General features: G+C 34.4%; 2 protein-coding genes across 2 annotated transcripts; one reads left to right on the forward strand and one right to left on the reverse strand.

Annotated features, from left to right (window-relative positions):
• Window positions 1-13,747: 13,747 nt before the first annotated feature.
• Window positions 13,748-24,628, forward strand: LOC126714119 (cyclin-C1-2-like). Its single transcript, XM_050414121.1, has 9 exons — window positions 13,748-14,009; window positions 14,145-14,251; window positions 15,120-15,159; window positions 16,525-16,569; window positions 18,987-19,105; window positions 19,213-19,336; window positions 20,147-20,197; window positions 21,155-21,302; window positions 24,151-24,628. The coding sequence occupies exons 1-9, from the start codon at window positions 13,978-13,980 to the stop codon at window positions 24,253-24,255; spliced, it is 771 nt and encodes a 256-aa protein (XP_050270078.1). The 5' UTR covers window positions 13,748-13,977; the 3' UTR covers window positions 24,256-24,628.
• A 2,504-nt stretch (window positions 24,629-27,132) lies between these two features.
• Window positions 27,133-39,881, reverse strand: LOC126700964 (transcription factor MYB113-like). The gene is made up of 2 exons (XM_050399124.1): window positions 39,769-39,881; window positions 27,133-27,628 (listed from the first exon to the last, which is right to left on the reverse strand). The coding sequence occupies exons 1-2, from the start codon at window positions 39,879-39,881 to the stop codon at window positions 27,133-27,135; spliced, it is 609 nt and encodes a 202-aa protein (XP_050255081.1).
• Window positions 39,882-57,419: the final 17,538 nt, after the last annotated feature.

Raw genomic sequence — 57,419 nt, forward strand, 5'->3', positions numbered from 1 at the left:
CTAGATTATCTTTTTCTTTTTTAGTTTGGATGGAGGATATGTCTCCAGAAATTATACCTTTTGGTATGGTTAATTTCCCTTCTTAATTGATTAATAATAGTGGTACTGTTTCTATAAAAAAGAATGTATATATGTGTAAAGTTTTCGTCTAAAATGAAAACGGGGAGATGATGACTGTTTTATTTGAGAAGGTTGCACTACCCTTGGTGGAAATTCTAGAAATGATGGATACTAGAAGGGCTAACTAATTCTCTATGGAACTCTGGTATCATCAAGTGGTATTTGAAGGAAACTTTGAGTTAACCATTCGATCCCTAATAGTGGAAAGCTCTCCTCTCTCTCTCTCTCCCCCTTGTCATCTTGTAAAAGACTTTAAGTCTATTGCAGGTTTGTTAAGAACCCAATCTATCTCTCATATTAGGAGGCAAGACAATTCTATCGCTCATACCTAAGCAAAGAGAGCTAGATTATCTTTTTCTTTTTTAGTTTGGATGGATGATGTGCCTCAAGATATTTTACCTTTTGTTGTAGTTGATTGATTAATAATAGTGGTATTGCTTTTATATATATATATATATATATATATATATATATATAAATGTATATGTGTGTGAAACTCACGTCTGACCTCCCTCCACTCCACAAAAATTTATACTTATAGTTATAGAGTGACCATCACATCAAGGGTGTACGTGAATATTATAATAACTTATCAATATCTTTGAAAATGGAAACTCGAAACTAAGATAATAAACATTTATGAGCAAAATGGGAAAAAAATATATGCAATAAATGGGGCAATAACCTCTATTAGCATTTTTTATCTTGCTATTAAACTCTTAAATAAGGAAAGAGAAGAATATTTTTAAAAATTATTCTATTCATTTCTTTCTATTCCGTTCTATTCTCTCCTCCCAAACAAGGGCTTAGATGTACAAGTAATGCTACAGCCACAAAGTATTTTACAACATTTTTACAAATTGTTGATGTGATCAATTTCTTATTGGTTTTCATCTAAACCCACCATTAACATTACTTTTTCACTTGCCAATAGTTATTCATCACATCAGCAGTTTATAAAAAAATTTGTATTTCTAGCATTACTTATAGACATACCGTAGCCATAAATAAAGTGTGTGTACTACAAAATTATTTGTTGTTTGATACTTTGGAAGTACTATAAAATTATTATTGATTTTATTAATGTGTGCTTTAAGGGCACACAATAGTATATCATTTTTGGAAAAAAATTTATTGAAAATTGAAAAAGTTTTGACAACTTTTTTAATTCCTGATAAAATTTTTTCAAAAACAGATTTGTAATCTCCTACTATTATTATTATTATTATTGATAGATCTCTCACATGGCTATATAATGTGTCATATCGTACATGTTTAAATGTCAGACTTAAAAACAGGAGAAAGTACAATTATTGGAGTATGGAATTGTGAGAATCACAAACCAAGGGGACTGAGAAGAACAAAGTTTCTCTCCAAACTAGTTTGGAGAGAAACTCTTCAAATTTCTCATATATTTCTTTTTTGGGTATGAATTTTGAAAATCTAACCGTTGAATTTCATGTTTCTTATATCCTTAACATGCATATTAAATTTCGTTCAAATCGGATGTTATTTACTATTTGATTAATTAACTTATTTTTTATATACAACTTTAGATTACAAAATTTTGATATCATAACATTCATTTGATGACATAGCAATTGATCTTTGATTTTCTTGAAATTTTGTAAGCATTAAGGATGTAATAAGAACATGCAATCTAACGGTTAGATTTTCAAAATTCACACTCAATATAAATATATATGATGAGATTGTAGGGTTTCTCTCTAAACTAGTTTGGAGAGAAACTTTGTTCGACTGAGAAATGTTCGAATATTTCCCTTGGATAGCTCATAAGGGAAACTCAACTAACAAAATTTATCAGCTAACGATTTATCCCCGAAGGAGTGGTCACTTGATTATTTTTGGATAAAAAAAATTAAGAAAATTAAAAACATATTTATTAAAATGAAATTCAAAATTATATATATATATATATATATATATTTTTAATGAAAATAATTTAAAAATTACATGAATTTTCCTTCTAGTTACAAAATTAGAAAAAAAATTTACTTTTTTTTTTTTTTTTTTTCATTTCTAATAACATCCTAAGAAAAAAAATTACATAGATTTAACTCTAACTTAAAACAATTGATCTAAGTTCAAAAGTTAAGTTACAAGATGAGAAAATGTTAGACATCCATCTCATCCAACCCAATTATTGGTTCTTAGGAATTAATGGTCATATTTAACATTATTTTTTAATCAAAGAATCCTATTCATAAGCATTCATGTCACACGTAATCATATGACATAAAAATATAAAAATAGCACGCAAAAACCATAAAGACTAGATATCCACAAAAGACACTTTAGTTCACATGACAAGAAGTTAACCATAAATATGCAAATCTATATTAGGTTGACAAACAAAAATTATGATTGATTTACTTTCTTTGAAATTTTTTGGATCACGATCAAATTTATTTCATGAATGATCAAACCTCAAATCACATAATCATGCTTCCAATGAATCTCCAGTACTATTTGAAGCCATTACATGTAAGATTTTGAACTCAATAAACATATGATCATGACATATAACACGTATCTCATGCTTTCAAAAAAGAAAGACATATTCTACTCATGATCACCATTAAAGAAAATAAATTATAGCCCAGGTTAGTTATGATACCTATATGCACTACCTTCCTGATAAAGAGTATGGTAGCATATCTACTTCAGAATTGTGATTCTGGAATTTGATACTGGAGGATGCTCAAATCTCTACTAGACTTTAGTGATCCCATGCTTTTTCCCTGGGTGGAAAGGAAGAGTTATGTCATGAAGTGCCTCAAAGGCTGTTGAAGAGAATAAGTAGTTGTTCGTTTTTATTTACGCAATAGTATATGAACTAGGGTTTTATGACTGAGTTCAAAATGGATTTGTTAGCTCTCATATATATATATATATATATATATATATATATATATATATATATATATTAATAGGTAAATCTTAGAGAAAGTTCAGTTAGAATTTGTAATTAAAATCTAATTTTGCATTATGTGTCTAAATTTATGTGAAAATCATGCTATAATTATCCACTTAAGTTTGTGCCATGTGTCTACTTAAATTTTTTAATCTTTATACTAAGTGAGTTAATGAATGCAAAATATTAAATCTAATATTAATGCCCCCAACCCAACAAAAAAAAAAAAAAACTAATATTAATGAACTATAAAATATATGTGTCTTTAGTATTACTCATTGTGGTGTGATCATTCACCACAAGTATACATTAACAAAAAAAAAAAAAAACCTAAAAATTTATTATATTGCTCTCATTTTAGAATTCTTGTAATCAGAACGATTTCCTCCATCCAGAACACATCTAGCTTCCCCTTGTGGCAAAAATCAAACATGCAAAATATTTCTTTACGAATTCACGTAGGGTAGCTCCATAACAATCAAAAGCGAGAGCAATACAATTGTTCAAAAATATAAGTAATCAAATCATTGTTAGTTTTGTTTAAATGGACTTCACCAAAACTATAAGGAAAGAACACCAAGTAGCTCGTCCTCGTATGGGATCAAATTATTTGTTGTTTTGCTCAATATGAACTTTATCAAGCGATGGAAGACAAGAAATCCAAACAGCACCTTCACCAGCTCTTTTTGTGATAGCTACAGCTTCATCTTTAGCAAATTAGCAGCAAAATGTTCGTGATTGGTCAATATGGACTCCAACTAGTGATAAAAGGTATGACCACCAATAACACCTTGAAATATTACAGTGACCCCATTGATTCTCCTCTTCCTTAAAAACATAAGTACTTGGCTTTAAAGTTATAACTTATAAGTAACTGAGTTTGTGTGCATTTGAATTAGCTTATTTTATTTATTTTAACTGTTGTGTAAAAATACAATTGTACTTTAAAAAAATTATTTCAAAAAAACTATACCTTCCTTTTAGAATGAATATAAGTTAAACACCAAACAATTTTTAGTCAATTTTGCAACACATAGCATTCACTTGGTTTTGTGTTGTTTACATGGTTTTGTTTTTAAGATTATTGGATTTTTTAAATATCACATATCTCTTGTCTGGCCAAAAATTAGAGGGAATTTGAGGATTTAAATGGGAGAAGATTCTTTCCCATTATTAAAGGGTTAGTTGTTTTGTTTGTGTGTGTGTGTGTGTGAGAGAGAGAGAGAGAGAGAGAGAGAGAGAGAGAGAGAGAGAGAGAGAGAGAGAGAGCATATGCATAAGGGTTCGAGGGTGGGGGTGGGGGGGGGGGGGGGAGGGAATCTCACTCTTACACTTTGTTAATTTGAACAAAGAGTTGTTAGATTAAATTATTAAATACATCATTTCCTAACAATTTAAAATTTTGGGACTATTAGTAATTTATTGTAGTATAAAAGTACATAAGAAGTCCCAAACTTAAATATGATATCTACCTTATTCTCACATTGAAAAAAATCCAACATATTAAGTTTTAGTACAATTAGTAATTTATCAAGAGAGAATGAAAGGAAATAAAAGGAGGAGAGAGTAAGGGAATTTTGTTGTTTCGTCGGAGGGAATCAAGGTGGAAGAAAGGAAAAGGGGGTTAATGAATTTCCTCCTTGACCCACTATTTTGTCTCTTCCCATCCTCCCTTACATACCAAATACATGGAAGGAAAAATGTGCTAAGCTTCCCTTCCCTTCCCTTCCCTTCCCTTTCCTTTCTCTTCTTTCCCTCTTCAATTGACCAAACATATAATGATTACGATTGAAAGAAAAGAAGATAATGTTTTCTCTAAGATTATTTATAGCAGCCTAACCACTAGGGACGGAGCCAGGACTTGGAGTTAGGGGGTGCGGTTTTATTGTTAGCTATATGTCGTGGTTTTGGCTTTCAGCTCTATTGCTTAGCAGGCAAAAGTTTTCTTTTATTATTATTTTTTTATTGTGTGTGTAGAGCATGTCTTTTGTTAGTAAGGACAAAATAATTTTGTTTTAAAGTTTTTTAAAGGGCTAAATTGTTTGTTTTTGGTAAAATTGATTAATTAGTCTCAATTTTTATTTTTTATTATTTTTAGCTTTGTTATTGCCTATTGATAATTTTTGTTGTTGGGCTAATATTTTGGGCTTATATATATATATATATATATATATATATTTAGATTTTAGATCTATAAAATTTTTAATGGACTTTAAAAGGAGGAAAATACTAAATCTACAAATTTTTATTGTGATTAATGGTTATTAGTAAGTAAAAAAGTGATGTAAGTGGTGGACCCAGATGCAAACCAGTAAGAATTTGTTACCTCAATATTCTGTAAAAATATTGTAAAAAAGTTTTCCTCCTTGACCCACTATTTTGTCTCTTCCCATCCTCCCTTACATACCAAATACATGGAAGGAAAAATGTGCTAACTTTTCCTTCCCTTCCCTTCCCTTTCCTTTCTCTTCTTTCCCTCTTCAATTGACCAAACATATAATGATTACGATTGAAAGAAAAGAAGATAATGTTTTCTCTAAGATTATTTATAGCAGCCTAACCACTAGGGACGGAGCCAGGACTTGGAGTTAGGGGGTGCGGTTTTATTGTTAGCTATATGTCGTGGTTTTGGCTTTCAGCTCTATTGCTTAGCAGGCAAAAGTTTTCTTTTATTATTATTTTTTTATTGTGTGTGTAGAGCATGTCTTTTGTTAGTAAGGACAAAATAATTTTGTTTTAAAGTTTTTTAAAGGGCTAAATTGTTTGTTTTTGGTAAAATTGATTAATTAGTCTCAATTTTTATTTTTTATTATTTTTAGCTTTGTTATTGCCTATTGATAATTTTTGTTGTTGGGCTAATATTTTGGGCTTATATATATATATATATATATATATATATATATATTTAGATTTTAGATCTATAAAATTTTTAATGGACTTTAAAAGGAGGAAAATACTAAATCTACAAATTTTTATTGTGATTAATGGTTATTAGTAAGTAAAAAAGTGATGTAAGTGGTGGACCCAGATGCAAACCAGTAAGAATTTGTTACCTCAATATTCTGTAAAAATATTGTAAAAAAGTTTGTACCTGTAGCATTTCTCTTCTAATGATTAATAAAGGAGACAAAATGTAATTTTATTGAACGAAGTTGCTAAAATTAGAACCTAAATATATGGTTATATAATTATATTATTTAAAAAAGAAATTAGGGGGGGCATCCATGAATGGTTCCATCCATGCTAACCACACTTTTAGTCAAATTTGGTCATTATTGTTACTTTAGCTAATGTATTATTCACACACAACTACATCATCCTTAAGACTCTATCTCTAACCCATTTAAATATTATTTTTTCTTTCTCTTTCTTCCTCTTTCCTAAATCAAATAAAAAATAATAATCAAAATTGCAACCCACAACTCCACCACAACAACCCACAACCTCCGCAACTCAAATTTGTCTAGACCATCGCAATTCACTACAACCCATAAGCTCCACAAACTGATCTATCATCTCCAACTCTAATTAGCGAGCTCTAAGTCATCCTGGCCACCAACGAATCTAGACCACCCACCATTGTTGAAACCTAGGTTGTTGTTGAAACCCACCACCACCATCAATGAACAATTCATCTCAAAAGCAAGCCGAAATAGTGACCTAAAACAAATACTTAATAATTATGGGAAAACTCCAAAAGCATACGTTATGTGAAGAGAGAGAGAGAGGGGGGGAGAGTGAAACAAATGTTTTATAATTTTATAATAACTTAGTAATGAACCGTACATCAATAATTGTATTGAAGGTATCATACATTATTAAAATTTTAGAAAAAAGTATTGAGGTTGATATAGGATAGTTTTACTTGAGTTTAGTTAAAAATATGTTGAAACGTTATTTTAATTAGACGGGTGAAGTGCTCTAATGTGCACGACTTCCAAGAACTACACGGAGGATATCAAACTACTTGGTGACCTCCTATTTTAGCCCTCCCTTTTATGAGATTCAAATCTTTAATAAGTGATTGTGGAATCAAAATTATCTAAGAATTTGGTAAAACTTAATTAGCAAATGAAAACGAAAAAGAATTTTAAACTGAGGGTACGGAAACAAAAATGTATTAACTAATTTAATTCCCATAAGCATACTGCATACCTACTAATTAGGTCATTAGAAGCCAGTTAAGCACATGTTCAAAGTGAATAATTTTTTTATGTTTTATAAACCTAGAGTAGAGGAAAAGCAGAGCGCAACGATAAAAAGTAATGCATATCAAACGATGCAATCCCAATTAAAATTTGCACGTAAAGAACTAGCCTAGAGACAAACCTAGTCGGTTTCTCAAAAACAAAGAAAAAAAAAGGAAAAAGAGACAAACCTAGTCATGTCAAAAGTATAGCTAGGGTAGGTTATGTTTTTTTGAATAAAAAGTATAAAAAGAAAAAAAAAAAAGCTGCATATATATACAAACCCAACCAATGCAAACTCGACGTTTCATCAAATTCAATGGAGCTGAAGTTTGTCGGATCGAATTTTTTTGCACGTAAAGAAAGTGAATTGTACGTAAAAGGTATAGTATAAAAAATAAAAACAAATGGAACACTACTACTTTTCTCAAAGAAAAGAATAATAAGAAAGAAACAGGCAACAAAGTCATCGATCTCTATCCCCACAATATTCTTTGAAGAGATGAACCCAACCGAACCCGCAAACCCATTCCTATGAAGCAGAGAGATAAATCTATCACACTACACTATACTATATAACATGCACATGAACCAGTGACACACTTTGTTCTAGTCTGTGCAGTGACCGACAGTTCCACGTTCGCGCCGCTCGGTGTGCTTCCCCAGACACCTGTGGTGGGGCTTGATCCCAACCTCCATATATCACTGCCCCCTTTGACTGGTCCCCCCACCACACGCTTGGCCTAGTCTAGCCTACCTAGCTAGCTCTTTCATTATATATATATCATCGCTAATAATGTTCTCTTGAGAATATTTTTTTTTTAATTTATTTTATATTGAAGATGAAAGAGAAGTGAGTTTCACCACTCATGTATTTTTTACATTTTAGATACGCACTCAATTAAAGTTGATATAATCTCTGATTATGATCTTAAAGAAATGATTTTATTTTTCAATTTAACTTTTGATGGCGTAAGAAGTGACGAAGCCACATTATGGTAAGAGGGCCTGAATTTCTAAAAACTAAGAGGCCATTTGGTAATGTTGTTTTAGTAATATTATTTGTATTTTTTAAAAATATGTGTGAGTGGAAAAGTTTATGAAAATATGTGTAATGTTGTTTAAAAACTGAAAATATGTGTTTAAACATATGTACCAAACGGACTCTAAATTCTTGAATAGATGTACTTATCTATATCAATGTTTTCAGACCCGGACCGTTCATTGAATCGTTAAAGGGAGAGGTTCAAGGTTTTTAAGGTCGAACCGGGGTTGAACCGTGATGACGTCATAATTAATTAAATAATTAATTAAAGCCTAAATATAGATATTAAATTTATAAAACTAGCAAAATTGATAATATATCTATATATGTGAGGGAAATTTAATGATTTTCAAGCATATATTTAATAATTAAATAAGAAAGTTAATAAAATAAAATAATAACCATGAAAACATTAAAATTTATGATTAATTTTTGAAGTAAAGTTGAATATCTTTGAAGGATTTTAATTATAATTTTTTTTTTATTCCTTGTAAGAGATGGATAATTTAATTAAGTAGAATAAAATTGTAAAAAAAAAAAAAATTGCTAAGGGGTTGGACCGCACGGTTCTCACCGGTTTGTACGGTCCAACCCCGGTTTTAACGGTTCACGGAATTAACAAAAAATCCGGTTCTTTATGCTTAAAAAACCGGTTTTCATCCCGGTTCCCGGTTTTCACGGTCCGACCTCCCGGTCCGGTCCGGTTCTGAGAACTATGATCTATATAGATAGTCCCAAAATTTAAAAATAAATTAAATATATATGAGTAAGGCTTTCATATCCTAATTAAAGTTGTTATATATTTAAAGTTTTTATAAGGAAATTTAACATTCCTTGTATTCATTTATGGTCCTCTTAACGGATGATCTTAGAACATTTCTTAATAGAATATTTTAGAAAGGTCAAATATTATGAGAGTGGAGAAAGAGAGTATAGAGAAGAGAGAAAGAACACAAGATTTACGTGGTTAGGCCTACGTCCATAGAGAGAAAGCTTTGATGGTTACATCTTCACTATAATATCAATTCACATTGTTACAATGAACCCTAAGTAGAGTTTATATAGTAAGAGAGAGTCAGAGTTAGGCATATATGAGCTTACAATAAAATTTGGCCTCTTGGGCCTACACATAAACCTAATACCTCTAACAAGACAATTTTTGATACCACTTTTACGTGCAATATAAAAAACAGTAAAAAAAATTAGTTACTTTTTTTCTCATAAAAAAATTCTAAAAATATTTCTTAAACCAATATCTTTAGGACATTCATTAATTTTTCCATTAATTTAAATAGATACAATTCAATTAATGAAAAGTTTTATATATTTACCGGAATTCTTGTAGTGTAATTGACACTTCTTAATATTTCTAACGGAAATGTATAAGGGTTTAAAGCCCTTCGCCCCCTACTATTGAACTATAAGAAATAAATAAAAGAAAACTATAAGTTGTATATATTTATATTTATAAAATGATAACAAACATATATAGTTAGCATAATAATTATTTTAAAAAAAAAAACATGATCCGTCCTTATAAAAATATGGGTTTATTTATTTATTATAAGAAAAATCAGTAATTAAGAGAGAAGGATTTCTAGACGTTTATTCTTGAAAAACTAAGAAATTTTGATTGAGATAAAAGGCAATCTTGGCCATAAAAATGATAGTTAAATAGAGATAATTTGAGGATATCAAATATCTCTGGAATACTAGTTTTTTTTTTGGTTAAAGGAATACTAGTTTATACTATTACATAGAGTAAGAATGTTAGTATACTATTATAATATTAGTTTACATCTTGAGTTGTGTTTATAATGCTTGTTTATACTATTATAGTGAGTAAGAATAAAGTGTATATAAAGAGAAAAATATTTAATCACAAGATATTTTATTCGATCTCCTTAAAGACAAATTCTTGGCTCTCCATTGATTGAAGGTGAAATGCTTATGCTTGCTACAATGCTACTAGATATAATAACTCCGCAATGATGACTCTAGTCTTTAAACAAATACTTATATCTGTACATTCTTCCACTATATATTGGTGGATCTTTTATTTATTCTTAAGCTTAGTTGCTTTGTCTTTGTTAATAATAAGCATTTAGTATAAGTGCAGATTAGTTAGGCCCACTTTGGGGGGGGGGGGGGGGGGGGGGGGGGGAAGTATCTGCCCACTTTATCAGCGTATCCAAGCTTTTCAGTTGTCAAATAATTGCCAAGAATTAACTTCCTTGCTTGCCTAAACGTTTCATATATATATATATATATATATATATATATATAAAAGAGTTGGTTTCAAGTTATGAGTAGTGTAACTCTAAGTGCATGGTAAATAATATTTGATTGGCATAAAAATTGACATACATGTTAAGCAAATATAGAATATATAATTCAACAGTGAAATTTTTAAAATATGAATTCAATAACAAATTATTGGGTGGTGTTACATTGCTTAAAATTATACTAGGAGTAACTTAAATTTAACACACACATATATATTAATATATATATATATATATATATATAACAACCTTTAGATGCCTATAATTTAAAAAAAAAATTATATAAATGTAATATCACTTCATATATAATATTTCAACTAATGTATTTAGCATATTTGGATTTGTGTATTATATTTGGTTAAAGTTGTAGTTCGTATAATATTTGCTATATAGCAAAAATAAATAAATATTTTCTATATGACTCCACTCAATGATCAATTTCAACTATTACTTTCTAAGCCTAGTATCAAATTATATTTTTCTCCATATGCTTATCATGTAGATGCTAAATTTTATGTCAATATAATGTCATTTAATTAATGTCAAATACAATTTTTTTTGTTTAGTAGAGTTTTAAAATGTATAATAACAATCATAGCACACTCATTTTTTAGATGAGATGATTCCTAGTCTAATTATCTTAATATTTAACCAGCATAGTGGGCATATGTGGGGGAAAATATAATATAATCTAAAAATGCATTTAACAGTATATATATATATATATATATATATATATATTTTGATCCCACAAGAAGTTATAGCAAAACGTCAAAAGTCTTGTAATTGAATTGACACATTTCTCATGCACAAATTGCTTGGAGTTCTAGGAGAGAAATGTTTTGAGCTGTGGGGTTAGAAATATATTGTAATCATCTCTAAAAAAAAAAAAAATGTAACATTGTAAATAATTATACTTAGTGTAACTTGAAGTTAACTCATTTGTGCTGTGTCGAAATGAAGTTTAATAATTTCCTAGCTAAAATATGTTCAAATTCTACTATACTCATGGGTTTTTTTGATTGGATGGTAAATAATATTTGATTGGCATCAATTTAATATGCACGATAAGCATATAATCTCAAAAATGGACTTGATAAGCATATACCCATATATAATATAAAAACGAAACGTTTGACTTTTTGTTGACCACTTTTTATTGTGCTATGTTGCTACATAAATTTATACCACGTATATACATTTAAAAACACTGAATAGTTGTGCCTTTTCATTTTGCCTCTAAATTTCAATATCTACTTCTCGTTTCACATAAGAAGTATATATTAAAACAAAAAACTGTCATTGAGAAGAAAAACATCGGTAAGGTGTAGGGAAGAGAATGAAAAATCTGAGAAGAATAGCATTCGTAAGGCGTGTAAAGAAATCGCTTAGTATTATTGTTGCTACCATTCATGTGGCTTGATTCTTGGACCTTTTCACTATTTAACCCAAAAAAAAAAAAAAAAACTACTTACAAATAGTAATTTTTAAAAAGATCCACAAATTTTTTGTGTTTCTAAGAAAGATAAAAGATAAGAAATTGAGAAGATGTTACCAAATGAAGAAATCTTCAATATTATTTTTGCTACCATTGGTGTGGCTTGATTCTTGGACCTTTTCACTATTTAACCCCCAAAAAAAAAAAAAAAAAAACTACTTACAAATAGTAATTTTTAAAAAGATCCACATATTTTTTGTGTTTCTAAAAAAGATAAAAGATAAGAAGTTGAGAAGATATTACCAAATGAAGAAATCTTCAATATTATTGTTGCTACCATTGGTGTGACTTATTCTTGGACAATTTCACTATTTAACAAAAGAAAATCCAACTTACAAATAGCAATTATGGAGAATATCTACATGTTTCTTCTGTTTCTAAGAAAGATGAAAGAAAAGAAGTTAAGAAGAAGTTACCAAATGAATATGAACTACTATTTATACCCAAAAGATTATGACTTTTCAATAGGCACATTTTCATTCAATATGTGCATTTTTGGTCAATAGACACATTTTTATTAAATATGCATTTTTTCGTTCAACAGGTACATTTTTGGTAAATAGGCATATTTTCGTTCAATAGGTACCTTTTGGTATATTCAATTTGAATTATTATAACTTTTCAATACACACTTTTTGGTATATATATTACAACTTATCTTACATATACCTATATATACAACACAAAGTAAACTAGAGATGCAACATTGCTTCTTCTTTTTTTTTTTTTAATTTTTTTTTATGAACTCATCCAGTAACTATTCCTGTGCATCGCTCGAGTTAGCGATTAGTCTATATATATAATAATAGGTGAAGTTGAGAGGAACTCAAATTAGAATTCCAAATTAAAGTTCCAATTTTACACCATGTGTCCTAAATTATTTATTTTTAAAGTGTTTTATTTCTTAAATTTAGAATCAAATGTGAGGATACATCATAAATATTCATCTAAGTGAGTTATTAAGTACAAAAACTAAAGAGTTTAGAATAAATGAATCGTAAAAAAAAAAGTGCTTCACAATAATTTTTTTTTTTTTTTTTAAATATGGACAATTTACATTTTATACCTAATAATGTCCTTACAAAATATTTTAAAGAGTTAACAAAATATAAAAATGACTATCAATAGTATTTAAATTATATATATATATAGGAATTATATTATGTATTTTATTATATATCTTTAAGTGTATCCATGCATATGCATGGGGTTACAAGTTAGTATATATATAATAAAGCCAAAGTTAAGAAAAAATTTAATTAGATTCCAAATTTAATTAGTTAGTATCTTTAAGTGTACGCAAGATTTATTGATGCTCTCACAGTGTGGATGGGGGATGTTCTGCCACAACTTTATCATGTTCTTGTAACTGATTTTGGTTGATTAATAAAATTTCTTTGAGGTCTTGATTCTCAAAAAAAATTAGATTTCACTTATGCACTAATTTTGTACCATGTGTCTAATTAAGTTTTTTAATATTTGTGCCAAGTGAGTTAATGAGCTCAAAATACTAAGAGTTTAATTAATGAACTATAAAAAATAAAAATAAAAAACCAATCATAGTCAACCTCTCTTTCTTCGCCAAAAAAAAAAAAAAAAAAAAAAAAAAAAAAATCAACCTCTCTCTTTTGAAACTTATTACTCCAAAGGCTAATTGGTTCTATCCAAACACAAAGAGGCCAGACTGATCTGTAGCTTGCTCAAGGCCTAAGTTGCTAAGGTCCATAGCTTTAGCTAATGGGCCTAAATTGAAATGGAGCCTTCGAGGACCGAGAGACTTTTCCACTGGCCTCGCAACACTTTTTACTTTACTTCTTCAACCATCAAACCGAAATCTTGAACCATCGGGAAACATTGACATTAAAGTCTCGATCAGTCTCAGAATATTTCTCGTATCTGATCCAAACATGGCCGCCAATTTCTGGACATCATCACACTAGTATCTTTCCTTCCAAGACAACATCTTTATCTAAATTTCACTTTGTTTCTCTATGTTTTTATTTTTTTTTTTTGGGTTTTTGTTTTTCATGTTTTTTGAAATTGGGTCTGTTTTGTTTCTGTGATTTTTGCTCAGCAAACAGTTGTTGGACCAGGAAGACGTGGATGTGGTGCACCCACTTGACAAAGAAAAGGGCATCACTCTTGAGGATTTCAAGCTCATTAAGTTGCACATGGCCAACTGTATTCTCTCTCTCTCTCTCTCTCTCACACTCACTTTTGTTGGGTTGCATTCAATTTTTAATTTATGGTTTCTTTTTTGATGGATTTGATCTGGGGTTCAGCTCATTTAAGAGTTCTCTTTCAAAACTCCCTCAAGTTTTATAGTTGCAGGAGATATTGATGGTTGATACTTTCGTTGTTACCCTTTTGTGGATTATTATCATTTTTCTTTGATGTGGTTATATTAGTGAAAGTTGCATGTGTATCGCTGACCAATAAAAAAGGGAAAGGGAATGTTGCATCTGTATCTTGTAAACACACTGATTAATATTGTGGCGGTTGTAATTTTCACACGGTAATAGGTTGGCAATGAAAATTGATAGAAATTTAACCATGTTCGATAGAGGATTGGTGCTTTCCCAGTGCAGTGAACGGAAGCATATTTGGTTTCAACAAGACTTAATTGCAAAACAAGATGCTTAATTGTTATGTTCAGAATGTTGTTAATAACTTGTTACTTTGAGTTTCTTATGGTATTAATGATCTTAGAGAAAATGGTGGTTTTTGTTCACTCTCTCTCTCTACTTGCTGTGTTTGTGTGTGCAGTGTATTTGTATGTTTTACTGCTAGGAATAGAATTTCTGTCAGAAATTGTAGTACAAGTTATTTGCTACTATCCCTCACAGCTTTTGATTTTATGGGCTGTCTTTGTTGATTGTGTTGTTGTGATTAATTGAAGGCTCATCAAACTTACTATGTAGAGTCATCCCCTACCGATATTTTGTTTGATGGTCTCATGCACATACATGAAACTGCTAATAGTTTTGCTCTCCATATCTAAACCATTCTAAATGTAACCTTTAATTTTTTGGTTAAATTTTCTTTTCAGATATATTGAAATTGGCTCAAAATGTTAAAGTGAGGCAAAGGTTTGAACCTATTCTCCTAGTGTTACTTAACGTATCACCTTTTTTAAAAGAATTGCTTCTTTCCCTCTCTGCTTAGATGGTTTCTGCCGTCTTGTCTTGCATGTCGTCTTGTCTTGCATGTTGCTTTTATAATTTCTGCCCTAGTTATTTTGTTGATTTTGGGCAATGATTAGTCCATCTGGGCATGTTACACTTGTTAAGAAGCATCATAATATTGACAATGATTAGAATTGTGGTTACTTTTTAAAATATCTTAAATAATTTTCTTTTCTACTATCTAAAGAATCTGATTCTTGGGCATCTTCTACCTTGTGGTTGGTGCAAATTTTGGGATAGATGAAGCACCATAATACTGCTTTTCAGATATTCCACTCTAAGAGAAGTTTGAGAGTTTTCAAGCAAGTTCCTTTAATGCATCACCGAGATAAAACATTTATATTGATAGTTTGCTTTATGTTAGTTGTACCAGATTTTGTTCTAAAAATACCACTAGTCTTTTTACTTATTAAAAGGACAAAAGCTTTATGAATTGAATAAGCTCTAACTCTATTTGAGGTCTTACACGATGTATTTCAATTTCTGCTTTTTACAATTTGTTAGCTGTTAGCTGTTAGCTCTTGAGCCTTTTGTATTTTCTTCATGTCCAGAGTGTTCATCATCATGAACACAATGTTCATTTTTTCAATAAAAATTCTATTACCTATTAAAAAAAAAAGAATAAGCTCTAACCAAGTGCAAAGTGCATGATCTACCATAATAGTATATATTCTGAGGGGATGGAATTTTATGTATCATCATTGCACTATACTTTGGCTAGGCTTGTTGAAACAATGTTAAAAGGAAGGATGACTGTTGTTTATTGGAAACAACAAAGGTCATTTTTTCTAGAATGTGATGCAGGACAGAATGGGTAGAAAATAGAAATAATGGGGAAGGAAGAACAGGACAAATACTAGGCTTCACCACGTAGAATCTGCCTAAATCCTAGGCTTCACCACCTAATCATGCTTGGAATCACCACCAAGTTTAGAGAGACATATCCAATCAGAATTTTTGTTCAAATTACACTGCTTCAAACATTCCTGGAGCCTCTTTTTTTTTATAGTTTTCAAGGATTACATTAGGGCACAATTACATCTGGTAAAATCCTCAACAACATTAAAGTCTAAATTCAAAACTGAAATATTTTACCTGGTAATGAGCTCTAGCTCAAATGGTATATCTTTCTTCTGTAAGAATGGAGTGAGATGAGGTCTTTGATTAAAGATTTGTTGGGTGTGTCAATAAAAAAATTTAAAGAAAAATATTTATTCAACAAATTTAACTAATTGATTTGATCTCTAATATGCCGTTAAAATGTTTCAGGGTTGTAGCTACTGCAGTGACATATATGAGACGTGTTTACACCAGGTATTTAAATAATAAATAATTGCCTGATGATGGTAAAAATATGCTCATTTGGTAATAATAAGCTCATGGCTTGTGCTTTGCTTTTGATCCTAGTAATAACTATGAAGTTCTTGTGAATCTGTACCAGCCACTTGATAATTGATAATTGATTACTACTTGTTTGTTTTATTGTTTTGCTTCTGGTTAACAACTAAGCATCTCTCCTTTTTTTTTTTTTTTTTTGGTAATTTAATTGCACTTCTTATATATGTCATGTCACATGTTACAAAGTATTTTAAATATGCTTTATTAATTTCTTTACTCATCTTTGATTATATGCTATATAACATAAACTAATGGGGCAATTTATTATGCTGATTTTGGTGCTTGTTCATATCCCCAGGTGTTGGCAATAGTTGCACACTTATGCAAATATTTCGTCCCAATTTATAATTCAGCATATCTATATGAGTGATTAGTTTCTAATGCTTACCAATTTGAAGTTGAGCAGTAGTAATTTTTTATGTAGAAGCATAAATTGCTAGACAGACAAAACTAGAACACCAATTATAAATATTATTATTTCAAAAATTGTAAAATTGATCCCATAATTAAAGTATTAATTTTTCCTTATTCCAAGAGTTGACAATTTAATAGATAGTGCAAGCACAGGAACAATTATCACAATTTAAATCCATATAAAGCAATAACAAACTAGCTTAACTAACTGCTGATGTCACTACCCTTATTAATAACTACCTAATAGCTAACAGCTCTTATCACTAACTGCCTTAACACAGGCGTACTACTAATGACTTCACTTTTACAAAGAGCCTATCACTAAGAGTACATCGCATGGTAACTATAACATGTTGTGGAGTACAATGGCCTATGTCTGCATTACACTTTGAACTCATGCTGCCCCAACTTGGCTGCAACTAGCTACTTTGCTTCATAACCACAGCAGCAAGCTCAACATTCTTTTCAATTGAGTTCTTGACTTTTTAAGCTCATCTTTTAGGGTCTTGATTTCCACCCCCCCACCCAACTTTTTTAAAAAATGAAAAAAAAGAAAAGAAAAGTAACAGGTCTTGATTTTCTCCTTAAGTGAGGATTCATCCTTATGTTTTTTAGTGTATTTATTGGATTTATCTAGTTCAATCACTAATGCCTCCTGATGATCAACCTCATTAAGATTTTTAAGGAATTGCTTAGATGTTTTCTTCATTTTAGTGCATTCATTAAAAAAGCTTATTATAGGCTATATATAAAGTCCATCCTCATCATTATAAGCCTCCTGTGATGAATTTTCATGATCATGTGGGCCTCCACATCGTACTCGTCATAACTCCTTATGCTATAAAATATAAGTAGCTTCAATCAAAATCATGGGAACACCAAGGGACTGGGACTTATCCAATACAAGAGGCTAAAAGGATCACAGTCAAGAAACTAATTCCTAAGTGATCCTACCCTCTAATACCAATTGAAATTTCTAAAATTTACCCCCATGTTCTAATTAACAGATTAATTGTTTCGTATTACAAGAGTAACAATTTAACAAAAAGTGCAACCGTAGTTACAATCGTCACAATCCAAAGCAACATAAAGAAATTAAAAGGATTTTGATGATGAAATGGAAAACTATTGCTGATATAATGGTCCACTTCTTCACATCCATCATGCAATGCATACAGATATTGATCGACTTACAAATCATGGTATACACTTTTGTTTACTAGCTGAAGCTTTATGCCTGTCCAGTGGAGATCATGTTTACTCAAATACTGTAGTGGGTAAATTCAAGACTGACTCTTCAAAAGTAAAATGGACCACTCCATAGGTGATTTTCACTATAGAGGAAAAATTTACAATCATTCTTTACTCACAAAACCTTTGTAGACTAGACTTGACTCATAACCAAGCAAGCAATCCTATTGCATTTTATGCTGGGATTAAATATAAAGTTTTTCTGTACCCTTTTCCTTTGCTTGTTCGTTAAAAAAGGTATCTTGATTAGTAATGACCTAAATGGTCATTTTGGGACAATCTTGAGCCAATTATGATTTTCTCAATCAAAGGAATGAAAAATATATTAAACTCAACCTTGTAGGAACTTTATTTTTACTTTATTTCTTTTTACTTATGCTGTTAACTTGGTGAAGGTCAAGTATGTCTTCTCTCTCTCTTTGATTGCCCTTAAATATTTGGAAGGACATTCTTTTCTGAGTAATTCTGATCTGTCCTTTGACACTAGTTTACATACAAACACTTGTAATTGTTTTTGTAGCCAATTTGCTATTTCATCAAAAGAAAAAAGCCAAAAAAGCCAAAAAAAAACAAAAATAGCATCACCTCATAAGAAAGCACATTTAGGCAATTTTTTATGCCCAGTTGTGCTTTTGCTTGCTAAGCTTAACTTCTTTTTGTGCTTTCAGAAAGAGTATGACAGAATACGATCCGCGTCTTGTGGCTCCAACCTGCTTGTACCTGGCATCAAAAGCAGAAGAAAGCACAGTGCAGGCCAGGCTTCTTGTATTTTACCTTAAAAAATTATGTAATTACTTGATACTAGACTGATTGTATGAATTTCCGCCAAATTCAATTGTTGTCATTCTACGTTAGTGTGTGAAGTGCTTAGAACATACCTTTCTTGTTTTACAGATGCTGATGAAAAGTATAGGTATGATAGATATGAAATCAAAGACATCCTTGAAATGGAAATGAAGATTTTAGAAGCACTTAACTATTATTTAGTTGTATTCCATCCTTATCGAGCATTGTCTCAGTAAGTATTTCATCCTTTATATCATCTACCTTAAGTATCTTCTGGTTGGTTATAAAATATTTGGTGGTTCTCTTTGATGAATTAATTGTATAAATTTGAACTGTTAAATGATTAGGGTGAGCTCCATCAAGGTTTATTTAACTCTTGTAAATACAGTTGACTCAACTTGATGAATTACTTGATTGAGAGATAACATCATGAAAATTCCATTACTTACTTCCCGCTGGTAAAATTTTCCTTTTTTTTTTTACCACATATCGTTTTGTGGTTGGATTTTAACGTATAGTATCATATATGATGCTTGTGGGTGTGGCCAAAGTTGATTTGATTTATATTTGCAAATGCATATCTTGAATTAAATATTTAGGGTGAATGCTATTGCAGTTAGTCTTCATATTAATAACTTCTTTTAATATCCAACTTTTAGATGACACTATAGCTGAATTAGGTACATAAGTATGTTACCATATTGTACTTGATGTAATAATGAAATGGGTATGACTAATAGTGGCTGGTACCTATCTTTAGGAGTTGCATGTTTGCATTCGCTTTCTCCTCTTCAAATATAATCATACAATTCTGGAATTGCAAACTCACTTTATTTAATCATGAGCTACCTTAGGTTACCTGTCTGAAAAAGAAAAGGCTCATTTGGTTCTAGTTATGCTAATAATCATCTCTGTGCATGATGTTTAGGCAAATTAATCCTTTTTGAAACGCTGGTTATATGATCTTGTCAATCAAATATCTTCCTCAGTTTAAATGGTTCTTTATTTTCTTTCTTCCCCTCCCTTCTTTTTTCTTTGACAGGTTGCTTCAGGATGCAAACCTGAATGATATAAGTATGACTCAATTAACTTGGTAAGCGTGCAATCCCCAGCATAGTCAATTTTGTGTGGCTGCTGCCAGCACACATCACCATGCTTCTCAAATTCTTTGTTCTTGTTCTTTTCAGTAAAAAAATATAGCTTTTATATTTGTTGATAACTAATTATATTCTTTTTATGGTCCTGTTCCAATTTTCTATTTAATTTACAAGCCTTTTCTCTACGTGTGATGCAAAGTGAGTAGAAGTTGAAATGGGATTCTTAGTTTTCACAAAAACCACAGCAAATTAAAATAAGGCTTTTGTTAACTAGTGCCATAAGGGCACAAGTTAAGGCGCTTTTAATGCTTAATTAAAGATTTTTTTATACATTTTTCAAAAAATAAAGTCAAACTGTGCTCACATATCAAGAAAAATTACCTACAACCACAATGAATTTGTGGTTGCAAACCAATAAATTTCTTGACAAGCGTATTTTTCTTTTCGAAAAAATGTGTATTACAATTCATAATTGAATTTTTATCATTCCTTTTAAACTGTGCCCTTAGGCTTAAAGGCACTAGTTAACAAGACCCAATGAAGCTTGAGTTAAAAATACTATTTATTATTATTTTAAAATCTCAAAGGAGCCTTCATGATTTAGAAAAAAGAAGTTGTTATTGCTGTCAACATTGCATCACCAAGGCTAGGCCGACAGTTTATTAGTTTTGTTGATACTGTACATTTTTATATCTACATCCTCCTCTTGCTATACTCTTGGCATGTCATTCTGTGTGCCAGCCATCAATTCTGTAAAGCACAGTTGCTCTTGTTTGTTTTACAACATCGTTTAGCCTCAGTTGATGTTCAATTGGTTGGCTTTTCCTGGTATTTTTAAAGGAGACATCCAAGGTTCAAATCCCCCCCACCTCCAACTATCGAAATATAAAAATAAAAAAGTTGATGTTCAAGAACATAAACATGATGTAGCATTGCTTTTTTGAGACATGCAGGGGACTATTGAATGACACCTACAAGATGGACCTTATTCTTGTACATGCTCCACATCTGATAGCTTTAGCTTGCATTTACATTGCTAGTGTACTAAGGGAGAAGGATACCACTGCATGGTTTGAAGAACTTCGTGTTGATATGAATGTGGTAAATTTTCTTCTCATGAGGTTTTCCGTGGCCTCTTATTCTGGCAATCTCTTTGTGAATGCTTTTACCAGAAATATATCATTATTTTCTATTCAATGCGACTCTCATCTTGGTATGTCATATGTTGTTGAAAGCATTGGTTTGATCTAAGATCATGTTTGACACATAAGTCTCAATCATAGCGTCTGGCCCTATCTTCAACCTAGTCTTGCAATACAACCTGGTCTTGCATCGGTTATGCTACGAGATCCTACTGTGTCTACTTGAAGTAGTTTGAATATACAGATAGGGGCACTGTCCTTTAAATATGAGTATAATATCTGAAAATTACTAAAGAAAATATAATAAAATGAGGCTCACTTATTTCCTTATGTGAATGATTATTACTTGCCACAAGATTTTGCTAATGAAATTTCTGACTATTTGATAGTCCATTATAAACTAAACCAAGTTTGTTTGTGGGCATAAGAATCTTATGGTTTTGTACAAATAATAGTGTTTCACTATGTAATATTTAGTCATGTATAATTTTGTATGTATTGGAATGTGTAACACAAACAATGGCATGTACTGATATGGTCTAATATATAAGGATTCAGCTGAGGAGGTGCTTTCTACGCATGCTTTCGTCAATATTTGGTGCAGACACCAAAATTAGTGCTATTTTGAAATTTTGAATTTCCAATTGACGTAACTTTATGTGATTGAAGATTTTGTGGGATTTTTTTTTTAAAATTAATTTATTTATTATGGTTTTATTATTTTCCTTATTGATGTACTCTTGAAAGTCAATTTAAAAAGGCTCCACTAAATATAGAAGACAGATTATTGAGACGTAAAATATTATGTTGGAATGATGGGTGCTGGTTCCTAGGTTTTCACTTTCCATGCTTAGTGCTGATTCCAAGCAAACTGTAGTTATTGAACCTGTCCTGCATCAAATTTAGTATCAAAGCAAACCCAGATCCAGTCCACAATATTGAGTCCCTGCCAAAACCACCCCTCATTGATTCTCATTTACCAACAACCATCAAAACCCTTCAATCACCGCAATGACCCAAGCTGTCCACCCCACTGAGCCCATACAATCAAAAGACCATGAGCCCAACCACAAAAAAATCCCATTGTTGCGGTTGTATACCATCACACCACCAACATTCCTGTGAAGCCCGTCAATCAATCCACCAGAACTGTCTATAACATTGCCTTTTTACCTGACACTGGCACCCTAATCGCAGATCACAAACCCTCATGCACCTGCAAGTAGAGCTTCCTGGCATTCTAAAGAGCTACAACCAGATCCAAAAAACCTCCCATCTGACATGCATAAACTAAATACATACCCAACTACCCTAGCCTCTTCCATAGAACTTAACGGCCATTGTCCCGAGTCCCCACTTGCTGTAGACAATCCTTTCATCCTTCACTCACCATTGTCGTGTCGCCACAATTGTAGCACATCGGCATTGCCACCAAACATCACAGTGCTAGCACCAAAGTTTCAATTTGAGACCACCTCAAGTCATTGTCGTGTGCCTCTCCAGTTCATCTCCTGGAACTGAACTGAAGATGCCATTTGTGAACTCCATTTACAGTCAAATACTGAAATCTAATTTGGTTCTATGCCTTTTGATCTACCGTCTGTCTGTGCCCATGTAATGTGGTTTTTTTTTTTTTTTCAAAAGAAGATTTTTTAGCATATAGGTCAGACCACCGATCAACTCATTATTTACTAAGCGGGCCAGCATCTTAGCCCTGCCCACATGTCACAACGACTGGTCTGATGTTCTTTTGTGTTTGAAGAGTTCATGTAGCCACGGTCTAGCAGCCCAATTGCACAAGTTCAATTCCACACATTTCACAGCCTGGATCAGATTTCTCCCTTCTCTTTTTGAACTAAATAGACATTTAAATATCATCATTATTTTCTTTACTTGATTAATTCCACCAAAAGTTTATTATTTTATTTCCTTTTACAATTGCTTGTTAGTTAGCTGCTGGTTTGTTTAACAATTTTTCCTTGATTACCCGTAATTAAAAAAGAACAGAAAATGATCAATTGCCACTACTTTTTCCTTTTTGGGTGCTGATTCCTAGGGCTGGCCTTTATTTTCTATTCAATTGTTTTCCCAAAATTCTTATTCTATCCCCCCTTCCTATCCCCTTTTGAGCCTTTCCTGCATCAGCATTCTAATTTGAACCCATTATTCCAATAACGCTCAACACAGCAAGCTTTTGAACCTAAATTTTAGGGGTTAACTATGTAAACCCTGATTTGGAGTATTATCAAGTGTCATATTACAGGTGATAGGGCTTGTTTATCAACTGATATTTGGAAATTTTATATCAAAACTAAGTCATATTTCTATACCATCTTTAAGTTCCAAAAATAAATTATTATGCTCTTTTCCCCAGATTATACGGGTTATAGAGTACAAGAGTATGAGCTTATATATGTATATTTGTATTCTTTCTCTTTTCTCTTGTTACCTGTGCTAGAGATTGACATGCCAAGGAAGTAAAAATTGAGTGTAGTTCTTGATAGAGTTGATTTTATAGGAGTTAAGTACCTATCAAGGATCTTAGAATCTTTTTATCTTCAATTAAAATTTATCTAGAATAAGCGGTAAGAGCTTATAGTGTTGTATAAATGGCTATTATTTGCTTGCTAATTCCTGTGCTTAATGAGAATAAGCCTTTATTATGAGCATTGCATTTGTGACCATATAATTAATAAATTGCAATAAAATGTTCGCCAATTTTACTATTATGATTTGGTCGCTTGTAAAAAGTGCAGATGCTCTCATCTGCTTGCTGAAATTATGAATGCTGTGTATGTTTTTGACAGGTGAAAAATATCTCTATGGAGATACTAGACTTCTATGAAAACCACAGAATGATCACAGATGATAGAATCATTGCTGCTTTCAGCAAGCTAAATTTGAAGCAGTAAATGGTATGGTAGCTCTTCTTCCTGCAGGAAAATGGATTTAGCTTTATTATGACCAACATAGAGTCATTGATATATCTCAAAAGAAGTCAATGGTATTGGTCTTTATGGTACTACAAAGCCATCATCGTGATCTGTGCAAAGCAAAGATGGTTAGCTTGCTGCACTTGTCATTAAAGGGGAGAAAGCTGTAGAGGAGGCAAGATCTGTAAAATCACCATGTTTTATAAAAATGCTTAATGTAGCGTAGTTCACATAAGAAAGCTAGTTGATCAATCAGTCTAGCTGCTTGTAGCATTTTTATGTATGCAAACTTGTACCTGATTTTCTGTCAATTGGATTTATGTAATGTAAACGTTAGAAGCAGTTAACTTGATTTGTATGTCTGTAATGTCGTGGAAATTAATGGTCCCCCCCCCCCATCATATGAATAATGGTAGATCTTACGATGAATTTAGAGCCCGTTTGAATGAAGGGAGTGGAAGGGAGTAGAGTAAAGTAAAGTTGGTTAAAACTAAGCTAATTTTGGGTTAAATATAAATTTACTCTACTCTTCTTCTCTTGCCTTCAATTCAAACAGACCTTTAAATAGTTTGACCCACTATTATATGAAATGAGGGAGTATCACATTGCTATACTTCCAAAATACTAAAATAGTTACTCATTTATTTGGATGAATCTAAGGCAAAAGACATAAACTCAGCTGAAAGTGTTTATCATGTAGAATGCCTAATAGCTCGTTTGGTTGGAGATTTTTAATATCGTAGTGAAAATTGTGGTTTAAAAAATGTTGTGAAAACACGTTTATAGTAATCATAAAGCAAAAAATGTGTTTGGTACTATGTTTCAAATAACATGTTTTAATGTATAAAAAAACATAATTATATGTTTGGTATGTGTGTGTTTTTTTTAATTTTTTTTTAAAATTTTAATTAAAGCTGATAAATGGCCTCTCTAGTTGGAATTGAAAAAGGAAGCTTTATGTGTTGTTTAATTAAGCGGCCTCTATGTTTTTTAAAATATTTACAAAAGTGTTATTGAGCAACGTTGTTTGAAATATGAAAACTGGTAAGAGAAGTTTTCTAAATTTAGTATTTAAACACCCTAAAATAAGCAACGTAACTCAAAACTTCTAAAAAAAATACTCTTACCAAATGCGTTTTGTTTTGTTTTTATAATTTTTAGAACCATAATTTTTAGTGTTTAAACATTGAAAACTGTTGTTTGAAATCACATACCAAATAGGCCCTAAACTTTGGCAAACCACAAATTTTTAATTGCATTTTCTAAAATGAGGTATTCACAAGTATATGCTAGAAAAAATAGATTAAGACCATTTTCACTTGAAAAATGAGTTTTGCCATCATTAATTGTCACTTGATCCAGAGGTGTTGAGCAAATGAGCTGATGATTTCTGAATCTAATTGTCGTAGTCATTCCCATTGCTCAAAGAACTAAACATTGGCTTGGCTTGGGGAAATTATTTTCGTCAACATATTGGGTAGCCAATCCAACTGATTCAACGTTGAAACTTGGGAAGAATCTTTGTTGGAATCTTAGAATTCATGATCAGTTTAAAATATTGCTTTGGAGACTCAATTAATTTGGAGAATCACAAACAATGTCTTGCCTAACAGAATTAGAATGTCAAAATTTAAAATGCCCATTAAAGTCAGCAAGAAGATGAGACTAGCATCCACTTGTTTTCTCCATTGCCCCATTGCCAAGGCAGCTTGGTTTGGCCCATGTTGGAGCATCATATATAAGGAAATCCAAGCCTATTCATGCTTAGAGCTGGTCAAAATCATTGTAGATCCCCCATCTATAATTCTAAATGATTAAAAACATCGTGATAATTTTTCTTAGCTTATTGATGGTTGTTTTCTCATAGTTTTTCTATAATCCTAATTCAATTGAGTCTGACATCCTTGTGAGTCCAATCCATGTATTATTATTATTATTATTTTCCTTTTTGCAATGCCCAAGCCCGAGTTTCCCATTGGAGAAATTGAGGGATTGTGGTTTGGAGGGTATGAGTCAGTTTCTCTTGGATATTTTGCATGAGCCCATCCGTATGTGTTAAAAAGTGGGCTAGGGACACTGACAGCATCTTAGGCCCATGGAAGAAGTTTAGTATCATTTTCATCACAAAAAAGGTTTTATGCTCGTGTTGTCTATGGTTGAATCTCCTGAACAAATTCTTTTTGACTTTAAAACATAGTTGACTCATTGGCTAACTCTAGCTTGTAGCCCTCACTTAAGTGAGCATCCAAAGAGTTTAAAATGGCTAAGAAAAGGTAGCCAATGACTACTTTTAGTGACAAATTAAATTCTTAATCTTTACCCTATGTTTCAAAATGGTCCTTATCTTTTGAAATGTTTCATTTTAGTCTCTATACTTTGAAGTTTGTGTCAAAAAGGTTACTGGAAATAACTATCGCTTTAATTTTCTCTATCTCCAACTAACATAAAAGAAGCTAACAAAGTATTTAAATAACCAATTTCTTCCCTTCTTTCCTACTATCAAAATCCCTAGGATTTTGCTAAACAATCTCAACTCAAAATCATAGAAAAAAAAAAAAAAAATTTAAGGGTGGGGTCTTTTTGACACAAATAAGTATAAAGACTAAAATGAATCATTTCAAAGGTTAGACACCATTTTAAAAATTGGGGTAAAGGTTAAAATATGTTTACTTTACATATTTGTTGTATGGAACCACTCACTTTGAATACATTTTGTTACGTTACACCACAATGCTTTATATCTTAACGGTAGAAGTAACTTAATCTCTTTTTCCATAAATCATCACAAATCCCATTACTTGGTTGTTAATAATACTAATAATAAAGCAAACTAAAGAGCATTAGATCACTATTTTCCTATCCTGCATTGAGAAAGTCCCACAGGTCTATGTCAAAACTGGAGTCACCCCAAAAGTTTATGCCATCATCGTCACAAGCGTCCCCCACTATTACCTCTGGTATTATTTTCTCAGCCCAAAGGTTTGGCTTGGGCTCCGACTCTAAACCACAACTTAGGGAGACTGGTAGTCTCTCATCACCTTTCTCGCCCTTTAACAAGTTTTCCCACCAATTTATTTTGTTCTCTGAGGGCTTTAATGTTGGAGATACATTTTTAACATTTTCGTTCAGTTGTAACCTTTCTGCAATTATAGGTTTCCCACCTGCCAATGTTAAATTTTTTGACAAGGTTCTGGGTTGTGGTTTTATTACATTCACTTTCACTATATCTTGTGCCTTTTCTTCCGCATCGTTTGTACGGGAAATTACCTTCTTGCGGCGCAGGTGTGTATTCCAATAATTCTTCACATCATTAGCTGTTCTACCTGGAAGTCGACCAGCAATAAGTGACCACCTACACGAATAGAGAATATATAAATGTGTTCAAATAATTTATTAATTAATCTGTTTACTAAAGAAGGCCATATTAGCATGCAAAAACTGTTGGGTCCATAGGACTAGGTTGGCAAACTACGATGAAATGTAACATTTTATAAGATTTTCAGTGTGTCTTGAGTGTGTTTGAAATCAATTTCGAGTCCAATGCAAGTTATAAGTTCAAGTCCAAGGAGAATTAACTATTTAGAAATCTCAACTCCATCTTGATCCCTACTCAACGTTTCAAGAATTACTAATCTTGACACATCAAGATAGATTTTTGACCTATAGAGAATTGTGATAGAATTCATTTTTCAGGCCCAGCCCATCGTTCAAGCTTTTAGGGTTTTGTGCAACCCTATAGGATGTGATTACATACTTTAGAGAGATGTGCTTTTGCATCTAGGGTTTGTTTGTATGGAGTTCTCTTAAAGCATCAACCCAAAGATCCAAGTTCAAGTTTCTGAATATCTGATGATCAAGGAGAAATTGCTGCAATTAGATTACAACTAAGTTACTGAAGATCAAATCATAATATGGGTATTTGAAGTTGTGAGCAATAGATTTATATTCAATGCAGTTCACTAGTCAAAGAATTTGTGAATTTGGAGCTACGTATGATCACGCTAGCATTGGTTAGCCCCAAACATTGGTTGGAGGATGGAGACAATAAAGCTAAATGAGAGGAATGGAAAGCTCTGAACAGTGGTTGGAGAATGAAAACAAGAGAAGTAGTAGGGATTCAGCCTACGTCCACAACGGAAAGCTCCATATAGTTGCCTCATACTATTATAAACTATATGTTAGAATAAATTCATCTCTCTCTCTCTCTATATATAGCTAGTATTATAAAAAAAACAATTATATAGGAATAGTAATAGCCTAATATTTTTTTTTCCAGTTAATATATATCTTGATAGTAAAATAATGTATCTATTGAATATTCATAGCAATCTATCATATAATATGATCTAAATACTAGGAAGATCATGGACGTTCGATTTTAGTACATTTCATAATTGATTTACTTGAACTACCACTGGTATAGATTAAAAAAAAAAAAAAAATCATAGTAGAAGTCATAGCATATGTAACATATCATTAACTAATCTATCTTTAAAATGGATATATATATATATATATATATATATATATATCATGACAATCACTCTTTTTATTTTTATTTTTTATAGATAGATAAATCATGAAGAAATAGGAGATGAAGTTGGAACTATAAACATGAAACACGATAAAAGATATTAGTACTATGAAACACGATAAAAGATATTATTACTATTGAGCTATTACCTTTTTTTTTTTTTTTTTTTGGTAAACCCATTTGACATGGAAACTAAATAATACATCTGTTTTGAATTAGGGTTATTAAAAGTTGATACAAGTGGTGATGTATAAAGGTAAACATATTTGGAGAACATTGAAAAAAAATAAAATTGGTGAAGTTATTCACTACACATGACATGCATCAAATGGAGTAAAATGGTGGGTTTCAATTAGCTTAACTGGTAAAGTCTTTGATGGTTGTATAAGAGATCTGGGGTTCAATCCTCGTCTATACCAAAAACTGATTGGTGTCTTAGTCTAATAATAAAGAGTTATTATTAGGAGTGGACGTTATAGGTTGAAATTCTCTCAAAAAAAAAAAAAGGCGTAAAATGCATGGGTCGTCATTCAAGGAAATAAATTTAATTTATAAACTCCATGTTACAAAGTGAAAAGAAATAATAATAATATAATAATATTTAACAGTTAACTTTAAATTATTTAGTGTTAGGGACAATTTTTATATGTTGTAAACTGTATCCAAACGTGTTAAATGTGTATTGAGTTGTAAGTCTTTGGTGTTTTAGAAGTTGTAATTGAACAATACCTAGAAGGGACGAAGAATTTTCAAGAATGTGCTGCCTCGATTGTAAGCCCGATTATATATGGACAACTCAATTGCAAGTTGCTATTAATTCTAATTTGGGCCCAATAATGATATTATTTTTTTACTCATTAACAACATCTTTTTTCATAAGATTTATTATAAAAATGTTGTGAACGTAGCATTACTCTAAAATTAATTCTGCCTCCCAAACATAATCCTTAATCCCTTTTATAAAATTAAAAAGAAAAAGTTTAAATAACAACAATAAATATTAGCCCAAATAACAACAAATCTAAACCAAACAAAAACAAGACAAGACCAAACAACAACAAGTGATCAAATTATTCAGCAAAAAACCTATTACAAAATAAAAAGAAAAAAGTCGCCAAATATTCAAATTTGTAGCTCGTTCAACCTATTCAATAAAAATAATTTCTAATTTTATTTTTCCCTAAAAAATGGTACCAAGAAAAATATTGTAGTTGTTAGTTCTCCTTGATGATGATGATAATTATATTCTTTTTGGCTTTGTAGTTGCAACAATTTTGCTCTCCTTAGCGACTCGACTCGCAATTGTAGCAAATATTCAAGTTATCGCTTTATTAGATTTTATATAATTTAAATTTCTTAATGATCATCCTAAAAAAAATTCCTAAAACTGCCACTGAGTAAGTTTGAAAAAAGTTTGACACCAGCCTTAATACCTCTTGACCAATGGAGAATCGCAAATTCAGATTTTATTGAAGGACTTTTCATTTTACTAGTGTGGTGGGTGAGAAAATTAAGATTGAATTTTTATTTGAAAAAGTATGAAATTATATAAATAAAAAATGTATGTCATACAAAGTTAATCGTATTCCTATAAGAATTTTAATACCTATTTGCTATTGGCAATATCCATTCATTAAAAACTTTTAACAATGATAGTGAGTATCATCATCTTCCAACAATAAGCAACTAAGTTTTGCTAAAACTTTGTCATAATATTTAAATTTTCGCAATGTATGATTCCATATGCGACAATCAAAATTCTTCATCAAATACCCTCAACCATACACAATCAAAATTTTGTCATTCATACTTTCTTCTTTATCATTCTACATGAGTCTAAGTGCAATCTTTAGGTTAATTAGTTTTTAATGAACACCCGTTTTAGGCAAGAAAAGAAAAGAAAAGAAAAAAAGATAACAAAAGGCATGTGTCATCGAATAGAAAAATCAATGTTCTCTAAGTAACAAATAAAACATCTTATATTACCATTCCAACTTTCTAAGCATTACTGCCATCTAAAACTCAAAACATGTGAAGAAAATTTTTGGGATGTTAAAATTTAGTGGGAGTATTTTTTAGACATTACACAATGGAATATTTTAAGAATCATAAACTTTCATTAGGTTTTAATTGAGAGAATAACAATATGATATATTTACTTTTTTCCAAAATATTAAAGGGGAAATTGCTTGATTTTAAATTTTAAGGAGGAATTGTGAACTATCCCAGATATAAAGAATGAAAAGTGTTTTAATCCTAAGTTTTTGTTTTTGTTTTTGTTTTTGTTTTTCTTTTTTTTTTTTTTTTTTGATTTTTTTTTTTTTGATTTTTGGTGTGTGTGTGTGTAAACTATGTGTTTTTACTTAAAATGGTGCATAAATATATATATATATATATATATATATATATATACACAAAAAAAGTACAAAAATTCAACCCATGAAAACTGTACGTCAAATAGTGAATTTTGACTCAACAAAAATTGACTAATAAAAAAACAATTCTAGAAACACAAAGAATGACACAACATTTTCATAATACCTTTATAACTTTGTTATATTTTAGTTTGAATTGTAAAAAATTTGACACTTCAATAGTTGTGAAAATATTGTGACAACAATAAAATGTCTTAACATTTCACAAGAGAAATATTATATTCACAACATTTTCATCATAAATCATAAGTAGTAGGTTATTACGGGTTGTTATTGGTGGACAAAAAAATAATTTCATTGGTAGGTTTAAATTAGAATAACAATCACTAAAATTTGTTATGAAAAATGTTGTGGACGTAGCCCTTTTTTTCACAATACCTTTATTTTTAGTTGTAGTTAGTTCCAGTATGATATTTTATTATTTTACTTTGACATATAAGGAATTAACAACAATTGTGAAAATATTTTGACAATTTAATATATATATATATATATATATATATATATATATTTATATAAAACAAAAACGTGTAGCACATACAAGCTGGTGTACTAATTGCGTCTCAAAACAAAAAAGTTGGTGTACTAATAAAAAAATATAAAGAAATAAGTTAGCTCACCAAATTGAAGTGGTGCGTTCCCATTGACATTTGACAAAGCTAAAGCTTTCTTTGAAAATACTAAAATGGTGTATTTTTATTAGCTAGTGTCCAAAACTTGACTGAACCAAAAAATGACTATAGATAGAGCCATTGGCTCTTTTTATATATAGATTTAAGTTGGTTGTAGAAATTAGTTTTGTAAGGGTTATATTTTTATGTATTAGCATATCCGAGATCAAAACACACTTTATATATAATTAAGTCATAGTTTCTAGTGTGTTCAAGAAATACATCTATTAACTAACAAGTGGTATTATTGAAGACACATGATTGCTCAAGAAAAGTTGAACTGCAGGTCCCGATACCTGGCTCAATACCTCTCAACATATAGATAATGAATGAATCTTGATACTTGGTTTGACACTTCTCGATTTATCGTGCTTCGTGAAAACTAATAATAAATTTTGTTTTCAACCCATGATGACTTGGTCCTTCTAGGGATTCATGCACTAGGGTTTCAGAGCATATAAAATATATATTTTATAGCCGTCATCATAGAGAAGAGAGACACACGCATAACAAGAGTTGTTGTGATGTTTGTGCGCATAGGGTTTTGTACCAAGTTGCTACCAATTCATCAAAGTGTGGATTTAAGAACTTTGCAAAGCTACAAAAATCAAAAGGGTTTATTTGGTCTTTGATGATTCCTTGGATATCAGTGGGTTGACAAGACTCGAGCGATGATCTTTGGGCTATCTCTTGTAATACAAAGAACACTGAATCAGAGGGGACCGGTGGTGACCGGCCAAAAATCCTCCGATGATGAAGTTAGTTACTTTTGAACTCTCTGTAAGGAATAAGTATTCTCTCAAAATGAAATTGTCTGAATCCCCTTACCCTTCATCGAAGAAGCCTTATATAGTGTGTGTGGAATGGTTATCTGTTTAGTAACTGTTCCCAATGTCGAGGAGTCCGGAGAGTTGGGGGTAGCTTCCATAACCGCTGTGGAAGTTACCTAGGTTGGACGGGCCGGTGAACTCGTCCATCTTTAGTGAAAGATGGACGAGACCATCTTGGAAGGCTTGCCCTGCGTAAATGGTGTAGATTCCATGAGGTATTCCTCGTCTATACATGGACGAGGTTCGCCAGAACGCTTGGAACTTTCTCTTCGCCTATCGTAGCTTCTTTTGTTGGAGGAGACATATGGACGAGTTATGGACTTGGATGATTTGTGACACCATCAGTCTTAATCATAGATAAGAGAGTTGTGCAAAGGAAAAGTCTGTAATAATAACTAGTCTAATTTTGGTCTTAATTACCGTGTCAAACTTATTTTCCACTGCACTTAATTTAGTTTAGTGATTTAATTGTGCCTTAATTATATTTGCATGTAATTTGACTTAATTAATCAACTTGGGTAATTGGCTATTACTTGTGGTCAATCTATAACCCAACAAGTTTTTCTAACCCTAAGAAAAAGTTTATATAAAGACCCATTAAACACGAATTTCTATAAGATTATAAAGGTAGAAATCCTAAGTGATGCAGGAGACACAAGAAGATTATTATTTATGTTTGCAAGCCAGTTGTATTTTTATGTTTTAGGTCCTATTAGTTATTAGGCTATTAGTATTTTAATTTAGAAGTAAAGTTATTTTTGTAATAAGACAATTAGGGTTTCCTAGCAAATTAGAATTAGGGTTTAGCAATCCTTTATAAGCAACCTATTGTATTCCTTGAGGGATGGTTGATATTTTGATGAATGAAAAAAATGGCCATTTGGTCTCTTTTGGTCTAGTGCTGACTCCAGGTCTATCCTAAGTGCTGACTCCTAGTGGTTTCTCCGCTTGGTGTGGAATCCAAGCCAGGCCTAGGTGCTAACTTCTAGGTCATATCTCTTTATTTTATTGTTGTTTCAGTTTTGTTGTGGTTGTCCTGCGTCACTAAGGTATTCATAAAGAAACCCTAGTCTCTACCTATTGAACATGTGAATTCAGAAACACAAGAGAAATTAATTTTTTTGACTGTTGCGTCAATGATTCAGTACGAAACATCATCTCTAGCACCAAATTGAAAATCTTGAGGTGTTCCAAGTGAGGCTACAACACATAAGACCTACTTCATTGAAGTTGTTGTTGTAGTCTTAGACATAGATTAGGCATCTGTGTATCAAAAAGATTTACAAGGTAAAAGAGTCTAACTGTGTTAGAGTTGTGTGTGGTCACTTGAGTAAGTTTTTACTATAGGTAGCATTACTAAGATCAAATATATATCTATATATATATATATATATATATATATATATATATATATATCTATATATATATATATATATATCTATATATATATATATATATCTATATATATATATATATATATCTATATATATATATACATATACATATATATTCTTGTATTGTAAAACTTCCATTTATTTTAGTGAATTCTTCAATATGGTGGTGAGTTACAAACCATCCATAGGGTTTTTATTGTCAAGTTTTTCCTTTCAAAACCATATTCCCTATATCAAAAAAATTTTGCCTGTAATATATATATTAATTACAGGCACAATTATTTTTTATAATTTATTAAATTGGTACGTTGTGATTAGAACAACATTATTTGGAAAATTATTGTGATTTATAAATGTAAACAACGTTATCAGTGCCGGCTATATATATATATATATATATATATATATATATATATATATATATAGGGTTAGGTTCAAGTTACTCTTGGTGTAACTCTAAGCAATGTTATACCACTCAATATTTTTTTAATTAGATGCGAATATTGACAAATCTACCATTAGATTATGTTATCTTTGTATATTCTTTATGCTTGCAAAATTTCAAGGTGATAAAAAATTAATATCCATGTCATCAATCAATTGTTAAAATTCAAATTTTTGTAGTTTAAAATAATGCATAAAATATGAGTTTATGGATCTAATGATAAATAGCATCCGATTGATATGAAAATTGGCATGCATGTTAAGAACATATAGAACATGTAATTAAACGATTGGATTTTCAAAATATTAATTCAATAACAAGTTATTGAGTGGTGTAACATTGCTTAGAATTATATCAAGTATAACTTGAACCCAACTCATATATATATATATATATATATATATATGCTTGATGTATTCCTTGCTTTTTAAGTTCGATCAACACACCTCAGAATCCAAATATCAAAACTTAAGATCTGTCATCTCACTCTTTGTAAGGCATGGTATTATGCTGAAAACTTTAGGCAGAAAATTCTTAGGGTGAATAGTTTTTAATAAAATATTTGAACTTTTTTTTTTGATACCAAGGAAAGGGAGATACAGAGTTTATCAAGGATACAAAATAGCTGGGTCAACCCAGCTTTGGTGAATTGGCATTCTGGTTGCCAAATTTGCAGCAATATATACTGAATCAAGAACAACATAGGGGACAACTAACAGATTACAAAACAGTCCATTTTGATACAAAATCTCCAGATCAGCAATCAAGGTCTTCTCTTGCCAAGCTGGTTTCTTTTTCTTCACATATAATTTTGTATTAGAAATTCTCTTAATTATTATGTCTCTTTGTCTTAGAAATCAAATATTCACTTCTTCTTCTTCTTCAATTCTTATTATTATTATTTTCCTTCTCTTTCCGACGTCAACTATAAATTTTAGCGACGTACAAAGAGAGATAGAGATAGATTGAACAGTTTTGCTGAAAGTAATTCTAAAGTCACTAACAACTCTCCCTTTGTAGGAGTACTCTCTCTCGGTATGGTACGAGACCTCTCTCCCCTCTAAAATAGAATAGGAGCTCTCCCTTGGATTACTCTTCCTACTTAGGAGTATCCACAAGAAACCACATAGACCATGGAACAAAACATCATTGAAAGCCTTCAGAGTTTACAACTCACAAAGGAAGAGGAAGAAGATATTTTAATATCAAGTGCTAGTACGTATACCAAAGGTTGTTGAAGAAAGCTCATTAAGTCTTTTTGGGCGTCCATTATCAGATCGAAAACAAAACCTGCGAGCCCTCAAAAGTACTTTAAGATCAATGTGGACGATGGACCTTCGAATCATAGAAGTGGGGAATAACACCCTTCAGTTCAAGTTTAGTTCACGATATCAAATGGAATGGGTAGAAAAAAGTGGGCCCTAGAATTTTGACAATAATCTCCTGCTTCTTTGCTGATGGAGAAAGGGTTTAATGCTAGCCAATATTAGCTTCACACTCCCCTTTCTAGGTTCAGATTTGGGGACTGCCTTTTGAGAATATGACAGATGAGGTGGGGAAGGGGATTGGAAACAAACTTGGCCATTTCATTGAAGTGGACAAGCGGTCTTGGCAAGAAGATCAAGCCCAATTTATGCAAGTTAAGTTGGATATCCCTATTGAAAAACCGTTGAGAAGAGGGGGGGCATGTTGCGAATACAGAACGGGAAAGGGTGTGGGTACGTTCAAGTATGAACGACTACCCACTTTCTGCTTTGACTGTGGTATAATGGGGCATGATATCAAACATTGCCATATGAAGAGAGAGGAAAAATGGTAATCCCCCATATAGGGATTGGATGAGGGCGGGAGGAGCAAGCAAAGGGGGGCTGGACAGAAAAGAACCACCCATCAGTAGAAGCGAGGGAGCCGGTGAAGAGGAAAATAGTAGAGGAATGGTTCAAGCAGTGGTGGAGAGGGGCGGAGTTGATGCCTAGGCCGGAAGTGAGCATTTCGAAACACCAATGAGATGTCAGACCCTCAGGGTTGAAGACATGGAAATATAAGATAATTCGTTGGTGAAAAATCAAGTTGGATGGGACAGAAAAGAAAAAGATGTATAGGAATCAAGGCAAGGGAGGGAAGCACGTGAGGGGCAAGAGGGAGCTAAATCAAACTTAGTCAGGAATTTGTTCAAAATGAATGAGGAGGCTTTGTCAAAACTGGGCTGAATGAGGAAACCCAAGGAAAAAAGAAAGAAAGCTAACAGCCCTATTAAGAGTGAATTTGAGCCCAAGGAAAATGAGTTAGGAAACTTGCCCATGCTGGAGACAGAAAAAGGAAAGAAAGCCCAAGGTAAGGGGAGGTGGAAACAAGTGGCAAGAGCAAAAAGTAAAGCCCAGGAATTAGTAATATCAGCCCAACTTCCTTTAGTTGGCATGAAAAGGGGAATAGAGTTAGAAGAGTCTGAAGATCAACATGAGAAGCCAAATAAACGTGTATGTGGCATGCTCCATTGTGTTGGTGGCCAGCTTAGTGATTTATTGGCGGTGGCTGCAACGTAGCATCGCTGGGAGCAATGAGGGCTTTAAGTTGGAACTGCCGAGAGCTTAGGAACCCCCGGTCAGTTAAGGCACTGCGAGAAATGGTGCAGCGCTAGGATCCCAACATAGTCTTTTTAATGGAGACTAAATTGAAGATGATTGCCATGAAAAGAGAGAAGGAGAAAGCTGGTTTTGTTTTTGGTTTGATTGTTCCAAAAGCTGAAAATTGTGGAGGTTTGACAATGCTTTGGAAGAAAGAGATTAAGTTAGAAATCATGGGATATGCGGGAAACTTCTTTGATGCAATAGTTACTAACAAGGCTTCTAATTTCAAGTGGAGAATAACCGGGTTTTATGGGCACCTTGAAATGCATAGAAGAAAAGAGTATTGGGAATAGTTAAAAAGGCTGAACAGAAGATTCCAACTGCCATGGATTTGTTTTGGAGATTTTAATGAGATTTTGTCAGTAAATGAAAAATGGGGAGGAGTACAAAGATCCCAAAGGCAAATGGAAGGGTTCAGGTCAGTAGTAGACTTTTGTAATTTCAAGGATTTAGGATACACTGGGCTAGACTTCACATGGTGTAATATGCAGGAAGGGGATGACAGAATTTATCTAAGACTAGATAGGGCTTTGGCAACGCAAAATTGGATTGAAAAATACAAGGAGGTTCGAGTCCACCACATTGTGGACTCCATATCTGATCACTTTACTTTTCTAGTCTCGGATTCTTTTACTCCTTGACATCCTAGATAAAGCTGGTTTCACTTCGAAGCAACATGGATAAAAAAGAAAGAATGCAGGGACATAATTGAGGCTGCTTGGAAAAATAATATAAATCAAAATACCCCTTGTGGTATGGTCGAGAGACTCAATCAGTGTGCAACTAAGCTTAATAGGTGGAATTTGGGCACCTTTGGGAAGATATCAAAGCAGATCCAAGATAATAATAATAAAAAGGCTCTTAACAATATGGTAGCAAGAGACACAGATGGTAGCATAGGAAGAGAAATCAATAAGCCAAGAAGGGAGATTAATGATCTTTTGGATAGTGAGGAGATTATGTGGCAACAATGAGCAAAGGTTCAATGGCTTGGGCTTGGAGACAGAAACACGAAGTATTTCCACTCTAAAGCATCGGAGAGGAAAAAGAAGAATACGATTCTCGGCCTAGAGGATGAGGAAGGCAATTGGTGTAATACAAAGGAAGGCATAGCTGACATAGCTGTGCCATATTTTCAGAAGCTGTACACCACATCCTAGCCAAGCCGTGTAGCAGAAGTGATAGCCACAATCCCTACTAGAGTGACTAGTGAAATGAATCAGAGCCTTATGAAGGAATTCACAAGGGAGGAGGTGGTGGAGGCACTCAAGCAGATGCACCTCACAAAAACCCAGGACCTGATGGTATGTCTGCTATTTTCTTTCAAAAATATTGGAACATAGTAGGTAATGATGTTCGTTATATGGTTTTAAATGTGCTAAATTCTAATATGTCAATGGCTGAGATAAACAAAACTAACATAGCCCTCGTTCCAAAAACAAAAACCCTACTAAGATGACAGAGTTTAGACCTATAAGTCTGAGTAATGTGGTCTACAAGCTTGTCTCTAAAGTCTTAGCAAATCGTCTCAAAACCATTCTCCCTCAAATCATTACTGAAAATTAAAGTACTTTCTTCCATGAGCGGCTAATCATTGACAATGTGTTAGTCACATTTGAATTAATGCACTATCTTGATCATAAAAGAGAGGGAAATGACTACTATATGGCGGTCAAGCTTGACATGAGCAAAATTTATGATAGAGTTGAGTGGGGTTTCATTGAGAAAGTTATGGAGCGAATGGGTTTTAATGAAAAATGGATCAATCTTATGATGAGATGCATTACAACTATTACTTACTCTGTTTTGATTAATGGGGTGGCCCAAAGGTGCATTGTGCCTTCAAGGGGTCTTTGTCAAGGAGATCCCCTCTCTTCTTATTTGTTTCTCCTATGTGCATATGGCTTCTCATCCCTCATTAATGATGCAGCAAGAAATAGTATGCTTAGTGGTGTCTTTATTTGCAGAGGATGTCCCATAGTTAACCACTTTTTCTTCACAAATGATAGCCTTCTTTTTTGCAAGGCAAGCACACGAGAGTGTCAAAACCTTATGGTTACCCTTGACCTCTATGAAGCAGCGTCTGGACAAAAGATAAATGCTAATAAGTCCTCAGTCTTCTTTAGCAATAACACTTCCCCCGAGTTAAAGGCCGAGATCTTGGAAGTCATGGGCCCAATGCAAGATTCAAAGCATAACAAATACCTTGGGCTGCCTTCCATCATTGGAAAGTCCAAAAAAGAGGTATTTCCTAAAGTAAAGGAGAAAGTTGAAAAAAAAATTGTCCGGATGGAAAGAAAAAATGTTATCTATGAGAGGAAGAGAGATCCTAATAAAGGTGGTAGCCCAAGCTATTCCAACATATACTATGAGTTGTTTTCTCCTTCCTAAAGGGCTTTGTGATGAAATTAAAGGCATGATGAGAAGATTTTGGTGGGGACAAAGAGAATAAGAGTAAAAAATGGCATGGATTAGTTGGAAGAATCTTTGCAAATCTAAGCTAAAAGAAGGCATGGGATTTAGGAACCTCCACACTTTCAACCTTGCCATGCTAACAAAGCAAGGGTGGCGATTGCTCTCAAATCCCCATTCTCTAATAGCTCGGATCTATAGAGCAAAGTATTTTCCACATGGGGACGTCCTGAACTCAAAGCTTGGCTGCAGTCCATTATATGCTTGGCGTAGCTTTTTTCAAGCTTTGGAAGTTATAAGGAAAGACACATGATGGAGAGTGGGAAATGATCGGTTAATTCACATTTGGGAAGACAAATGGCTTCCTACTCCTACTACATACAAAGTCATTTCTCCTCCTAGACCTTTTGATGACTTTCCAATGGTCTCGGCCCTTATAGACCACAAAACTAGGAGGTGAAAAGTTGGGCTTATTCGGGCTGTGTTTCTTCCTTTTGAAGCTGATACGATCCTAAACATGCCACTGAGTTACAACTTACCCGAGGACAAACTCATTTGGACCGGCAATGGAAGAGGAGACTTTACTGTAAAGATTGCATATTATATTGCTTGTAGTTTGGTGGAGGTCAAAGAGACCGGTGAAAGTTCATCTGGCGATCCGAGAACCCCCATTTGGAAGAAAATATGGCATTTAAAGATTCCAAGTAAAATACGGATATTTGCATGGAGAGCATGCATGAATGGCCTCCCAACGAGACTGAACTTGAGCAGAAGAGGGGTAAATGTCAGCCCCATGTGCCCTATCTGTGATCAAGAAATGGAGACAACAACCCACACGCTGATTCAATGTGAGTTAGCAAAACAAGTGTGGGATAGATGGTAGGGGAGGCCAATGAACATGAGAGGAAGTCAGCCGCTGGAAATTACAGATGCTGCTCTAAAAATTTTGAAGGAGGGAGCTGATCAAGACCTGGAAATATTCTTTGTAACCTCTTGGGCAATCTGGTATAATAGGAATCAAAAGGTCTTCGAAGATGTGTGCAACTCAGCTGCCCAAATTTGGTGCTCTGCAAATACTATCAGGTGGGATTTTAAGGAAGCCGTGGGAGTGTGTTTACAAAGCAAAAATAATGATGCGTCCAGGTGGGAGGCTCCACCATCGGGTACGTTCAAAATCAATGTGGACGGGGCTACATCCATTGATGGTCGACCATCTAGTGTTGGGGTTATGATAAGGGACAGCAAAGGAAATCTAGTGGCAGCCCTCAGTAAAGTCCTTCAAGGCCAATATCCAAGCTTGGAATCTGAAATTGTGGCTTTAGAAAATGGAATTTTGCTAGCTAAAGAAATGGTACTTTCACAGGTCATTTTTGAATCGGATGCCCTCACTTTGGTCCAAGATTTTAACACAAGTGAATCAAACCTAGGCCATCTATACCAGGGAATTCTTGACCTCCTTAAGTCTTTTAGGAGTTGGAAAATCTGTCATCTGAAAAGGGAGCACAATAGAGTGGCCCATGAACTTGCTCATTATGCAAAATGTAGTGGAGCAACTTAGGTGTGGAAGGGGTGTAACCCCGATGATCCAACATCTGATCCATCTAGAATGTACCTAGGCTGGTGTATAACTTAGCTCCCTTTGTTGTATTCCAATTTCAGTATCAATGAAGATTTTCTCATCAAAAAAAAAGAAAAAAAGAAAAAAAAGAGAGAGATAGAGAAGCCTCTTAGGATCTGAGAGACACCACAATCACACTCACAATCGCATAATCACTATGATATCTTTTTCTTTTTAATGTGGTTTTTCTTTTCTTTTCTTTTTTTATTTTTTATTTTTATAGAGAGAGAGAGAGCTTGGAATTAATAGTCCATGCACATTTACAAGAAAAAACAAAATGCTTGAGTTTTGTGTGAGTAGTTGAGAGTTATATATATTTGGTAGACTTGCCTGTTACCCAGGAGCTTATGGAGCCTGAGCAGTAGATCAACTTCATCTTCTGCAAAGTTGCCTCTCTTTATATTTGGCTTTAGGTAGTTCAACCACCTCAGTCTGCAGCTTTTACGGCATCTATTTAACCCTGCATGCAGCAGCAAACATAACAAACCTTCATTTAAAAAAAAAAACTATAATACATCCTTCTGCTTTATCAAAAAATTAATTATTATTGCACAAGTTGAATTATAAAATTTCGTACCACTTCAATTAAAATTATTTTTTTCAAAAAATAATTTTAGGTATATAACTGTCATCACTTGTCAAAAAATATTGCACTGCATAAAATGCAACTTATTTTCCAGTTAAATTATTGAGAAAAAAGAGAGAAATAAATGAAAGAACATGATAAACCCAAAAAAAAAAAAAAAATGGTAATCTCTCTCCCTCTCTCTCTCTTACTACCTGCTCTTAAAGGAACTTGGTGCCACCTTCCTTCTCCGAACTTTTCAATGCATTGCCTCAGAAGAATATCTTCCTCTTCAGTCCATGCACCTTTTCTCACACCGAAAGAGCCCATGTAGATTCAATGCTTTCCCCAGCTAAAAGCTCAAAAAAGCATGTGGGGTATCGTCCACTGCTTCTTTTACTAATAATGCAAAGTAACTTACACAAGTGGCGGTGGATGCAACTCATTTATATGTCCAGTTTCTGTAAAAGGTGACGTGGATCGATGTCCTACGTTCACAACTCCCATCAAGTGTTTTTTTTTTTTTTTTTTTTTTAATAAATTCAATGATACTACAAATTTCTTAACATTTTGCTTAGATGTTAGAGGTAATCAGTTGTGATTGATATATAGTAAAAATATGACACTAATTACCCTATATTCTAATGTATATATATATTTTTTATTGTATCAATTTAAAGATAACATGCGGCATTTGAAAATGACAGAGATAGAAAGTGACAAGTAATAATCACCATATCCTTATGTTTATTTCTATGCAATGTAGACTATTTGAAAATGACAGAGACAGCAAGTAAGACAACTAGACAAGTAATAATCACTAGTCAAACTCAACATTATTGTGTTGGCATGTTGATGTTCGGGCTACTACTATGACCAAAGGCAAGACATTGCGTACAGCACTCATTATCCCCTTGGACGCATGTAAAACACTATACAACAATTCAAGCACTCATCATTAATCTAATTGCAAGTTAGAATAAAAATCCTAAGGACAAAATGATAGGTCAAGAATGTATTAATTCTTTGTGATGAATTAATTAATTAATTAGTCAAGTTTATTAATTAATCAAATTAACATGCAAAATGTGTGGTAGCACAAACAAATCATCAATTAACTAAAGTGCAGTGGAAATTAAAATGACACAGTGATTTGTTTACGAATGGAGAAAACCTACACGGCAAAAACCCTACCAAGTGATTTTAATGTCATCATTCCCAAGAATCCACTATTATCAAAACAAGCAGTTACAAGTAAAGGAATCTCAATATCTTATACCAACCTACAATTGAACCCTTACCCTAGTACTCAATTGGACTTGTTCTGTAATGACAATCTCTCATTTCAATGCACGACTTCCAGTATGTGACTAACCAATAGATGCGTGGATTCCAATACGCGACTTAATCACCAACTTAAGAAGGATATTGGTTGCAAAATTCTTCAGTTCATCACACGATGAAGATCAAGAAACTCCTTGGTCACAAAACTCTACGATGTACAAACACAGCAGCTTCTTTAAGAGAAAGATGAACTAGGGCATATATCTCCGATTCACAATATGCTTGTGAAAATCTTTTGCATTTAGTTGCATCAACTGTGCCAACCCTTAAAACAATCCTTATATATATTTAGGGTTGTGAGAAAAGAATGCCTAAACACATACTCACAGATTGGATGAAAATTAGCTCTGAAAAATTGAGTTTCATAAACCTCGATAGATAGCCATCTATTGAGCTAGCTCTCGAGCCACGGGCTTCAGCAACTTTTAAACCTCGATAGATGCTAACTGTCGAGTTTTAAAATCCAGCACTTTCTCACTTGATTCTTGAACAGACTTGCATGGTTTTAAGACTTGAACTTGAAACCTTGATCCCTGAAGTATTAAACATATCCTAAATCTACCCAATTACAAGTAAAGTGCATTTTGTCAAAGGATTAGCCAATTACATAAAATAGTGATATATGTTCCTAACATTAAATCACATATGTCCTAACACAAAATTTAGTTACAAAATTGATTATAGCTTAAGGTTATAATCTTACTCAATATCATTAACATTACTATATATTTCAAAAATCTAACCGTTGGATTGCATGTTCTTTTGTTCTAAATACACATGTCAAATTTTGTACTAATTAGATATTATTTACTACATAATCTATAAGATTATATTTTATGAATAATTTTAAACTACAAAAACTTGTAATTTAAACAATTTATTGATGACATATCTATTAATTTTTAATTTTCTAGAAATTTAACAAGCATGGAGGATATAAGAAGAAAATGTAATCTAATAATGGATTTGTCAAAATTCACCTCCAATAAAAAGATATTAAGTAAGATTGTAACCTTAGGCTACAATGAATTTTGTAACTAAACTTTGTCCAAATCCTAATCCTCGAAATTAACTCAATGGTACACGTGTCTCTGCACTGCTACTAGCCTTTCAGTGCACCGAATTTATCTTGTGACACAAAGGCAAGACAATCCAAGATGGCAAAGACAATTGAAACACGATTCAACAAGCTAATACTGTGACCAAAGGCAAGACATTGCGTGCAATACTTTTTTTCCCCTTTGGACGCATGTAAAAACGCTATACAATAATTCAAGCACTCATAACTAATTGCAAAAAAGTTAGAATAAAAATCCTAATCCCCAGCATTTAATCAATGGTACATGTGCCTCTGCATGACTGCACTGCTACTAGCCTTTCAGTGCAGCGAATTTATCCAGAGACACACCTTACCATGCATATACTTTGTTGCAACTTGCGCATTTTTATTTATTTATTTATTGGTAAGAAACTTGTAAATTTTATTAAAATAAAGATAACATCGCTATATCATGAGCCATAGCAGACTCAATCACAGAATATGCTTTCTCTATCTAAGTTACATAATCAACAATATGCTTAGTATATTGCGCTAATAAATGTGCACAATGATTACTCTATTGACGAACATGTGAAACCTGTGCCCGCCGAAAGTCTTGCAATTTGTGTCGAATACCATCACTTATGTTTCCTGTCACTAAAGGTGGATCATTGCATCTAGTCACAACATCACAAATAACCTTGGAGTCACAATCAAATAGGACATCTAAAACCCCCACATCCCAAGCAAATAGTAAGCTCTCCTCCAATGCCTCAGCTTCAGCCTCCAATGACCCCAATGATAATGGAAGGGGGTATTTTGGTAATTTTTAGGTTTCAAGAGTATTTCGGTCATTTTTTAGGTTTAGGGTGCATTTCGGCAATTTTAGAGGATTTTACGAGTACTTTGGTTATTTTCAAGTTTTAGGGACAATTTGGTAATTTTGATTATTGGGTAATTTGGTGGGTTGGGATTTACCCATAATAATTTGGTTAAGTTGGGTTTGAATTAGATTTAATTAGTTATATGGGCAATAATGGGTAAATGGGTAATATCCAAACCCTACCAAAATTTTTTGGATAATATCCAAACTCTACCCAATTACCTTCTACTCATTAAGAACTTGATATTACCCATAATATTTGAATTGGGTAGGGTTGAACATTTATTACCCAATGGGTATAGCTATCCCTACTCCTGGGTTGCGGCCTTATTACATTCACTTTGACCACATCTCGTGTACTTTCTTATGAAGCCCAAGTTAGCATGCAAAAATTGTTGGGTCCATAGGACTAGGCTAGCAAACCATGATCAAATGTAACATTTTATAGGAGTTTAAGTGTGTCTTCGGTTTGTTCGAAATCAATTTTAAGTTCAATGCAAGTCATATGTTCAAGTTCAAGAAGAATTAACTATCTGGAATCTCAACACCATCTTGATCTCATCTCGACCTGGTCAAGAATTACTAATCTTGACCCATCTAGATAGATTTTTGACCCGTCGAAAATTGTGACAAAATTTAATTTTCCAAGCCCAGCCCACTGTTCGGGCTTCTAGGATTTCGTGCAACTAAAGCTTTTTTTTTGGGTGCTGAATGTGCAACTAAAGCTTAGATATAAAAGAAACATAAAGGAATGATTAAATTGCATGCTTTGGAGAGATGTGTCTTTGCAAGACTACGATTGTTTCTTGGAATTAGCTTACTGGAGATATGTGTCTTTACGAGACAATTATGATCTGTTTGGAATCCACTTATTTTGTTGAAATTTTAAAATTTTTTTTCTGAAAATATGTAGATAAAGGTAAAAGTTAATTAAAATAGTATAGTGAGATTCATAAATAGTACCAAAAAGTACAATGAAACTCATAAATAATAGCAAATATAAATTAAATAGTAAAATAAACTAATTTTTAATTTGGAACCAAACACACACCTACTATACATCTAAAAGTAAGTTTTGAGCTCTAGCTGATTCTACACAACAACGTTTTATTTTTTAAAATGAAAATCCTAGAAAGCTCATGATCTTGTCACATCATTTTACTTTTTTTGGTGAATTGAATATTATTTTTTTATCGTGGTAAGAACTCAATTTGAGAAATTTAAATTAAAAAAAAAAGTAAAATAGAGAAACAACAAATAGCAAAAAGCTTTTTTTAATGTTTTATTTTATTTTTTTATGTTGAATATATTCAAGGGAAAGTGATATAAATATTAATTGAGGTATAATAAAAAAAAATTAGGAGAATTAACGTATTTTGAAATGATGACCTACTTTCGGAATAAAAGCCCCAAATAAAATACTATTCCAAGCTATATGTAACAATGAGTATATGTATAGAAATTTATTAGACTTGTATAATTATGCTAAAATTACTACAAAATATCGGTAGCCTACGATACTCTGCAAAACTGTTATCTACACATGGACAGACTACAGTAATATCCTAAAAATCCCCTTTTAAACTTAATATGCAAGCTTAAAAATGAATTGAGTTTGAAATGTAAGCTCATGAATGAGCCGTGACCATCAATGACTAGATTGAATGTAGAATGAATTGGATTTGTGTACGATGTGGAATGAAAACACGCAGAAATGCTAGCAGTGATCACATACATTTGTGGCTTGAGGAACATACTTGAGAACCATTGCACCCGTGGCCAGAGAGTAACTACAATGGCCAAAGGATGCCCCATACACACACACACATATATGTGTGTGTGGCTTGTGGAACATCATCAGAGAAACAGTGACTCGAGAATAGCATGCGCAAGATAAAAATCATGGAAGCATAGGTTTGAGGATGGCGACAATGTAGCTAAATGAGAGCAATGGAAAGCTCTGAACAGTTGTAGGAGAATGAAAACAAGAGAAGCAGCGCCCCGCCAGGGGAGGGAAGGGGGGGTTAACCTAACTACTTCCACAATGAAAAGCTCCTTATGGTTGTATCTTACTATTCTAAACTATATGTTAGAACAAACCCATTGTTGTGTGTGTATGTATATAGCCTAATATAAAATAAAATAAAAACAATTATCTACAAATAGTAATAGCCAAATATATTTTAAGGATTTTTTTTACAATTAATTTATATTTTGAGAGTAAAATAATATGCCTATTGAATATTCATAGTAGTGTGATGAAGCACAAATTCGTCAATCGTAGTGAATTCGGCCAGATGGAGCCGGATGTTCACCCGCATCACAATGGAAGTAACAATCCCTTAAGATGGTCACCGGTGTGGTGCCTGCCACAACGCCTCCGATGCCAAAGTCAGTACAAGGAGTTTATGATAATAGAATGTAAGAATAACTAGGTATGTTTCGTAAGTGTGTATGTACCTTCTATTGGAGGTTTTGAGGGCTATATATACATATTCTCATTGCTTCTAGCCGTTGTGGCTATTATTGTGGTTTTAATGCTCTTGTGGGTAACGCCTTATTCTCTGTAATGTGGGCTTTAATGGGCTCCCAACGGCCTCCGTAGCTGGCTTTGTAATTGCCCGAGTCATTTATTGACTATATTGAATGACTTCCATATCCTCGTCAGTGATGCTTGGTTGCTCCGTCTGTCAAGATGACTTCGTCATTCTCAGTGGCTTCGTCTAGGAGTGGTGATCTCGTCAATCCCATCAGTTTCCCCCTAGGTTCTGTGGAAGATGAAAGGTTTTCCTGAGCTGTCCATGACTCTTGGGGTTTCGCTCCGAATTAAATGCATAGTGGTGGCACCACACGCGTCGTGGCCATGTGGTGCGTGCTGATTGGTGGAGTTAATTGCATGACCCTTGGGTTTCCCACTGTTTTTCAGTTTTTTTAGGCCTTAGTTTTTAAACTTTCCTTTCCTTCACTTTTCCCAATTTCTTTAATCATTGCTCTGAGTTTCTTCTTTTCCATTTACTCTTGCGACTATTCCAACCTTGTTCCGGCGATATCCTTTGAATTTTTCTTCGATTGAGCTGCCTCTTTTCAAGGTATGTTCCTCTCTTCCTCTTCCTCTATTTCATTTTTCTTCATAATCTGTTATAAGTTTCTGATTTTTCCTTTCCCTTTCATTTGCTATGGTTGTTTTTGTCTTTTGGGGCTTTTAGGATTTATCTCCTTCTTAGTTTTTCATGGTCAGTGACTTTGAGGTTAAGCTAGCTTGCCCCTCGGTCTCTTTCTTTTTTGCTCGCTTAGGGGCTGCTTTAGGTGTTTCTGGTGACTTTCTTCCCTTGGTTGGGGATTTTGTTTTCGCAGGTTGTGGGTTGAGTGCGGCCTTAGGAGAGCTATCCCCTATACTTAGCCAATCGATTGCTTGGTTTAAGGGTGAGACGAAGAGGATGTCAAAGGTGAGATCTAGTGAGCTCGAGACTGGGTTGTCGTCTAGTGACAGCCCAGTGGAGGGAGATACAGCCATCTCTACCCCTCGAGCGGTTAGGGCTTTTCATGCCCTTGAGGAGGTGTGTGGGCTGGATGCTGACACCGTGGGTAGATTTAAAGATAGGTTTCAATTTCCAAAGGGAATTCGTGTTCGTCGGCCCAATGGTGAGGATCGGGCTTGCCACTTCTTCCCTGGTGAGGTATGCTTCTACGAGGTTGCCTTCACTTGTGGTCTTAGGCTCCCCATCCATCCGTTTGTGATGGAGCTTTTAGGCCACTTTGGTATTGCTCCCGGGCAGCTTATGCCCAATTCATGGAGGATAGTGGTCAACTGTATGGAAATATGGTTGGCAATGGGGACATGATTAAGGTAGGTGAACTCGTCTATCTTTATCGTTTGAAAGAGTCAAAATAATATGGATATTACGAGTTAGTACCTTGGGTGAAGAGAGCTAGGATTGTCAGGGGTTTATCTTCGTCCTTCAGGTATTGGAAATCCCGTTTCTTTTTCGTGTCTGGGGACGACTTTGAAACCCCCTCTAACGAGGCTTGGGGCAATATCCCAAGGTTGTTCCATCAATGGGGAACTCCGAACTTAGGTGCGTCATTATTTCTCATCGTCTGTTGATTTTTGTTCTGTTTATATGGTCGTCACTAACCCTTTTTGCCGTTACTTTGCACAGTTAAGAGACGACTTAAGCTCAAAAGCAAGTACCAGGAGCGTGTTGAGAAGGCAATAGAGTACGCCAAGACGATTGAAAGTTAGGAAGATCTTGTAGATTCGTGGACCCTTGCCTTGTATTGCCTAAGCCCGGACCCATCTCCCTACGTCCTGCGCAACATCGATATTGAAGGAAAAAAGAGTAAGTGTTAGGTTCGTCAGTATTGACTCTCTTGCATACACTTGGATATATATTAACAAGTGTTTTCCTCTTGTAGAAATGATGACAAAGTTTAACAAGGACATGTATACCCAGATGAGGGGCAAGAAGGATGAGCCCTTGTCTGCCATTGGGGCTAAGGCCGTCTGTGTAATGGAGAGGGGGGCCCCTATATCTTCAGCGTTTCTGTTCACTCCAACTATTGGGACGGTGGGAATAGCATCACCGACCCCTCGGTGGAGGAGCTTACTCCCCAGTATAAGAGGCCAAAGAACTGGGGATAAGCAAAAAGAGAAGGTTGACTCCCGATCTTCCAGCGTCTGGGATGATGCTGGGGTTGCCTTGGCGCGTGCTCAGGATGTCTTTAATGTTGACAACCTGAAAGTATTCTCGGGGGTGTCTGCCAACGAGGTTGTGGGGCGTCATCTTCATAAGCTCATCCAGGTACTTGTACAAATTTATATCCTTCGCTCGTCTCTCTTTTTTATTTATTTTTTTTTCTTAGGTGTTGGGAGAGAGTCTCCACCTCACCTCGGAGTACCTGGCTCAGGAGGCCAAGGTCGAGTCTGTGCTGTCCCATGTGATGACCTTGGAGGCAAACAATTTGAAACTGAAGAAAGATCTGATAGCCGCCATGAACGAAGCTAACTTAGCCAAGGAAAAGGTCAAGACCTTGACTGACGAGCTTAGAACTGAGCGGCAGTTGACTTTGGAGAAAGACGAGCAACTTGTGGCTGCCAGGGAGAAGATCAAAGGCATTGCTACCAAGGCCGTCGAGGGCTTCCAGCAAACTGAGGAGTACAACATTGTACTCTTCAACTGGTACTTCAAGGGGTTCGAGCTTTTGAGGAGATACTTCATCAAGCACCCTTCTGGAGTAGACTTGGAGAAACTGGACTTGGAGGAGGTAGACAAGGAGATGGCTGCTGACGAGGCTGCCCAATCTTCAGCCACTGAGACTGACGCCCCTGAGAATGCCCCTGCTAGTGACGATGTTGCTGCTGACGCCTGAACCTAACACTTATGAAAATTTTCTTCTCTCTTTTTTCTTTGGGTACCCATTATGTTTTGGGCCTTCGTAAATCTAATTTCAGAACAATTTCCTTTTAATCTGTCTCGAGAAAAATATTTTTAGCCTAGTGTTTATGGGCTTTTAGATGTAAAAACAATGGTAACTGCCCGTGTTTTTTGGGTTTTAATTAAATTTATGGCTGCGTACTTACTTGCATTTGTGATTGCACACTTATTGGCTCGTGATATGCTTATGGTGTCTTACATCCGTCTGCGCTTTGTACTTAGTAAAAATTTTAGTTGTGACTTTCCTTTTTCTTCGTCAGCGATTTGCTTCTCGTCTGCACAGGTTTTGCTACTTAGTTGATTTTCTGCAATTCGCACCTCTTCAAGGGATCTCGTCGAGGGTTTTGGTGAATTGGTTGGGAGCTCAGATTCAGTTTGAGCTTTGTTCTGGTATGTTGCAAGGTTTTTTTTTTTTGCAAGATTCTTGTCTCGTTTTTAGCCTCGTCAGTAACTTACATCCGTCTGGGCAGAATCTTGTTACTTGGCCATTTTTGGTTTTTCTGACTTACACCCTTTTAGGGATCTTGTCATTCTTTTAGCTTTGTCAGTAACTTACATCCGTCTGGGCGGAATCTTGTTACTTGGCCATTTTTGGTTTTTGTGACTTACACCCTTTTAGGGATCTTGTCATTCTTTTGGCTTTGTTATTAACTTACATCCGTCTGGGCAGAATCTTGTTACTTAGCTAAAATTTTTGTGACTTACACCCATTAAGGGATCTTGTCATGTTTGTGGCTTCGTCAGTAACTTACATTTGTCAAGGCGGAATCTTGTTACTTTGCCAAAAATTTTGTGACTTACACCCATTTAAGAGATCTTATCATGCTTATGGCTTCGTCAATAATTTACATCCGTCAAGACGGAATCTTGTTACTTAGCCGTTTTTTTTTTTTTTGGATCTGCTTGCACTAAAATATTGGCTGAATAGTCCATTTTATTTCTTTCAAGAATGAATACAATTGTCTATTACATCTATTAGTGGTATTTCTTCAAGTGCTCAATGTTCCATGGTCGTGGAAGCCTCTGCCCGTTCATGGTTTCCAGGTGATAGCTACCTTGCCAGGAGTAATTGATGACCCGGTAGGGTCCTTCCCATGTGGGGTTGAGTTTTCCTTGGGTAGGGTCTCTAGTTGCTGGGGTGACCTTGCGCAGGACGAGGTCTCCTATGTCGAGTAGTCTGAGCTTCACCCTTTTGTTGTAATACTCAGCCATCTTCTGTTGGTACTTTGTCATCTTGTCAAAGGTTTTCTCTCTCACTTTGTTTAAGCAATCCAGGTTGATTCGTAGCTGGTCGTCATTATCTTTCTCATGGAACATTTCTCACCTGGTGTTGGTTATTCCTACCTCAACTGAGATCATTGCCTTAGTACTGTAGGTGAGTCAGAAGGGGGTTTCTCCTGTCGGGGTCCTTGCCGTGGTCCTGTAGGCCCACAAGACGCTGGACAATTCTTCCGGCCAGGCACCTTTTGCATCGTCTAACTTGGCCTTGATTATCTTGAGCAGTATCCGATTCGTTACCTCCGTCTGTCCATTTGCCTGTGGATGTCCCAGGGATGAGAACTGGTTCTTGATCCCTAGGCCTGAACAGAAATCCCTGAAGTTTTGACTATTGAACTATCGCCCATTATCTGATATGATCGTCCGTGGAATCTTGAACTTGCAGATTATGTTTATCCACACAAAATTCTGGATCCTAGCTTCAGTGATGGTTGCTAGCGCCTCTGCTTCGACCCACTTTGTGAAATAATCAATGGCATCTAAAAGGAATTTTACCTGTCCTTTACCTTGAGGCAGTGGGCCGACGATATCGATTCCCCATTGTGCAAAGGGCCAAGAGGAAGATATTGTCGTCAGTCTTTCCGTTGGAAGGTGTTGGACGTTCCCAAACATTTGGCACTTGTCACACCTCTTGGCGACCTCCCTTGCATCTACCTGCATTGTGGGCCAGAAATAACCTGTTCTGATAATTTTACTTACCAGCGATCTGGGGCCTGCATGGTCTTCGCAAACTCCTTTATGGATCTCTTTTAGAATATATTTGGCTTCTTCTTTGTCAACACACTTCAGGTAAGGCATGGAAAAGCCTCTCTTGTATAGTGTGTCATTAAGAATCGTGAATGTGGCTGATCTCTTCCTGATCTTTCTGACTTCCTCGACATCTTGAGGGAGGTGCCCATCCTGAAGAAAGGATATGATTGGTGTCATCCAACTTCCTGTGCTTTGGATTGTGAAAGTGGAGATCTCCTCAATGCTGGGGCATTTCTAGACCTCCGTCTTCAGGCCCATACCGCCACTCCTTCTTCCGATGAGGCTAGCTTCACAACTTCATCTGCTACCATGTTCTGGCTTCTGGGGATCTGTATAAATTCTACATTATCAAAGTTCTGAGTCAAATGTTTCGTCAGTCTGAGGTATCTCTACATTCGCTCCTCCTTTGCTTCGTATTCTTCCTTAATCTGCCCTATCACGAGCTTTGAATCACTCTGGACTAACAAGTCTTAGCTCCGAATGCCTTACCAAGCCTTAATCTCGTTAATATTCCTTTGTACTCAGCTTCATTATTGGTAGTCAGGAATTTTATTTGAACTCCATATTTGAGCACTTCTCCGTTAGGGGTGGTTATGACGACCCCTACTCCTCCCTTCCTTTAGGCTGACGAACCATCGGTCTATACTGTCCACCGCTTTATTTCATTGGTAAAGTTGTCCTCGTCCGGGAGGGTGAACTCGGCAATGAAGTTCGCTAAGGCTTGCGCCTTAATGGCTGTCCTGGGGTGATACTCAATATTGAACTGGCTGAGTTCAATCGCCCACTGGACCATTCTCCCTGCTGCTTCAGGCTTGTTCATGGACTTCCTGATGGATTGATCCATCATCACTAAGATGGGGTTCGCCTGAAAGTATGGTTGCAATTTACGCAAGGCCACTATTAACGCGAAGGCAATTTTTTCAATCCTTGGGTACTTAGCTTCTGCACCTTGGAAAGCTTGACTGACGTAGCAAACTGGGAATTGCTTTCTTTCCTCTTCTCGAATGAGGGCTGCGCTTACGACCGTGGTTGAGACTGCCAAATACAAATATAAATTTTCCCCTTCCTTGGATGGATTCAAGAGGGGTGGATTACTCAGGTATCGTTTGACTTCCTGAAAGGCTGCTTCACATTCGTCAGTCCAGGCAAAGGCCTGCTTCAAGGTCTTGAAGAAGGGCAGGCATTTGTCCGTCGCTATAAGGATGAACCTATTGAGAGTTGCAATTATTCCTGTGAGCTTCTGGACCTCTTTGACGATCTTGGGTGATGTCATATTGAGTATGGCCTGCACCTTCTCCAGATTTGCTTCTATCCCCCTTTGGAACACCATAAATCCTAAAAATTTAATCAAGGATACGCCAAAGGCACATTTGCTAGGATTCAACATCATCTGGTATTGTCTGAGGGTGGAAAACGTCTCCTTCAGGTCGTCCAGGTGGGCAAGTTCTTCTCTACTCTTGACGAGCATATCATCTACATACACCTCCATATTCCTGCCAATTTACTTGCTGAACATCTTGTTCACTAACCTCTGGTAGATTGCTCTTACATTCTTTAGCCCAAACGGCATCACCTTGTAGCAATAAAGCCCCTGACTCGTGATGAAAGCAGTTTTCTCCTAATCTTCTTCGGTCATTCTTATCTGGTTGTACCCTGAGAAAACATCCATGAATGTCAGTAACTTATGCCTGGCTGTAGAATCCATTAATTGGTTTATTCTAGGCAAAGGGGAACTGTCTTTCGGGCAGGCTTTGTATAGGTCTGTGAAGTCCACGCACATTCTCCATTTTCCATTTGCTTTCTTTACTAGGACAATATTTGCGAGCCAATCAGGATAGTAGACCTCTCGGATAAAGCCTACTGATAATAGTTTATTAACCTCATTTGTAATCACTTGGTTCCGTTCTGGGGCAAAGACCCGCCGTCTTTGCTGTACGAGCTTTCTCTCTGGGTCTACGTTCAGCTTATGTTGAATAACTTTTGGAGATATGCCTGGCATGTCTTCGTGAGTCCAGGCGAAGAGGTCCAAGTTTTCTTTAAGGAACTGGATGAGCCGTGTTTTCATCTCGGGACTTAGCGTCGTTCCTATTCTTATCGTCTTTGTTGCCTCTCCTTCAATCAGTTCCACTGTCTCCAAGGTCTCCACTTTATCCTCTTCTTTCTCCTCGATCATTCACATATGGTTCTCCTTTGCGGCTAACACGGCCTGGTATAATTCCCTGGCTAGGACCTAATCTCCTTTTACCTCGCTGACACCGTTCTTAGTTAGGAATTTTACCTTTAAGCAATAGGTGGACGTGGCTGACTTCCATCGGTTGAGCGTGGGTCTCCCAATGATCACATTGTAAGATGAGGGGCAATCTACCACTAAGAAGTCTAATTGGCGTGTCAACTGCTTTGGGTTAGTCCCTACCGTCACTGTCAAAGTTACTATACCTTTGGGATATACTCTGTCTCCACTGAAACTGACAAGGGGGGAATTAAATGGGCGTAGTCTCTCTGGATCTAGCTTCAACTACTGGAAAGCGGGAAGGAAGATGATATCCGCGAAGCTCCCATTGTCCACGAGGATTCTCTTGGTATTGAATCTCTCTATCGTGAGCATTATGACCAGGGGGTCGTTGTGAGGCTGCCTCACTCCTCTAGCATCTTCTTAACTGAATGACATGTCCTGGTTCGTCCGTCTCTGTTTAAACGAGGGTGTAGTGTGCACGCTGTTCACCTGCCTCTGACATGCTTTCTTGAGAGACCTGAGTGACCCGTTCGTGGACGGCCCACCTGTGATCGTCCTTATTTCCCCGATCACGGTTTGTGGTCATTGAGACGTGTGATCCTCATCTTTGGGCGAGAACCCGTGCTGGTTTTTATCATCGTCTCTAAACTTGCTGGATTCTCCCTTCTTCACATACTTTTGTAGTTTTCCTTTCCGTGTCAATTCCTCTATCTACTCCTTCAGGTCCTGGCAATCTTCCGTATAGTGACCATGGTCCTTGTGGAACTAGCAATACTTCTTCTTGTCTCGGACGTTGGTGGACGAATGTAATGGCCTTGTGATGAGAATCAATAAGCATTCAAGGATCCATTGCATGTTCCAATTGGGCCTATTACTAAAGCAAGATCCAAGAAGATCAAAAAAGCACTTAATAGGCTGATTCAAGAGATTTGGGCTGATTCTAACGCAGGACATTCCAAGCTTGGCCCAAAGGAAGATTAAGGAGTAATAAATTTAATCCAAGTTATTGAGGGATAATCTGGCTTGATTGGGCATGATTTATGGGGTGGATTAATGGCTGATTGAATTTCAGCCTCCATATTAGTTAATAGACATTTTTCCTATTCTAGAGCTTATAATTTCAGACCAAATCAACTTTTATTTAGGGTTTTATTATTTAGTACGTTTTTTTTTATTATATATTTTCAGTCATGACATATAAATAGCATGCACTCATTGTAATAGAGAGATTTTTTTTTGAATAAAAATCAGAAAAGGTAAGGCTTTGCTCTTCTTTTGGTTCTTCAAGAACTATGAACTTATCAAAGATTCTTCCTTGTGGCGTTCAAACTTTATACCTTTGGTTCATGATTCAATTATAATCATTGGGTCAAGGAGTTATACTTATACCTTTGGTTCGCGTTTCGATTATAAACGTTAGGTCAGGGTTTCTATCAAAAATATGAATTTTAGCTTTCTTGGGCAAATATTCCAATATTTTTGTTGGGTCTCGAAACGTGTCGATTGAGGTTCGCATCATTTGGTATCAGAGCACAGGTTCTTATTAGTTTTCTATCCCTTTATCTTTTGTTTCCTGTTATCATCCTATCTTGTTCCTTTTGTGTTCTTTATTCCTTGTTCTTATTTTGTGACGTGCACTAGGTTAAAATCGTGCACCAAGCTCCCCCCGCCCCCCAAAAAAAAGTGAAAAAAAAAGAGACTTCAGAAAAGAAATAGAAAATAGAAAAAGAGAAAAAAAAATATATTGTTTGTAGTTTCAATTCACTTAGACCAAAATATTATTTTCTTTTGCCCTCTTCCTTTGATTTAGTGTTTCTATCATATTTTCTTTCCATTGGTATTAGTTTAAATACTACAAGTTGAATTTCTTGATCAAGTTTATTAGTTTAAGCAAAACTGAAAAGGAGAAGCTACGAGTGGAAAAAGGCAAGAGAATGTGAGACTAATATCAGGAAAAAGCCAATTTAAGAGTGAAACACAAGTGTGAGTGACATAATTTGAGTGTAAACACGTGAGGGAGTGTTGTGAGGAATTTTTTCTAACATTTCTTTGTAGTTTCAAAATTATGTCTTCCAGGAGCGAAGCATTAAATAGAGGGGAGGAGTCATCCATCATGTTGCAGGCTATGCAACAACAATTTGAATGTATGAACGTGGTGTTTAATGATATTTGGGATCAGATGGATAGGTAAGACGCTGTTATTGCTTCTTTGCGTGAGGAGCGTCCCCAAAGAGCCCCTAATGCTAGAAGGCAAGGAAGGCGTACGCGCGTGGATGATTCTGATGACTACCATGAAGATGAGTTTGAAGATGAAGAGGATCAAACTTCATTGAACAATGAGGGCAGGTTTGCGCCAAGGGGAGAAAGGCGTGGTAGAGGTTTTCGAAGAGATCCAAGATGGCAAGATGGGACTGACAGAAACCTAGGAAACATCAAAATAAAGATACCATCATTCCAAGGGAAAAATGATCCAGAAGTGTACTTGGAGTGGGAGAAGAAGGTGAAGTTCATCTTTGAGTACCACAACTACTCCGAGAATAAAAAGGTAAAATTAGCTGTGATTGAGTTTACTGACTATGCTATTATATGGTGGGATCAACTTGTGATGAACAGAAGGAAAAATTATGACAGGTCTATTGAGACGTGGGAG

The sequence above is a fragment of the Quercus robur genome, chromosome 2, assembly GCF_932294415.1.
Source record: "Quercus robur chromosome 2, dhQueRobu3.1, whole genome shotgun sequence".
NCBI classification, from domain to species: Eukaryota; Viridiplantae; Streptophyta; class Magnoliopsida; order Fagales; family Fagaceae; genus Quercus; species Quercus robur.

Excerpts from the sequence above, each read along its gene's own strand:
- LOC126714119 (XM_050414121.1), top strand. The coding sequence starts at position 13,978 with ATGGCCGCCAATTTCTGGACATCATCACACTA. Across the intron at positions 14,252-15,119 it reads TAAGTTGCACATGGCCAACT|ATATATTGAAATTGGCTCAA; the intron begins GTATTCTCTCTC and ends TTTTCTTTTCAG. Across the intron at positions 16,570-18,986 it reads ATGAGACGTGTTTACACCAG|AAAGAGTATGACAGAATACG; the intron begins GTATTTAAATAA and ends TTGTGCTTTCAG.
- LOC126700964 (XM_050399124.1), bottom strand. The coding sequence starts at position 39,881 with ATGGACTGCAGCCAAGCTTTGAGTTCAGGACGTCCCCATGTGGAAAAT. Across the intron at positions 27,629-39,768 it reads GCAATCGCCACCCTTGCTTT|GTGGTCACTTATTGCTGGTC; the intron begins GTTAGCATGGCA and ends CTATTCGTGTAG.